Source organism: Rosa rugosa, chromosome 2 (genome assembly GCF_958449725.1).
Source record: "Rosa rugosa chromosome 2, drRosRugo1.1, whole genome shotgun sequence".
NCBI classification, from domain to species: domain Eukaryota; kingdom Viridiplantae; phylum Streptophyta; class Magnoliopsida; order Rosales; family Rosaceae; genus Rosa; species Rosa rugosa.
The window spans coordinates 6,141,811-6,200,291 of record NC_084821.1 but is presented as its reverse complement, the minus strand read 5'-3'; the positions used below and the strand labels follow the sequence as shown (position 1 = coordinate 6,200,291).

General features: G+C 39.3%; 9 protein-coding genes and 2 long non-coding RNA genes across 17 annotated transcripts; 2 read left to right on the top strand and 9 right to left on the bottom strand.

Moving 5' to 3' along the window:
* Positions 1–4,350: 4,350 nt before the first annotated feature.
* Positions 4,351–6,047, bottom strand: LOC133727812 (uncharacterized). Of its 2 annotated transcripts, none has more exons than XM_062155214.1 (4): positions 5,733–6,041; positions 5,562–5,642; positions 5,415–5,486; positions 4,351–4,696 (listed from the first exon to the last, which is right to left on the bottom strand). In XM_062155214.1, the coding sequence occupies exons 1-4, from the start codon at positions 5,838–5,840 to the stop codon at positions 4,658–4,660; spliced, it is 300 nt and encodes a 99-aa protein (XP_062011198.1). In that variant the 5' UTR covers positions 5,841–6,041; the 3' UTR covers positions 4,351–4,657. The 2 variants fall into 2 exon arrangements, with proteins under 2 accessions (XP_062011198.1, XP_062011197.1); XM_062155213.1 differs by lacking the exon at positions 4,351–4,696 and having other exon boundaries at positions 5,315–5,486; positions 5,733–5,865; positions 5,954–6,047.
* A 5,189-nt stretch (positions 6,048–11,236) lies between these two features.
* Positions 11,237–12,454, bottom strand: LOC133730234 (F-box/kelch-repeat protein At3g06240-like). The gene has a single exon (XM_062157861.1). The coding sequence runs from the start codon at positions 12,452–12,454 to the stop codon at positions 11,237–11,239; it is 1,218 nt and encodes a 405-aa protein (XP_062013845.1).
* A 3,119-nt stretch (positions 12,455–15,573) lies between these two features.
* On the bottom strand, positions 15,574–16,882 carry LOC133730233 (F-box/kelch-repeat protein At3g06240-like). Its single transcript, XM_062157860.1, has 2 exons — positions 15,792–16,882; positions 15,574–15,688 (listed from the first exon to the last, which is right to left on the bottom strand). The coding sequence occupies exons 1-2, from the start codon at positions 16,880–16,882 to the stop codon at positions 15,574–15,576; spliced, it is 1,206 nt and encodes a 401-aa protein (XP_062013844.1).
* Positions 16,883–21,103: 4,221 nt separating this feature from the next.
* LOC133731836 (F-box/kelch-repeat protein At3g06240-like) lies at positions 21,104–23,038 on the bottom strand. Of its 3 annotated transcripts, none has more exons than XM_062159260.1 (2): positions 22,888–23,038; positions 21,104–22,795 (listed from the first exon to the last, which is right to left on the bottom strand). In XM_062159260.1, the coding sequence occupies exon 2, from the start codon at positions 22,696–22,698 to the stop codon at positions 21,466–21,468; it is 1,233 nt and encodes a 410-aa protein (XP_062015244.1). In that variant the 5' UTR covers positions 22,699–22,795; positions 22,888–23,038; the 3' UTR covers positions 21,104–21,465. The 3 variants fall into 3 exon arrangements, with proteins under 3 accessions (XP_062015244.1, XP_062015243.1, XP_062015246.1); XM_062159259.1 differs by having other exon boundaries at positions 21,104–22,733; positions 22,888–22,989; XM_062159262.1 differs by having other exon boundaries at positions 21,104–22,728; positions 22,888–22,988.
* Positions 23,039–28,854: 5,816 nt separating this feature from the next.
* LOC133728019 (uncharacterized) lies at positions 28,855–29,502 on the top strand. The gene is made up of 3 exons (XR_009855510.1): positions 28,855–28,925; positions 29,006–29,068; positions 29,181–29,502. It is a non-coding gene; the product is annotated as an uncharacterized LOC133728019 (long non-coding RNA).
* Positions 29,503–30,197: 695 nt separating this feature from the next.
* Positions 30,198–31,588, top strand: LOC133727760 (uncharacterized). 3 transcript variants are annotated; one of them, XR_009855341.1, is made up of 4 exons: positions 30,198–30,494; positions 30,631–30,753; positions 30,874–30,920; positions 31,316–31,588. It is a non-coding gene; the product is annotated as an uncharacterized LOC133727760 (long non-coding RNA). The 3 variants fall into 3 exon arrangements; XR_009855339.1 differs by having other exon boundaries at positions 30,198–30,753; XR_009855340.1 differs by having other exon boundaries at positions 30,198–30,753; positions 30,851–30,920.
* A 553-nt stretch (positions 31,589–32,141) lies between these two features.
* Positions 32,142–34,697, bottom strand: LOC133732774 (F-box/kelch-repeat protein At3g06240-like). 2 transcript variants are annotated; one of them, XM_062160355.1, is made up of 2 exons: positions 34,337–34,697; positions 32,142–33,972 (listed from the first exon to the last, which is right to left on the bottom strand). In XM_062160355.1, the coding sequence occupies exon 2, from the start codon at positions 33,933–33,935 to the stop codon at positions 32,667–32,669; it is 1,269 nt and encodes a 422-aa protein (XP_062016339.1). In that variant the 5' UTR covers positions 33,936–33,972; positions 34,337–34,697; the 3' UTR covers positions 32,142–32,666. The 2 variants fall into 2 exon arrangements, with proteins under 2 accessions (XP_062016339.1, XP_062016340.1); XM_062160356.1 differs by having other exon boundaries at positions 32,142–33,969.
* An 11,927-nt stretch (positions 34,698–46,624) lies between these two features.
* LOC133730232 (uncharacterized) lies at positions 46,625–47,098 on the bottom strand. Its single transcript, XM_062157859.1, has one exon. The coding sequence runs from the start codon at positions 47,096–47,098 to the stop codon at positions 46,625–46,627; it is 474 nt and encodes a 157-aa protein (XP_062013843.1).
* A 1,694-nt stretch (positions 47,099–48,792) lies between these two features.
* LOC133734582 (uncharacterized) lies at positions 48,793–50,173 on the bottom strand. The gene is made up of 2 exons (XM_062162203.1): positions 49,655–50,173; positions 48,793–49,229 (listed from the first exon to the last, which is right to left on the bottom strand). Exons 1-2 carry the CDS (start codon positions 49,984–49,986, stop codon positions 49,100–49,102), a joined length of 462 nt encoding a protein of 153 aa, XP_062018187.1. The 5' UTR covers positions 49,987–50,173; the 3' UTR covers positions 48,793–49,099.
* A 1,931-nt stretch (positions 50,174–52,104) lies between these two features.
* Positions 52,105–53,214, bottom strand: LOC133730231 (F-box/kelch-repeat protein At3g06240-like). Its single transcript, XM_062157858.1, has one exon. The coding sequence runs from the start codon at positions 53,212–53,214 to the stop codon at positions 52,105–52,107; it is 1,110 nt and encodes a 369-aa protein (XP_062013842.1).
* A 731-nt stretch (positions 53,215–53,945) lies between these two features.
* Positions 53,946–56,284, bottom strand: LOC133734039 (F-box/kelch-repeat protein At3g06240-like). The gene is made up of 2 exons (XM_062161699.1): positions 54,475–56,284; positions 53,946–54,229 (listed from the first exon to the last, which is right to left on the bottom strand). Exon 1 carries the CDS (start codon positions 55,642–55,644, stop codon positions 54,775–54,777), a length of 870 nt encoding a protein of 289 aa, XP_062017683.1. The 5' UTR covers positions 55,645–56,284; the 3' UTR covers positions 53,946–54,229; positions 54,475–54,774.
* Between the last annotated feature and the right edge of the window lie 2,197 nt (positions 56,285–58,481).

Sequence of the window (58,481 nt, the reverse complement as noted above, 5' to 3'; positions counted from 1 at the left end):
AAATAAGGATTTACTTGAACACTCCCCCTTGTGTCGCCCAAACGTGGTGCTTCTCTCGTTGCCTCGCTAAAAACCTTGCCGAGTAACAAAAACCCAATGGGACAAAAATAACCTTTGTCGAAGGGGAAAAAGAGCACAACACACCCTTCACGTTTCGAGACCATACATGTAGACACCTCCCCCTGATGACTACGGTCATTGGAGTTCGGATAACTTCCGCAAACGATGCTACCAACATGTTTCTCGAAAGTGGAATTTAGGCAATGACTTAGTGAGCAAGTCTGCCATACTATCCTCAGATCGAATCTAGTTCACTTTGATCTTGAGGAGAGTTTGTTGTTGCTGATTATACTTGGTGTTGTCGCTTTTGGTGTAGCCTTGCTTCCTTCATTCAAAACAAGTAGCATTATCCTAAATGCTTGTAGGCTCATCTGTGGTAGACTTCAAACCATAATTGTTCGAACATGCGCAACTATGGATCCAATCCATAAACATTCACAAACCATTTCGTGAAGAGCAATAATCTCTGCATGGTTCGAAGATATAGCGACTAAGGTCTGTTCTGTAGACCTCCAAGATATCACGGTCTTTTCCCATAGTGAACACTTAACCAGTTTGGGAATGACCTTTGTATGGGTCAAAGAGATACCCAACATCAGCAAAACCTTCTAAAACACTTATGTCATTTTTGGGGTGGGGATAGAGAACGCAGGCCAGTGTTGGCGGCGTTTCTGGTGTGTGATGGGTCCGAATCCATCATCTTCCTGTAGGGATAGAACAAGCCCATATCAATTGTACATCTCAAGTGCTGAAAGATGTCTTTTACACCAATCAAATGGTGTCGCGTTGGCGCATAGCTATACCTTAGCTAACAAGTTCACTGCAAATGAGATGTCCGGGCTTGTGCATTGAGCTAAGTACAATAATGCGCCTATTGTACTTAACTAGGACATTTCTACCCCTGGCACATCTTCGTCATCATCCTTTGAACGAAGAGAATCCTTTTCAGGATCAAGACTACGGACGATCATGGGGGTGCTTGAAGGCTTGACCTTGTCAAAATGCCTAAGCATCTATCAACACGATGCTCAAGTTCCAAACCGAGACATATTCGTGTTCTCCCAAAATCCTTCATCTCAAACTTGGATTTCAAGTGTTCAGCGGTTTCCCTTAACTCCTCAAGGGCTTCCAATGAAGATCATGTCCAACATGAACCGCGATAGAATCCGAAACTTGTTATGGAAACGCGTGGGCATATCCCTTCCCAATCATGTAGTCATCTTAGTGAGCGTTTCAACCTTATTGCAAACGCGCTCCATGGTCTGGAGCCACTTGACTTGGGTAAATGAAGTTCACCATGAACCTTCATGTACATTCCGTATCTAGATCCCCATAGAGATACGTAGTGACCACATTTATAAGCTGCATAATCAGTTATTCGGAAACTACCAAACTGACAGGGTAGTGGAGTGCAATGACATCCATTACGAGAGAATATGTCTCATCGTAGTCGATTCCAGGGTGTTTTGTGAGAAGCCTTGCGCCATAAGGCGAGATTGCCATCTCTTTTTCTCATCACGCTTTCTAACGAAGACCCATTAGTCAACAGGTTTTATGTTAGGGGGTGTTGGCATCACTGGCTCAAAAACCTTCCTCTTCGTTAGAGAATCCAGCTTAACCTGGATCGCATCTTTCCATTTAGGCCAAATCTCTCTACGTTGGCATTCATTCATCAACGGAGCGTGGTTCGATATCGTCAGACTTAACAAACTCATGCGTAACGAAATGCGCAACTACATCATCAATTATGATGGAGTTTCTATCCCACGTCTCATGTACACTAGTGCAATTTTCATAGAGCTCTATATTCTCAAGAATAAGTTCTAACGTTGAGGCGTCCCCCAACGATAACCCTAACCCGGAAGATTCTCATGAGACGGATTTTGAGTCTTGATGATCAAAGGATTGGAATGTGCCAAAGTATCCTTCGAACTCACGGGCCTCCCACACATCCTAGCTGGGGCCATGGCCTGTAACGCCAGAGTGCCACTCTCTTTGGCGTTGGCGCCATGCCTACCTCCGTGTAGGGTGCAGCTACGTCCTCTCGTAGGGACGCACTTCCTTGCAGGCATATTTGCAGCAGATGTGTGATCTCGCCACTTTAGTAGCGATCGAGATGAGACATAGTGGGGACAGGCCACGACAATTCCTATCGTTCCTGCTGAACATCCGTGTTCTTATCTCCCCCTAACGACGGGAAGACTGTCTCATCAAAGTGACAATTCGCAATTCTAGCGGTAAGGAGATTGCCTAGCAAGGGCATTAAGTGGCGGACGATTGTTGGAGTCTCAAATCCAACTGAGTTGCCCATTCGTCTGTAAGGACCCATTATAGAGCGCTGTGGCGGCGCAATTGGCACATAAATGGCTCACTCAAATGTGCGTAAGTACGATACGTGTACGGTTGTACCCAGTCACTAGCTGTAACGCAGAGGTACATTGAGTGGTGGTGGGTCGTAGACGAATTAGCATAGCTGCATGCGATATTGCATCATCCCAAGTGGATATAAGGAGATTAGTGCGCATTACCAATGTCTTGAATACCATCGTAGTCGTTTCCGAGAGACCATTTGGGTGTGTACATGAGGATATGATGTCCAACATCATTCCCTAATGCAATAATCATCAAAAGGCTTCGATGTAAACTCTCTAGCATAGTCAAATCCAATTGACTGAATAGGATGATTCGGGAAGTGAGCCCGTTGTTGTATGATATGTGCTAGGAGTGTAGCATAAACAACATTACAAGTGGACAATGGCACAACACGTGACCAGCGTGTTTGCGTGTCAACCAACATCATAAGATATTTAAACGTCCGCAAGTTGGTTGAACTAGTCCACAGAATCCCTATGGATTCTATGTAAGAACAGAATGAGTATTTTTATATCATTTGCATAGGACGGTCTCAGTCCTAATTTCCCTAAGGAACGGGCTTTGTAAACCGAGCGAGAGGCTTTAAAAGCAACCAATGAGGATTTTGGTTGGGCCTGAGTGTCTGAAACGCTATTTGAAGTAAGTTAGTGATTGCAGCATCACCTGGGGCACCATCACCATGATGGACGCCATCCATGACTTCATGGATAGGGACTGTGCCAGCCCTAGGCTGGTGGTGGACGGAGGCGGTGCCCTAGGCAGCAGCGTCGGTCACACTTAGTCCAGGAATCAACTTTTGATTCATGCTTCATTTCGCTCGAGAGAAAAGATGTCCATGTGAAGTCTTTAGTAGACGGATCATCATATCATGACCAGGATGACCTATCCTGTCGTGACAAAGCCAATATGTGTCTAAATCCAAGAGATCTTCTCTCATAACTTCGTTGGATTTAATAGCTCGAATAGTGACATAGAGTCCACTAGAGAGACACATAAACTTCTCTAAGATTGTGTGGTGACCCGAGAGACGGGTCCCACAGAGCCGCGACCCCGAACCAATGAGAAACCGACATGTCACGTATGACATCCCGATAACTCATCAACCCGAAATCGCAAGGCCTTTTGGGTTTAGACTGTTGGTTCACAAAACACTTTCTTGGACAAATCACTCTAGCAACCGAACAACATATTTTTAGAGGCGGAATTTAAAGTGGGCTAAAGGATTTGGGCCTACAATAGGAGCCCAATTTGGGAAATAACAAATCACTAAGTAAATACAAGTATGGGAGACGCGCCCCAGGGTTACGGGTCTCCCGGAATTTTTGTAAATAAGCGAATAGGAAACAAATCAATAAATAAAAAGTAAATAAATAAGTTACTTTAAAATCCGATAAAGGACCAAAACCTTCTTTTGATAAAATTAAAGAAGGATGCGCCAAGCCGGGCCATGTGCCTCCCCTGTACGCTTCCCGACCACATACTCGAAACCTGCACACTATAGTAGGGGTGAGCTTTCGTCCTCGCATGCCCAATAGGGGCCGACCCAACCATGCTAGGTTTGAAAAATAATATACTTGAAAATATTTACTACATAATATTGTGCACGTTTATCGAAAACACTTTTAAAATAGGCAACCACAAACATTTATCTCTTTTGATAAGCATATGCAGTATGCTTCACACAATTTGGAGCTCCGAGATACTTACCTGCCGGCTAAAATAAAACAAATCGGTGACCGACCTGGTTCGTCCTGAATTCGAGAACCGGCCAACTACTCTGTAGTACTTCTGACTACAAGTAGCGAAAGTGTCCATTTCCTGGCCCTGAGTCTCCTATGACTGGTTCACTGTCTATACTCACTTTTTTTTTTTGACAAACATAGGAGCACGGCCCCTTCCGGAAGTTCACGGTTATCGACACCGTGGGATCCCTAGGAATCTATGCGTCTAGGTCCCATTCACTTTCAGGTCACAAGTACAAACATACAATGGGTACAGTATCTCAACATGCAAGTCTAGCCTCGGTTTTCACAATAAGCAATTATCAGTTATGGAAACACGGATATCACGAGGCATCGACTAATGAACAACCGAAAACGTACTTGCAGGCAACATATTATGATACTAGAGCATTCCACATATAGAAAAGCCTCTAACAAGGAAGGGACAGCTCACCCTACCTGGAAGTGGAGTGCCCATCCACAATTAGATTCGTTCTCGACTTTCAACACTTTGTCCACTTCCAAATGCACACGCACGAGTCCTTTATAATAAAATCGAATCAATGAGTAAGTTGACAACATTACAACTCAACTAACCGAGCAACCCAAATCTTTTACTCAAAATCCCTTTAAGTTCGTTGAATCATCTTTTGATCAAAACAACGATCTAGAACTTATGCTTGAAAGAGTTTCTTTTAGTAGATAAAATCTATTATCCATTCCTAAATAATCCAAATGATGCAGCATTTGAATCATTTAGGATATGGTCATTATACTTGGCACTTTGACCTTTATTTGGTTAGCATTTCTACTTTAAGAAAACAACTTACAATTACCATTCCCGAATGACCACAATTCTTAGAGTCATTCCGGGATATGATAGCTTTAAAGTACTTCGCTAGTGACCTAATTCCTTAACCATACAAGTTTGGCTTAATCACACCATCAATTTCCACGTGACGTGGTTATTCATCAAATTCCTTACTACCAATTCCTTTAAAGAGTTTACCTTGCAATCCAACATTCCAATATAGATAACAGATTCACCATTTTACTAACAAAACCTATTATGTCCATACAAATTGCCAGTTCACTCTTATACACAATATAGCCAAGTTCTCATCAAGCTTGACGACTAAATCAAGCATTAATCAATCAAGTGACCTTCCAAAATGTATTTCATTCAGTAACCATCCACTAGAGTTTTAAAATACAATCACCACACCAAAACCGGTGGTTTGGCAGAGACCAACATCTTACCATTTCTTCATTCCCAACTTGGAAACCAATTTCGTCGTGACTGTACTCCACAACCATCAACCAATTGAATCCCTAGCAAACAGAACAGTATCAATACTCAATTCCCACAACCAATTCCAAATCCAAAACATAGTTCAAGGTTCTTACCCTTTTCTCGATATCAACCGGACTGACCCAACTATTTCTCTTTTCTCCAAAACTTCCCAGAATGCAGAAATCCACCAAATCCTCACATAATCCAAATAAATGACAGAATTATGATCTTTAATCGAATTCTTAACCAAATTCATATCCAACACTGAATTCTTGAATTCTTACCTTCCCAGTTTCAACTGAAATTAACCCAGCAGCTCCTTCTCCTCCAACACTCCAAAAACGCAGAAATCCACAACCCCTCCAGAATCCGTATTGAGCTCCTGTCTCCATTCACCTCCGAGCTTGGGGTTCCAAACTCCAATCCAGAAAATCTAAGTTAGAAACCCATTACTTCGAGAGTGAAACTCAACCGGACAAGGAAAGGGGCCTCGGGGTTGGCTTACCAGAATCATTGCTTACGCCGGCGGAGCTATGGCGGTCCACGCGCCAGCGGCGGTGCGTGTAGCGCGTGCGACGGCTCTAGTCGAAATCGGAGGTTAGAACTAGGGGCTTTGGAGGATTGTGAAGTGCTGATTCCATTCTTGGAGGTGACTTCGTTCGTTTTGAACTGGAGGATAGAAATCGAAGACATGCAGTGCTATGGTTTCCGGTGAGCTCGTATAGCGCTTTCCGGCGTCGGAGTTTGAGGCTATGGTTGGGGTTTTGCTCTCTAGGGTTTGGTGCTTCAATTTCTGGTAGTGGTGGTGTGAATCGGCGACTGGAAATAGGAGGATTATGGAAGGCAGTGGTGTCGCGGGTTTGGTGGTCGCGTGTGGAGGCTGGAGACGATGCATGGTGGTGCTGGGCTCGGGTTTTGGTCGGATATAGGAGCTGGTTCGAAGGGTGGTGGCGGTTTTGCAAGACAGTGGCCGGAGATGGGGTTTTCCGGTGATGGCAAAGAGAGGACGAGAGGGAGAGAGAGATCGGGGAGAGAGAGTGATGCGGCTGCAAGGGAGAAATGAGAGTTTTGGTTTTTAGGGTTTCCAAGTTTTCTATTTATACTAGTGTCTGTGAAACGACGATTTTACCCCTGCGACGAATTACGAGATTCTCTTAGCTGATTGCTTTCGGTTTCGGGCTCGTAAATTTTCTTTTACTCGTTTTTCGTCGGAAACTTCCTAAGTTAGTTCTCGACCTCGTCCTAAACCTAAAACTCGATTTCGTTAGAACTAAAAATTAAAATCGTCACTACAAGTCTACAACTCAATTCGCCTTCTTTTCAAATTTGCTTCGACGATCTTTGCTTCAATGAACTTTAGTAACCTTCTAGGCCCAAATGAAAGAAATCTCGGCCCAAACCTAAATCATAAGGCCCAATAGGTGGTCTCGACACCAAAAACTATTTCCAAAGTCAATTCATTCACTTGTATCACCTTGCGAAAATCTTATTGGCGAAAAATTAGCTTTTAAATTAAACAAAATTTTCGGGGGCTCACAGATTGCGCCTTTGTTTGCAATCATTAGAGGTATTGCAAAGGAACTCATTTCCGTTCTCTACATGCGTTTTCGCATGGAATCCGTTGGCTATAGGGTACGATTTGCCCTAAGAGCGTAGAGAGTTTCTGTGACAGTAATCAAGATGCCATTTGGCAAGTGGAACTTGGGCTATTCCATGTCCTTGAATTAATACCGATGGCCCAGCCATCGTAGTCACAAAGTAATATGCTCAGAATCAAAATTGAGTCATAATGAAAAGAACTTGAAATTTTATTCATAAGCCAACGGAAGACATCATTGTCTCTTAACCATTAGCAGAATCTAATCCAAATGCTAGCTAATGCAAAACAAAGGTAGTCGTTTGACTTCTTTCGGTAACTCCAAAATAAATATGACCAGGTGAGTAGAGATTGAGATGTCGGTAGAGCAAAGCTTGCTTAAGTACCACTTATCTCAAAACCTTCCTAGACATCATAATCATTTTGAATGAGCCTATGTGAAGAAAAACTAAACCAATGGCATTTACTACAAAGTATATGACAATTGCCTCTTACATCTCTTGGAAAAATAAAGACTTAAACAAAATTGGCGATCTGTTGATCCCAGCCAGATTTGTAGTCTTCAACCCTTCACTCTAGATCATATTCTTGATCTTCTTGTTCCATATAGTGAGCTTCTCTTGCTTCACAATATGTTTTGTAGGCGGTGACAATTTCTTCACGAGCTCTACAAATGTGTGCCCAATGACCAGATACTCCACATCGAGAACATACATCTCTTTGCTTAGACTCCATTGATTGAGGTGCTTTGAAAGCGTCATTTAGATAGCTCTTAGTGTTGGTGGCACCACCAACAAGGCCAGAGGCGTTGCCTCCCTCTCTCTTTCCACGTTGACCTATTCGATTCCGTGTTCGCCTATTTTGGCTGTTATCTTCCCAAGTAGAGCGATTATATGGACCAGAACGTCCAGAAGTATCCCTAAGGTTAGGGTTTCGCTCTTGGCGCCTTCTCTTAGGGGCGCAACTATAATTGGATTCCGGAATATGCTCTATTTCTACGGATCTCGAATTATAGTTCTTTACAAGGATGTTGTCATGCTTTTCAGCGACATTCATAGCTCCAATAAGCTCATGAAACCTTGTGATTCGTCCTGCGGTAACATCGATTCGATAGTTCTTAACAACCATCAATGCAGAGACGGGGAAGGTAGAGAGAGTATTCTCAATCAACATCGCATCTGTGATATCTTTTCCACAGAATTCCATTAAGGATTTAAGGCGAAGTGCTTCCGAGTTGTAGTCAAGAACTGACTTGAAATCACAGAAGCGGAGGCTATGCCATCTCACTTCTAGGTCAGGAAGCAGGGAGTCACGGACGTTGCCAAATCTTTCTTCGAGTGAGACCCACAACCTTCTGGGGTCTTCTTCATTCATACACTCGTACTCGAGCGAATCATCCATATGACGAGTCATTAGGATGATGGCTTTCGCCTTATTTGCCTCTAAGGCTGCTCTATTTGCTTCCAAAGCTTGAGTTTGCTCAACAGTTAGCACGTCCTGGCTAGGCTCGAGAATCGTATCCAGGATTCCTTCGGCCTTGAGATGCTGGCGGACTTCACGAACCCACCTGTGATATCCAAAGCCAGTTGTTCCCAATGGAGCAAAGTCCAATTTGTTCAGGTTACTCATCTTGAAAGAGAACAAGAAATTAAGGTTAGTTTCGGAGCGTAAAAGGCTACCACGAAAACATATAAAATTTCTGAGCGTAGTCGCTTCCAAGAAATTAGGAATTTCCGAGTGTAGTCGCTTCTAAGAAATTCGATTCCAAGAGGGGTTGGATTAGATCGAAACAATGATGTTTATGGTCAATCGTTTTATCTCAACAAACTCTAAGTTTGGAGGACTCTACAAGCTCCAAGCTTGGAGTGAGCACGAACCCCCACAGTTCGGCTTAATTTGGTCTCCCCTATGATGAAGAAAGGGGGGTAGAAGAAGGGAGGTTGCAAGTCCCCGAAAAAGAAGAGAAATTGAATTAAAAAACTTTTAAAAAACGGGAACGTTTAGCAAAAAATACCTCGAAATAGGTCACGGGAAAAATTGGCTGGAAAAGTCGCCGGAAATTGGCCGAAAAAGTTGCCGGCAGTCGTTGACCGGCGTTGACAGTTGGCCGAGCTGACAGCTGACCGGCGTTGACTGCTGACGTGGCGGTGGGGTCCAGTGATGACGTGGCTGCTAACGTAGCTGCTGACGTGGCTTGTCTGTGGGCTCGGCTTGGGCCTCTGGGCTGCAGCTTCTCCTTCTTCCTTTTTTTTTCTTTTCTTCTTTTCCTTTTGCCGGACTTTCAGTCGACTGGTTCAGCAAGTTTTTGTCCGATTTTTGTGATATTTCTTCCAGTTCCTAAATCTTTAGGTGGGGGATCTTCTTGTGACAAAATTTGGTGGAAATTGGAGGTTCGGAAGATGGTGAACCGGTGGAATATTTGATGCGGGTTGTATGGAGCTTCCGGTGGCCGATTCGATAGGTTTCCGGCCGGTTCTTGACTCCTGGGATCGAGTGCTTCAAGGTGTGATGTGGAGGCAGGGAAGGCTTCAAGGTTTTGTATTCGGATTCAAGGTTTTTAGCTTCTTGAATCAGGGTTTGACTATTTGTTTCAGGGTTAGGGCTTCGTGCTGATAACGTGTTTTAGGGAAACGATATTTGAGAGAGAATTGCTGTATCCTTTCATTGATAATATGTGTATCTTTATATAGAGGATTACAATGCATAGAATCCGAATCATACAAGGAAAGGTAATCATACATTGAATATGAATATCTAGATCATTCTAATTAAACCCTATTACCACTAGGTTAAGTATCCTAGAGTTTGGGCCAAACACACAAATAAGGATTTACTTGAACACAAATAACTTCCGGCATATGAGAGCAATTGCAGCCAGCAGATGCATCTCGTCAAGAACTTATCAAGTCCATCAGAACATGATGATTATCGAATGATGCTAGATAAGGTTAATTATTCGTTGTTTTGATTGGCATTAGCCATTATAGATAGAAACATATACTTTAACATTTGCATACTTTTTTGTTTTTGGAGTTTGAATTGGATTAAGTTGATGAGGTCTGGGAATGCTTTTCGCATAGACATCATGGGGTCCATAAGGATTTAGGTCGTCTACATGGTATGAAATGTGCCTACTCTGGACTTACGATTGCAACTTTTGAATTTTTTACTGGGTGAAAACCCTTGTGCTAAAAAGTATCCATCTTTTTGCTCTATCCGTTTTAACGATTTTTTTACTAGGTACAATTCCTAATGCTTTATTGGCCTCGAAGCGAGTTGAGGATGTGATGAAACTTGACGATCAAGAAAATGCTGAAAACACTCTGCATTTGATGAAACTTTCTGAGGAGGTATTTGTATCTCCGAACATGACTGAAGGTTGGACAACATGGATTTGAACTTGTGAAGTTGCTGTCTTCGAAATACATCTTGTGAATGATGTACAATAATAATCAAATCTCATCATCTTTGGACTCAGCAATCAGGGGAATGAAGAATCCAGTTTTTCATATGAACATCACGAGAATGACTGGTCTCTGGAGATGGATGCTCAAGCTTCAATTTACACAAAGCAGAATTTTACGGAGGAATAGAGACAATCATGCCAATGGAGATACCATTATTGCTGTCACTGCTGCATCCCTGGTCTTCCTGATAAACAGAACGAACTTGCATATATATCCTCAGCTTCTTATATACAAGTAGCAGTAAAGTAGACCCTTGATAATATATTCAGTTAAGCTCATAGTTTGTTACTCAGCTAGACATGATACAGAAATCTTAACTACTTCAATAGCCTCGAATTCTTATTAGTACACAGCTAACAAAGCAGCAATGAGATTTTTGATAGGGCCAGTCATAGCTAGTAAAATTACAATATGCTCATCATAGCTAATATTCTTATTTACAACGAAGAAACAAGGGAATTGTTGAGGCTGCATGTTCTTACTACCACTTCTAATATTGTGGTTACTAAGCATCAGAGAAGTAGAGCAAACAAAGAAAGTACTCCAACCATGAAAGATCATACTCATATAGTTTCCGCTCAATTACAAATAAACACACAAGGATTAAGTTATTACAATAGTTATAACATAAACCAAGCAGCACCTGAATGCAGATAGCAATTCCCTCTTCACTTCTGCTTCTTAGGTTTTCAGGCTAGAGTCTTCACGCCACAATTATTCACTATCAGCATTCAGCTACAGAAACTAGAGTTTCATCGTATACGGTCGCGCGAAAATAAAACGCCAGGTTTGACACCTTAGGTTGTACCTTCTCAAGCCTATACCTTCCACTGCAGACTGGCTTCTCTTCATTACGGCATTCAATCCATAACAACTCCTTATTCAGTCTTAACACCATCGTATCGCCTTCTGTAATTAAACACAGATCCCATGGACTCTGTTCTACATCAAAGACATTGCAGAAATCATGTATATTAAATTGAAAGAGCTTAACCCAAGATTCAGGCACCCCATACTCTGTCATCGCCCAAACTTCACCTCCCTGAGTATCAAAACACTTCCGAGACCATATGCAAAGGTATCCTCCTAAATGAACCAGAGTTGTTATCTTTGTCGGATTTCTGTCTTCTTCATTTTGCCACAAAACAGGTGGCAATGGCACTCGCCGGAACTCCTCCTCGGCCAAAATAAAAGCATATATAACTGGGTCCAAAGTCTTATTTCCGCAGGGAGTGACCCAGTGAATTGCTCCATTTGAAAAAGTCCCGTGTCTATTGACCCAGCATGGAAATGAGGAGTAAGGAGCTGTAATAACTTTCCAAATGTTGGCACTCAGAGAGAAGATATGGACTTCCAGCATATCACTGGGGTCAGGTACTACGGAGACAAGTTTGTAGTCGTCGCTGGCGGACACATGACCAAAACCATAATTCAAAAAGTATCTACCTGACTTCATCCTGAAACTTGGATGAGGTATCTTGCGGAAGAATCCAGTAGATGGGTTCCAGATAAACAAGCTCTTGTAATGATCGCGACAGGGTCGGCCTACAAGTACCAAACCATTACAGGAGCCCATTTCTTCCAAATCCTCAATCTCCTCAGATGGGAATGTGAAATTCTTAACTGAAAACTTATCATCTAAAGACTGAAATAGAGTGATGAACTTATCCTCAGCCCATTTCTTCCAACTGCCATCGTAACAAGCATTAGGCGTCGAACCTGGCTCTATGACTGCAGGGTAGGAGGTGAGGAGGACTTTTCTACGGAGGGTTCTCTGCTGAGAAGCAAATTGGAAGTGAGATTTTCCAAATTTAGGATCAGAAATGATCAGAGAACGCCACCGTTTCGAGACACAAGTGAACCGGATCAAAGACTTGACCGGCAAACGGCACAGAATCTTGACTATAATATCTTCAGGGAGATCCACGACGCAGCTCGACATTGATTGACTTGTAGAGATTCCAATCAACTGGGTTTTCCGACTTCTTGACTTGGACCCAGAAACACTACCCTCCCTAGTTTGGTTTCTCTATAATGGAGATTGGATTGTTTTGCTTCGTGTTGATTTATCTATGAGACCAAAAGTAACAAAATTTGTACAGAATCTGAAACAAATGAGTAGAGAGAAACTTACCCAGAGAGAGCTCAGATGTGTGCCAAGGGATGAATCTGAGATTCGAAAAGCTCTGTAATGGAGATGATGAGAAATAGAGGAAAGTGGGTTTGGATTCCAGAGGTGTTTCGGTTGGGAGTTGGGACCTCTTCTTGCACCTGAGACTTCTACACGAACCCGACCCAAACCCGATGCAATGTTTTTTACTTTTTCTACAACGTTACTATTTTTTATGTTTCGTACATTGAATCATTCAATGGTGTTCGGTCATACGACATTTTCCTTCCCAACTATGGGCACTTCGTGAGGTCTGAGAAAATAAGGATTTACGTCGTCTACTTGGTAACAAATGTGCCTACCCTGGACTTACGAATTACAATTGCAACTTTTGGATTTTTTACCGGGTGAAAAACCTTGTGCTAAAAAGTATTCCATCTTTTTGCCCCATCCGTTTCGACAATTTTTTTACTAGGGACAATTCCTAATGCTTTATTGGTCTCGAAGCTAGTTGAGAATTTGATGAACTTGACGGTCAAGAAATTGCTGACAACACTCTACATTGGATTGGTGAATTGGCATTGACAGTGGACATCTTGTGCAGGGGCGGATCCAGGATTCGAAAATGGGGTGGGCTAACTTGAATATGGTCTTTTTTGGGCGAAGCCCAAAATTGTTATGGAGAACTATTTGAAGGGAGTGAAAGGAGGAAAGATTAGATGGAATTGGAAGCTCAAGAGGAATGGACTGGATAGTGATGAAACCGACGACATTTGCCTCAATTATCATCTATCAATATTCAATAGCCCATCACATAATAAAGTCTTTATCATTATTATAAAGATAGACGAACTGACGATAATATTCCAACCTTTCAATTGAAGCGGACCTCCACCCAACAACAGAGACAGACATGAATTCAGCACCTCATCTTCTTCTTCTTCAGCAATCTCTCCCGCCAATATCTTCCCTACAAAACCCAAAACCCACACTGAGATCAGAAACCCACTCCCGGCGCACGGAAATCCACACTAACTTACGCAACAGCTTGTGCCAAAACAACACGAAAAACAGGTGGAAGAAGCAAAAACCCAGATGACTACCACGACACTCACAGTCAATTGCAAGCAAAACCCATCAAATTCAAAGCTCACAGTCAATTAATTGCAAGCAAAACCCATCAATGGGGCTTGGGAGAGATGAAATTAGAAGTACCTTTATGTGGGTAATCTAGAGCTAATCGGGTTGGAGGAACTGATGAACTCGGTTGGAGGAGCTGATATATTAGCAATACCTATACTGGGGGGTTTTTACTCTTCATTTTCGGTTGGCCAACGCTAGGACTGGATACGCCCCTGCCTGGAACTCTGGAAGGCTGAAGCAAAATAGGGACAGCGCCACAAGGGTAGAAGGGGAGAGTCTGAGAGTCGACCTACAGCCCGCAAAGCATAGTATATTTTTTTTATTTTTTTTATTGGGTTATACCCATACTTGGTCGATTTTGGCCCAAATTTTCCCTTGGGCTGTAGCCCAAGTAGCCCTTGTCTTGGCTACGCCCCTGATCTTGTGTATTCTCACTTTCTGAGGAGGTACTTGTATCTCCGAACATGACTGAAGGTTATGGAATTGAACTTGTGAAGTTACCGCCTTCGAAATACATCATGTGAATGATGTACAATAATAATCAAATCTCATCATCTTTGGACTCTGCAATCAGGGGAATGAAGAATCCAGTTTTTCATATGAACATCACGAGAATGACTGGTTTCCGCAAATGGATGCTCATGCTTCAATTTACACAAAGCAAAATTTAACAGAGGAATAAAGACAATCATGCCAATGGAGATACCATTATTGCAGTTAGGGCTGTCACTCGGTCGGTTCGAATCGGTTATAGGTATTACCAACTTCAAAACCAAAGCTTTCGGTTTCAAAACTGAGCTACCAATTACCAACTAAAATTTTCGGTTTTTAATTATATATACCAAATTCGGTATTTCGGTTTTCGGTATTACCAACTTTAGAACAACTAATTCTTTATAATATAAATTAGAATGAACAAAACTAGGTTTTTGAATTTTATAATCATAAACTTTGTATTCATCTACTAATTATAGCTTTCTTTTGTATATATGACATCAAGTTTTAGCAATTTTCAATAAAACTAGGTTATTTAACTATCTTTAACTAAGTTACTTAAAATACATGTACTATTAATGTAGTATATGTAGTAATGTTCATATTATTATAAATTTTTTTATGTTTATTGCTTAATATACATGTATGTGTATTGAAAACTGTAGTATATAAATCTAATATTTAGATATTTGGTAGATTCGGTATTTACCAAAACCAAACCAACTTTTTCTGTAATTTTCGATTTCGGTTTTATCGGTCTCGGTTACCAAAAAGTCAGTTTACCGAACCTAAAACATCGGTTGGTATTCGGTCGGTTTGGTAATTACCAAACCAAGTGGCAACCCTAATTGCAGTCACTGCTGCATCCCTGGTGTTCCTGATAAACAGAACGAGCTTGCATATATATCCTCAGCTTCTTATATACAAGTAGCAGTAAAGTAGACCCTTGAAAATATATTCAGTTAAGCTCGTAGTTTTGTTACTGTTTTGTTACTCAGCTAGACATGATACAGAAAGCTTAACTACTTCAATAGCCTCGAATTCTTATTAGTACACAGCTAACAAAGCAGCAGTGAGATTTTTGACAGTACATAGGGCCACTGATAGTACAAATACAATATGTTGATCAGATCGTACCTAACGTTCTTATTTACAGGGAAGAAACAATGGAATTGTTGAGGCTCCATGTTCTTATTACCACTTCTAATATTGTGCTTACGAAGCATCAGAAAGGTAGAGCAACACACAAAGTTAGACTCGACCATAAAATCATACTTAATTACAAATACACACACAAGGATTAAGTCATTAAGTTAACTAACAACAGTTATAACATAAACCAAGCAGGATTTGAATGCAGATAGCAATTCCCTCTTCACTATGCTTCTTAGTTTTTCAGGCCTAGTGTCTTCATGCCCCAATGATTCACTATAATCATTCAGCTACAGAAACTAGAGTTTCATCATATACGGTCGCGCGAAAATAAAACACCAGGTTCGGCACCCTAGGTTGTACATTCTCAAGCCTATACCTTCCACTGCAGACCGGCTTCTCTTCATTACGGCATTCAATCCATAACAACTCCTTAGTCAGTCTTAACACCATTGTATCGCTTTCTGTAATGAAACACAGATCCCACGGACTGCGTTCTATATCAAAGACATCGCGGAAATTGTGTGCATTAAATTGAAAGAGTTTAACCCAAGATTCAGGCACCCCATACTCTCTCATCGCCCAAACTTCACCTCCCTGAGTATCATAACGCTTCCGAGACCATATGCAAAGGTATCCTCCTAAATGAACCAGAGTTGTTATCTTTGTTGGATTCCAGTCTTCTTCATCTTGCCACAAAACAGGTGGCAATGGCACTCGCCGCAACTCCTCCTCTCCCAAGTCAAACGCATAGATAACTGGATCCGGATTCTCATTTCTGCGGGGAATGACCCAGTGAATTGCTCCATTTGAAAAAGTCCCCTGTCTACTAACCCAGCATGGCCTGGACGAGTGGAAAGGAGCTGTAATAACTTTCCAAATGTTGGCACTCAGAGAGAAGATATGGACTTCCAGCATATTACTGGGAACAGGTACTACAGAGACAAATTGGTAGTCGTCGCTGGCGGACACATGACCAAAACCATAATTCAGAAAGAAACTACCTGACTTCAACCCAAAATTTGGATAAGGTATCTTGCGGAAGAATCCAGTAGATGGGTTCCAGATAGACAAGCTCTTGAAATAATCGGCACAGGGTCGGCCTACAAGTACCAAACCATTACAGGAGCCCATTTCTTCCAAATGCTCAATCTCCTCAGATGGGAATCTGAAATTCTTGACTGAAAACTTATCCTCTAAGGATTGAAACAGAGGGGCTAACTTAACTTCAGCCCATTTCTTCCAACCTGGCTCTCTGAGTCTAGGGTAGGAGGTGAGGAGGACTTTTCTACGGATCGTTCTCAGCTGTGAAGCTAGTTGGAAGTGAGATTTTCCAAATTTAGGATCAGAAATGATAACAGAACGCCACCGTTTCGAGACACAAGTGAACCGGATCAAAGATTTGACCGGCAAACGGCACAGAATCTTGACTATAATATCTTCAGGGAGATCCACGACGCAGCTAGACATTGATTGACTTGTAGAGATTACAATCAACTGGATTTTCCGACTTCTTGACTTAGACCCAGAAACACAAATAACTGAACTAAGAAAACCCTCTAAGAAACACCACCCACAGTTTTGGCTAGTTTGGTTTGTAGCTGCAACGGAGATATAAACCGATTGGAGTGTGTGGATTTACGTATCAGACCAAAAGCAATAACATTTGTACAGACTCTGAAACAAATGAGTAAAGAAAAACTAACCCACAGACCAAGGGATTGGAGTATTTGATCACAAGCCAAAATCTGAATCTGAAATTCTAAAAGCTCTGCAATGGAGGTAAACACCGAAGAGAAACAGAGGGAAGTGAAGCCAATGTTTCGGAACGCTGACACCCAAGGATTATAAAAGGATTTTGAACTTGGGCTTAGGCTTCCACCCCATTGGGTTTTTCGGTTGGGTTTGGGCTAGCCAGCTACACAAGTCATTGGTGCATTGACTCATATGAGAATTGAGACCGATTGATGAGAGAATTGTGTGTTCCATTATTGATAATAGGAGCCATATATATAGAGATTACAAAGTACATAGAGAAAATTTCACAAATGATCACTGAACTTTAACACATTCGACACTTTAGTCACTGAAGTTTCAAATATATCACATTAGTCACTGAACTATTACCACGTCTTACACTTTTCTACTTCAGTCTATTTCTAGAATAAAAAACTGACAGCACACCCAAAAGCAGGGGTATTCTAGTCCATTCAAGTCTATAATATCAAATCTTTCTGAAAACTCAAAAACACAATTGTTTTATGAGAGAATAGAAAGCAAAAAGGGGGAAATCTTTTCAGAGCAGAGACAAAAGTTCCAGTTCGAATCTGAGAAAGTTAAAGTTTGAGATTGTAATCTTGAACATGGATGACTCAATGATGCTGGATAGATGGAGATATTTTCGTACTGGTGGAGAGCCCCCCATCTACAAAGGTTACTAAATCTTACTATTACAGTATTTATGGTCCTTGTATGAGTTTTGTCTTGTTCTGTTTGCTATGCATTGAAGTGATATAGAAATTTAGGGTTTAAGAGTTTGTTTAATGAAATTGGGATTAGGGTTGGCTAGTGGTTTCGGGTCTGATAAAGAATGGGTTTGTTTATTAAATTATGGGTTAGGGCTTATAAGTGATGTTTAGTTTAAGGGTTTGTTTATTGAATTTTTGGGTTTTGTCTTGTTAGAGTTAGAAGAAAAATTGGGATTTGGTGCAAATTATTGAACTGGTATAGCATGTAAATTTCATATTATAAGAACTGATAAAGAATGTCCAGCACTTTGGGCACTTGAGTGCAATGACCTGCACTTGCAGGAGATGGAATCTAAATGGATTGCCTTGTCCACATGCAATTGCTTGCATATACTCCAAAGGTTACTCACCAGAAGACTATGTACATGAGGCATACTCTCAAAAGAAGTACATGCTTGCCTATGAGCCTGCTATAAATCCTATTCCAGGTGTTCACGAGTGGGATGTAGTGGAGAAGCCAATTATACCTCCAAAATACACAAGGGGACCTGGCAGACCCAAATTGTCAAGAAATAAGGAACCAGGTTAGACTTTAGTTTTATAAGCTTTCCTTCTAACTTATGTCGTTCATAGATATTAGTTTACTATATTATCTTGTTTCTATATTTGAAGGTGAATTACCACTACCTGCTGGAGCTACAAAGTTACCTAAAAGCTATTATTCTAAAGTCACCTATTCTAAGTGTAAAAAGAAGGGCCATAATACGAGAACATGTGGCAAGAGAAATGGTCAAGCCAACAATACTCAATTTGGGGTAATTGCCCATCATTTTCAAACTGTTTTGAATACTCTTAAAGTGTGAATCAATTAATATAAAACTTTCATGATTAAATGGTTGAATTCAAATGCAGGTTGAACCTCAAAATGTTAACCAAGTTGATAATTCTGATAATGTTCTAAATTCTGCAAATCATGTGGCAAACGAGAATGGCATGCCAAATGAAAATGTTGATGTTGATACTATGATGCAGGAGGTATTGATTTCCGTGGCAAATTTTGCAGATTTGATTGTTATAATTTTCTAATTTGTTGTCTATTACATCATCAATTTAATTTGTTTTGCAGGTAAACCATCAAACACCCACACAACAATCTGAACCAGTTTATGTCCAAAGTGTGGCTTCATCTCAACCAGTGCATTTATCAGAACCAAGTTGGCAATCTTTCCTTGCTCCAACCAGTTCTTCACAACCTATTGTATCATCAATGCCATCATTCTCAAACATGTTCAATGATTCACTAACAGTGAGGTCCAAGTCATATGCAAGGAAGCCACCTATGAGGTCTGACTCTATTAAAGGACCAAAAGATGCCAACAAGAAGGTTTGGAGGCCTTGAACCTACCATGGAGCTTTGCTACCCATCTTTTGTTAATTGACTGCATTTGGGCAGTTTTGTCAGTTAGCCGTGTAGCAACACCCCCTTAATTAAGGGTGTATTTTGTAACTTGACTTCATTGACGTTTGCTCAAGACTCTGAACAAAATTATGATGCTTGATATATATATTGTGAGGCTCCAGTTTGTGTTTTCATAATCAGCTGATGTATTGAAATTGAAGTGTAATTTTTCAGCTTTTAGTTATCTTGTATTCAATAGAATGGAGAGAAGCTGAACTTAGGTTTCAAACGTGCAGATTGCCAAGAGAGATGCATAATGATGGTGGAAAGACGAATGCAAAAAAAAATGGTGAGAAAACTAGAATAATTTGGAGGGAAAATTTATTGTTTTGGAGGGAATTCTGGGTTTTGTCAAATGAATGAGAAAATGGCGGGTGATCAACAGTGAATGGACTAGAATACCCTTGCTTTTGGGTGTGCTGTCAGTTTTTTATTCTAGAAATAGACTGAAGTAGAAAAGTGGAAGACGTGGTAATAATTCAGTGACTAATGTGATATATTTGAAACTTCAGTGACTAAAGTGTCGAATGTGTTAAAGTTCAGTGATCATTTGTGAAATTTTCCCAAGTACATATTCTAATGATATAAGGAAAACTATTCTAAATAGGACTAAGAATTCTAGAATCTTCTCTCATGTTACAATCATAGAACTAATACTAGTTTGATAAGGCACACAAAATGTCGACATCCTTCAACAATTTTTTTTATTATTATTATTTTTTTTTTATGACAGCCATTGGTGCATTTGATGGTGGTGTTTTAGCCAGTCTTCATGGCCACTGTGGAGGATGATGTGATCAACCATTCAACTTCAACCTCGAGCCTGTGGCATGAGTGATTACATAGGAATGAATAACAGACTTGCTTGTCATGAAAATAATTTCATTGAATAAGGGACGTTCATGAAGCATTCTGAATAATCATTATACGCTTCATAGTTCTACTGTACTACAAAAACAACATACAGAACGAGAAGCCGGTGGTACTTGATTAAACATCACACATGGAGAATCCAAATTAGAATAGTAAAAGCAAAACAATCAACATAGAAATGCCCATACAAGTACACTTCCTTTCCGCTTGTTGATGTTTAGGTCTCTGAGTCCCCATCATTCACCAGTCATTCAGGCACCGAAAGCAAAGTTTCATCACATATAGTGGTGTCAATCAAAGACATACACCCGAGAAAGATCATACTTCATACTTTCCGCTCTCAATTACAAATAAACACACATGGATCAAGTTTTTATTTATTTTTATTCAGGAAGGACAATACAAGCCACAGTACTGTGTTCATAACCAAGAACCATAATCTTTGTTCTGATAATTCAATCGGGACTATACAGCAGAGAGTATGAAGTAACAAGATTGCACCAAAAAGCGTGGCTGTAATCATATCTAGCTTACACAATTTTACAATCGATTCCTAAAGATAAGCTGGTGCACCAAGACTTGTTCTAGGCTCAGAAAATAAAACTTTTTTTGTGTGATTGCGATGATGATCAGAAAGGTGCCTCTGCTTTGTTTTAATCTGAAAATTATGCATTGCTATGAATAAAGAAAAATCAAAGCACAACCCATTTCATATTGCCATCACAAACCACCACAATAGCTAGCTAGTTGCAATTGTAATCACATATCTCAAAAATCAATAAGAAGATATGTTCATTAATATAGTACAGTTCTTTTTATCTTTTTCATAGGTTCATGCTTTAGTTATTTTCTGCAATTCATGTGCCAGAGGGTTCATACTTTATACAATAGTAGTGAAAAAGACTACAATTTGATTCAACAGACCTAAATGTAAGTCAACAAGAGCAATTTGAATCCAATTCTAATCCAAAGAAAAATAGTAACTTACGGATGAGTGCTTGATTTCCTTATTAGCTGATTCAGTGCATAAACCAAATCGCTGATTACAGAGAGAGAGAGAGGAGCTCAGAGGGCACCTATTTGAAGTAGTGAAGAAAAATATGGACTGATTAAGTTAACTCGATTAAGATCAAAGGTGGAGAATTCAAATTACATAGTTATAATATATAAACCAACAAGCATTTGAATGCAAATAGCCCCTCTTCACTTCTGCTTCTTGGTTTTTCAGGCCTTGAGTCTTCATACTATAATCATTAAGCTACAGAAAGTAAAGTTTCATCATAAGCGGTCGCATGAAAACGAAAAAAACACCCCGGCACCTCAGGATGAACCTCCTCAAGCCTATACCGTCCGCTGCAGATTGGTTTTTCTTCATTATGGCATTCAATCCAAAACAAGTCCTTACGCAGGCTTATCACCATTGTACCGCTTTCTGTAATGAAACACAGATCCCATGTACTGTATAATGAAGCAAAGACATCTGGTAAATCTCGTACTTTAAAATTAAAGAGTTTAACCCAAGATTCAGGCACCCCATACTCTGTCATCGCCCAAACTTCACCTTTGTCGGGATTATAACGCTTCCGAGACCATATGCAGAGGTATCCTCCTAAATGAACCAGAGTTGTTATCTCGGTCGGATTCCTGTCTTCTTCATTTTGCCACAAAACAGGTGGCAATGGCACTCGCCGAAACTCCTCCTCTGCCAAGTCAAAAGCATAGATAACTGGGTCAGTACTCTGACCTCTGCAGTGAATGACCCTGTGAATTGCTCCATTTGAAAAAGTGCCCTGTCCACTGTCCCAGCCCGCCCTTGACAAGTGAGGAGCTGTAATAGCTTTCCAAATGTTAGCTCTCAGAGAGAAGATATGGACTTCCACCAGATGACCGAGGGCGCATAATATGAAAACAAGTTTGTAGTCGTCACTGGCCAACTCATGACCAAAACCACAATTTATGAAGTACATGTACCCTTGATCTGCTGATTTTATTGGCTTCACCCGGACACTTGGACTAGGTATCTTGCGGAAGAATCCAGTGGATAGGTTCCAGATAGACAAGTTTTCGTAGCCACCGAAACAACGATTGCCTACAAGTACCAAACCATTGCAGGAGCCCATTTCTTCTGTATAAGCATTCTTCTTGGATGGGAATGTGAAATTCTTGACTAAATACTTATCCTCTAAAGATTGAAATCGAGGGGGTAACTTCGAATTGGGATCGTAACAAGCACTGGGCCTCGGACCTGGCTCTCTTACCGTAGGGTAGGAGGTGAGGAGGACTTTCCTACGGAGAGTTCCCTGCTGAGAAGCAAGTTGGAAGTGAGATATTCCAAATTTAGGATCAGAAATGATCATAGAACGCCACCGCTTCGAGACACAAGTGAACCGGATCAAAGATTTGACCGGCAACCGGCACAGAATCTTGACTACAATATCTTCAGGGAGATCGAAGCAGCTCGACATTGACTTATAGAGATTTACCATCTTCAGTGCTCCAACTAGGTTTTCCGACTTCTTGACTTGCACAAAAAAAAGACAAATAACTGAACTAAGAAACACTACCCTCCCTAGTTTGGTTTTACTGCAATGGAGGTATAAAAGTTTTAAGGGCAAGAATTATGTGAACCGAAAGTAAGTACAGAATCCGAAAGAAATGAGTAAAGAAAAACTAACCCACAGAGCTCAGATGCGTGCCAAGGGATGAAGAGCCCAAAATCTGAATCTGAGATTCTCAAAGCTCTGCAATAGGGAATGGAGGTGAAGACCAAGTAGAGGGAAGTGCAGATAGATATAATATAAAAACGGATCTTTTGTTTGGGCTTGGGCTTCGACCCCAGAGAGTGTTTCGGCTGGGTTTGGGTTAGCCAGTTACCTTTATTTGCACCGGATTACGTGAACCCGAACTCAATGCACTGTCCGATATACTATTTCTTTTTCGGTGATTGGGTTTTTACTGCGGGATTGGGAGCTATACAGCATCTCAGAACATAAAAGAAGAAACAGTAAAATGGTAAAGCGGTATGATAATGAATGATCATAGTTAAGAAAGAAAAACTAACATTTTGTTTTAACAAAATCAGAAATTAGGGGAGAATTGAGTCGTGCTTTCATTGATAATAGAAGCATCTTTATACAGAGGATTAGAAGCATAGAGATAGAGTTGTACATGGAAACATAATCGTACAATAATTTGATATCTACGAATATCTCCGACAATATCTCTAACATAAACCATATTACAACTAAAGCAAGTAACTTAGAGTTTGGGCTAGACACATATTCTTGATTTACTTGAACAAAAGATATCCCTCTTGTGTCGCCCAAACGTGGTGCTCCTCTCGTTACCTCGTAAAACGGTAAAGCGGTATGATAATGAATTATCATAGTTAAGAAAGAAAAACTAACACTCTTGTTATGAAAATAATGGAAAATACTTCAGTACATTAATGTACCGATACATCAAGTAGACTAGGTTTACCCTTGTACCCATGGGTAAACTAACTCCATGCATGTCTACCCATGTACTGAGATAGTATACCTTTGTATTGAACTAGTCTACTTGATGTATCAGTACATTAATGTACTGTAGACGATCCCGAAAATAAATTCACTGAATAAGAAATACAGATATATCTAATAGGGAAAATATCAAAAAAAAAGTTGAACAACCTATTTTTAGACAATATTAGTTCCTCGGAGACAAACATTATAGGGCACAAAGTTCACCCTCATCCCTCATTCGGAGTCTGCCACTCTCTGAGAACCTACCGCCGGCATTTCCCTTATTTGTTAATTATTAAAGGTTTTTGTCCATTTACCCCATTTTTAGAGATTTTTTTCCCACTTACCCCATTAAGTTTTTTTAATTATCTCTTACCCAAAACACTCTAAAGAGGTCTTCCCTAATATCCCATTAAGATTTTTTTAAAATTTTTTTTAATACCATTTTACCCTCACCCCTTTGAAACTTAGAGAAAGAAAAAGAAACCATAGGAGACTTCGCCGGAGCCCGGTCACCGGCCGCCGCCCACCGGAATATGCTGAAAATCTCACCGGAAATGTTTTTTTGCCCCCAATAGACATCTATTGCCCCCTAATAAAGGGGCAATAAACCTCTATTGCCCCAATAGTCTATTGCTCCCTAATAGACGTCTATTGTCTCCCAATAGATGACTATCAGTCATGTATTGCCCCCCAATAGACGACTATCAGCCATATATTGCCCCCCAATAGAACTTTCGGTTGCCGGAATGGGAACTAATCTTTCTAAAATTAGACAAATAAAACTTTGATTAAAGAAAAAAATTAAGAGATTAAATCAATTTAAAAACGTCTATTGCCATTCAATAAACGTCTATTGCCCTCCAATAGACCTCTTGGGGGGGCAATAAACAACTTTTAATTTATAATTCAGTAATTTTAGCAGCACATCTGCATTATCTATTCACTATATATTGATTAACTCAGTACAAAGCTCAATTAAAATTTTTTAGGAAAAAAAAAGTGCAAAAAGAAAGTGCAAAAATAGTATCACAAAATAAGAAAAAGAAAAAAAGTAGAAAGTAACACAAACAAACGCCAGTATGACTACTCGGGCATGGGTTTACAATGATATATAAACAATAAGTTCACATTGGCATTGTATGCTGCCAAGTAACTTCCTTGTAACAGGAATAGAGAGTAAGAAATTTCCAGTACATCAAAAGTTCAAAACCACCATGAACATCACTGTGTTTAAGTTTCTCAATAGGATGCGTATATCTGATTTTTGTTTTTTTCAACCCCCAGTATAGAGAGTAATAATAATGAAAAAAAAAAATATCAATGTCTCACAGGCATTTCGTCAAACATCTGGTGAGCATCAATTTCAGTTTGTGATATGTATCCATATATAGTGAAGCACCGAGTCACTGATGCTTGGAAGTCACAAAAAGCAAATAGAATGGAAGAAAAACGAAAACCCACAACGCGAAGGTGAACTTATGAAGACGTAAAAACTATGAGTAGAAAGTAGAGGATCTTTATGCATATATATCCAGTGAGGGATGGGCCTGTTATGCTTCATCTTCTTCCCTAGCTTCTTCTTGATGATGATGGTCTTGTGTGACGACTGCAAAAATCAAACGATCCAATTTCCGGCAACGATGCACGCGGCGACTTGGAGCAGCGGCTTGCCGTATTTGACGCAGATCTGGGCATTGATGCAGGCGCCAATTTCAGGTGGAAATCATCGGAGCCTCCGGCAAGTACCCCTGCTCCGACGGCCTTGACCGGGACGGCGGGGAGAGAGAGAGAGCAATATGAAATCGGAGATGGATGAGAGAGAGATCTGAAAGAGGAGAGAGATCGAGGGAATAAACAATTTGGTTAAGGGTAAAATAATAAACATGGTAAGTGGGAATACAAATTTGTTGTTGGGGTAAGTGAGACAATTTTGGCTGATTTTGGTGCTTTGGGTCAAGAACCCATTTATTAAAAGCTTCATGCAAGTACGTAAGAAAAAGAATAAGCTAAGAAAAAGGGAGGACGTAAGAAAAGGAAACAGAGCTTCATGCAAGCCTAACAACAGCTCAAAACTACAACTATGGCCACCCCACAACAACCAACCATAACACCATCGTCCATGACACGCAATAACCTATGAAGCATAATTAATTACCTTTGCTGTATAAGAAAACTTATTAATCACAAGTGATAACTCCTTTGAAACAGCAATACCAATAGCAGCAAATATAATCCAATGCCACAGCAACACAAAGCCACTGCAATTATAGAGAATATACCACACCAACCCAAACTTGCAACAATCAGCCATACTGAAAATTTGGCAACCCCTGCAGGTTGTGAACGAAAGGCCACAGAAGCACACGAAGGGCATGGATCCCAACAATGCAATCCCCCATGGTCTAGTCCATAATTTGTTAAGCAATTAGCTAACAACCTAAGTTAAAAGCGGACATAACAATATCATGTCGATCAGACCAATAGTTTGAGATGCAACGCGGCCATAATACACACAACATTTTTACTCGTGGTCATTTGACAGGAAAATGTGCATGCATCTTGCATCAGCTGGAATATGATTAAACTGGATTCTTTGGGCCGGGCTCTTCAGTTCTGTAGCTTCTGCTTGTGCAAACCGGATTCTATTCTTTATGGCGATCAATCCAGACCAACTCCTTATTGTCAAGCAGTTTGATAACAACTGTACCGCCTTCTGTAACAAAAGTTGGATCTCAAAAACTGCATGAAGCGAACACATCTGGTATGACCATTCTTAGCTTATTGGTCATATATACATACAGGGCCAATAAGAAAGTATACTTTTACTATTTTGAGGCCATCACTAGTATGATCTTCTCTAATGGTAAGGTGAGATTTTTTGACTGAAAATCCATCTTCTAAGAAAAATCAAGAGGGCGCAACCTAGTAAGGGTTGTTTGAAATGTGGATATGTGGAGTGTTTATAAATAATGCAAGTTGGGACATAGCATATATTTTCCAAAATAATGCGGAAGAAATAACTAGACCATATATGCATGGAAAGTATTAGATCAATGAGTGCACCGTTCTAAACTCTAAATTAAGCACTTTTTTTGTTGATATACTGTACTTCTGTTTTATGTCCATACTAAATCACCGATCTCATGTTTTGTAAGTCTCTGCTAGTTTATTTTAAGGAAGTGACATTCATACTCCTTATTTCTTTTTTTAGTAACTTAGATTTTGTAGTTCATGAATCAACCGGCAACTCGGCAAGAATATATGAATGATTATTGTTGTTAAGAAGTTTAGACTGTTTAATTAGTTCCAAAAGGTACAAAGAGGTTTAGGGTAGGGAGACCTGGAATCACATATATCATAAGTAATCGGAGTATCATATGGTTACTAGAGCAGCCATAAACAACCAATAACAAGTAATAATAGTGCTTCATGCTTCACAATTTCAGCTACTCAATTTCAAATAAACACACAAAATACACAGAAACAATTAAACACCAAAGATGCACTATGCCAAAAAATGCTTCATACCATACCCCTCAGACGACAGAAGAGGTTTTTTCTGTTGTCTGATTTTTTTCAACGTCTTCAGACGACAGTTTTAACTATTTCTGTTGTCTGAATGGTATGAAAATCAATACTAGATCAATTTTTTCAAGTTTGTTGTAATTTAGAAAATTCAGACAACAGAATTCTGTTGTCTGAGTAAATGGAGAAATTATTTCTCTTTGTTTGGACAAAAATATGTTTTTGGCTGAACTAAAACTGAAGTGAGCTAGACCCCGAGTTTTCTAAACACTCGGTTAAAAAAACAGAAGCCTTCTTAATTTCCTTCTCCGCGAGCTAGACCCCAATTAAGCAATTGCAGCTCCCATTCTGGTTCTTCTCCCCCCGATCAGCAACATCCTTTCCCTTTCCCAATTATGGTTCTTCTCTCCCCGATCTAGGTTTTTTACACAAAAGAGTCTCATCGATCAACCTCTCCCCGATCTAGGTCAAGAAGACACTGTTGGTGGAGTTCTTCGATCCGATTTTACAAAGTATACTGTTGTTGCACGGTTAGTCTCAATCTCGTGTTAGGATTTCGACCTTGATTTGTGTTGGGTTTTAGGGTTTCGTTGAGATATCGATTTGGGGTTTCCTTTGAAATTAGATTTGTGATATCAATTTAGAGATGTGGTGGTTGAAATAGACTTGGGTGTTATTCTGGTTTTATGGATTTGGGGATGGTTTAGGGTTCATTTCGATTTGGGTGTTTGAAATTTGTTGAAAATTTATTGTTGTTCTTGAAATCGGGTTGGGTGTTTATCTTTTGGTTCTGGGTTTATAGCTTTTGACCGAATTAAATGTTTGTTCATTATATATATGATTGTTAATTGGGTTATGTAGGATTTCTGGTCAAGGAGAGGAGTCGTTACAGATAAAAAAAAAACCAACCAAAAAGCTTCAAACTTTACCTCATTTCATCTTCTTTTTCGGATTCTGTTGAATACCCAGTTCTTTTGTTAACTTTTCTTCTATTTTCTTTTGTGAGGATTGGTTCTTGAGGTGTCTGAGAAATTGGTTCTTGTTTTGGTCAGACTATGTAGCAACCTATGTAGCAAGGTTTCTTTGGTCAGACTAAGCCATGGCGTTCCCATTCTTAGAAGCAGTTATTGGTACTTCTCGATTTCTATCTCTCCACACTTCATCTTCTCTATTCTTGATCCGTTCCATAGCTTGTACCTACCTTTAATTTATCATCATTGTTTTACAGGTTTTATGATATTGATGTACAACTTTGAAACTTACTTGGATTTCCGCCAACATGCTGCTCTCAAACTTCCAACGTACACTTCCTAAAACTTTGGAAGGAGTAATCAGCCCAGAAAAGTTTGAGAAGTCGAGAGCCTACTGTCTTGAATGAAGGTATATGTGATTCTTATTGACCAACAATTCTCCCTATTCTAATAGCCCTACTCTTTAAAAGCTCACCCCTGTAAGTGTTCCAAATATATATTGATCACTAACTGAAATCGATTCATTCACCATTAATTCATTAATTAAGTTTGGTTTTGTTGTCTTATTTTCGTACTTAATTATTTGAGACTATAGCTTCCGGAGGGTCCGCTTAGGGAGAAAAGTGAGAATCTCGCTTCTTCCCTCATGTTTCCATTAAATTAAAGAAGTTGTTTGTCGTTGATGGATCTATAAGGTCAAGTCACAGCAATGTGAGGACTTTCACAATGTTTACGTTGTTCTGAATTTTTGTGGACTTTCTCGATCATCTTACCTATATATCATGGTACAGGCCTATATGTATGGATTTTTTAAGAACAAGAGGATTGTCCTTTATGATACACTGATCCAGCATGTATTAATTTCATACCAAAAAATTATCAAAACTTGTATTGTCTCGGTTAGTTTGTTGTTGTATATATCATTGTGGAAAAAAGGTATTTATGTGTGTAAATGAGTGCTTGCAGTGCAAAAATGATGAGGAAATTGTAGCTGTTCTAGCTCATGAGCTAGGCCATTGGAAGCTTAATCACAGTGTATACTTATTCATTTCTATGCAGGTATGTATGCTATAATTTTTCTTGCAAATGCATGTCATTTTAGAAACTAGTGACATTTATGGCCGGTTGACACTGAGTAAGCTCTTCAGTATTGCTGTGTGATTTTTCTACATTGGTGCAGATCTGTACGCTGTTACACTTTGGGGGATATGCTCTCCTGAGAAAGTCCAGCAGTCTGTCTCAAAGTTTTGGGTTTGATACCCAACCAGTAATCATTGGTCTCATCATATTTCAGGTATCAATATATAGCCCTTTTGCTAATTGCATAACTGTTCTATTTTGCTTTCACAGTAATCTGTTGGTTCTGAATATGTATAATATTAATTTGATCACATATATTAATATGACTACACTTTCTGTTTGCAGCATACCATAACACCTATCCAGCACCTAGTACACTTTGCTCGTAACCTTGTGAGCCGAGCTTTTGAATTTCAGGTGAACCATACTTCACAGTTGGCTTTTGATTTCTTTCCCTTCACAGTTGGCTTTTCTTCACAGGTGCTGACATCCCAGTTTTAACTCTGACAAATTGGTTCTTGAGGTGTCTGAGAAATTGGTTCTTGTTTTGTATCGTGCTTTGCTCTCAAAATTACTGGAAACCATGGTAGAGATTTCTGCCTGTTTGTATACTAGAAATGTTGTATAAACCAATTTATGAGTGTTCTTATGTCATGAGTGCAGAGTGCTTACAGTTTCCTTTTACCACTCTTCGTTTCTTTTTGTTTTTGTAGTTTACAAGGATTAGTAAATATGTTTCTTTTGGAAAACTAGATCTTGTATGTTTGTAATTAGAAACGTACTTGAACTTTGCATGATTTTCTTTTGATTGACAAGGAAACACATAGCTAAACTTTGCTTAAGAGAGACTTGCTGCATATCCTGAAATCTCTTCCCCTTTAGTTCTCGGACAAAAGTTACAGCAGCACCACACTTTTAGTTGCATATGGGATTTATGTGTTTTGATTAGTTCTCATCAAAACTGTTGCAGGTACCATATCTTTTGAAGAAAGTTTTTCAATCATTTTTAGCATAGGAAGAAGAAGTTCTGGAAAAGCTTTAAAAATAAGTTGTAATTCTTTCTGGCTTGTACAGTGTTTAATGCAGCAGGAAAAAGCTGAAAACTTGATCCTTTGTAACTATGTAAAAGACATTTACTTGGTTGGTTGAAGTTGTGGGGCTTGGTAAATGTCTGATTCAGAAATCCTTTCTGCTAGTTCTGTAAGCCCATATGCATCTGTCACTTCTCATTACATATAATATAATCCTTATAAGTCTTTTTTTTGCTTTTCTGTGACTTTTTCTTTCTTTTGGCTTGATCAATATTTATTGCCCTCTGGCCTTGTTTGGCTTTAAGCTTTAGTATTCATAGGATGATGGGATCAATTCACCTCAGAAGAGAATGAGAATGCTCAGTAAATGAGATAATATGAAAGACTTGAAGTGCAGGTATTATGTGATGTTCCGGCTTGAAGTGCAGGTATTATGTGATGTTCCTTTCTTGGTTAGCTTTTTGATATATGAAAGACTGTTGTCACCCCCAAACCTAATGGCTTGATGTGTTATTCTTGAACTAGTTTCTCAATGAATTTTGTTCCAGGGGTTGGCTGTTGTTGCAATATTGAGGCACTTTAGATACCCTTGCAGGTAAATCATGTTCTGAACTAATGTTAGTTTCTGTCCAACTAATATTACTTATTGCTTGCTTTAATTTTCTTCCGAGTGTTGAAGTTATTTTAGCATTTCTTTTGTTTCATTTCTATACATAGTGTTCCATATTGTTAATGATGGTAGTGAGTAATTATATAGCCTTGCAGGTAATGTGGTATTTTTATCAAGCTGATTGTCTGGTCTGTTATTATAGGTTCATTTAGCACCTGGAAGCAAATTTAATTTTCAAAAATATATCAAAAGATCATTAGAAGATGACTTTAAAGTCTGCGCAGACTTAGAAGTTCCTTCAGATGATGGCAAAAAGAAGAAAGCCATAACATCAATCGGAATATTAACAGCAGCACTTCTGCTTCTGCTTTTGGTTGCAGGTATTATGTAGAGTAAGGGCTACATAGGAGGAAAGATCGCTGCAGATAAAGGTTTGAAGCATGTTAAAGTCTAGTGTGGTCAAAGTCGTAACTAGTATCTTTTATCTCCTAAGATTCAAGTTTTGCCTTGTCCACAATGTCTAAATAGTTCAACTGTTGTCTTTATGAACAAGAGATAAGCTTAATACTTTATCTTAATTGACATGGAAGCAGAGCTCAGAGAAATGGATTTGCAGACATGATTTTTTACTTTAAAACAGATATTGAAATGGTTGTAACTATGAAATATTGTATTTTGGATGATGTTGATGCAATGAAACGTAGGCATCATTTTGAATGCTGATTTTAGTCCAATTTTATGGTTTTGATGATTGTAAATGAATGATGTTGAAATGGTTGAAAGGCAACATATGTATATATATGCAGGTTTCACAATTTATGTTGTATCAAGAAAATAGAAACAACATAAACAAATGATCATCTGTTGTTTCTACCACGTTCAAACAATAGAAAAGTAGAGTGCAACGAGCTCTCAGACAACAGAACTAGATGGTTGATATGTTGTTTTTACCTACTTCAAACAACAGAAAAGTGGAGTTCAAAGAGCTCTCAGACAACAGAAGTAGGTGGTTCATATGTTGTTTCTACCTACTTCAAACAACATAAAAGTATATTTCTAATCATTCTCAATCAAACAACAGAACATAACTAAAACAATGGTTTAAAGTCCAAACAAACAACAGAAAAATGAGATTGAATACTAATTCAAACAACAGAAATTTGGGTAAGACTATACTCCAAGTGACATTCAAACAACATAAAAAAACTAAAACTGTAGTTAGAAATCAAATCTAACCACAAGAATCACAATTATCTGTAGTCCAAAGAAATCTCAAACAACATAACTCACGATATAAATGTTGTTACATACGAAATCAGTCGACATATAACTGTCATTGTTCTTCAAATCAGACGACAGAAACAACATAAATATGTAGTGGTATGGTGTTTCAGACGACAGAAAGACCCCGATTCTTCAATATTAGGTACTTCAGACGACAGTACCTTAAACTAAATCTGTCGTCTGAGTGCATTATCAACGACGGAGAATATCTGTCGTCTGAGTGGCTAAGAGACGGCAGCCACCTAGACGACAGATTTTTACTTCATCAGACGACAGATATGGTCTGTCGTCTGAAGACTTTTTTGGCATAGTGATGGAGAATCCAAATTATATGGTTCAAGCGAAAAACTAGCCATCATTTAAATGCAGAAAATGGCAATCCCTCTCCAGTTTTGTTCTGCTTCTTAGTTTTTAAGGCCTTGAGTCCTCAGGCCACATGCTTCATCATCATTCAGGTACTGAAACTAAAGTTTCATCATATACAGTTATGTCAAATATCGTACACTCAGGCACCTCCTCAAGTCTATAATGGGCGCTGCACACTGTATTCTCTTCTTGATGGCAATCAATCCAGACCAACTCATTCTTGCCAGGCAGTTTGATCATATATACTGTACCGTCTTCTGTAATAAATCTACGTTCTTTGCCAAGCAGTTTGATCATAACTGTACCGCCTTCTGTAACGAAACTAGGTTCCCAGCTAGTGCATGAAGTGAACTCATCTGGTAAATCATCTCGACCCAATTGAATGAGTTTAACCCAAGATTCAGGCACACCATACTCTCTCATCACCCAAAATGTCATATACCCATAAGGATCCGCAGACCATACACCAAGGCACCCTCCTAAAAGAACCTGAGTTCTTACACAAGTCACATGCGTGCCATCTTCATTTTGGTTGAAAACAGGTAATGGCACTTGCCGGAACTCCTCCTCTGCTAAATCAAAAGCAACCATAGTTGGTTCTATTTTCCCACCTGTTGGATAGTTGACCCAATGAATCGCTCCATTTGAAAGAGCCCCCTGTCCGTCAATCCAGCCGGTCAATGAAGAGGGAGATTTAATAACTTTCCAAACGTTGGCTCTGAGTGAGAACACATGAACTTCAACAAAATCACCGAGAGCAGGTTTTATGAAAACAAGCTTGTAGTCGTCAGTGGCTGACACTTGACCAAAACCATGATATAAAAAGCTACAGTTCTTTTTCTCCTCTGTTGATTTTGTCATCTCAACCCCAAAACTTGGAGCAGGTATTTTGCGGAAAAATCCAGTTGATGGATTCCAGATAGACAAGTTCTTAAAATAACTTTTATAGGATTCACCTAGAAGTACCAAACCATTGCACAAGGCCATTACTCGTTGGCTCTTCTCCTCCGACGGGAAGGTGAGATTATTGACTGAAGAATAACCTTCCAAGGATTGAAATCGAGAGGGCAACCAAGGCATGTTATCTTCAAAACGATTGGGAATTCGACCTTCTACGGTTTTATCTGTAGGGTAGATGCAGATGAGGACTTTTTGACAGAGGCTGCCCTGCTGTGATGCTAGTTGAAGGTGAGACTTGCCAAATTGAGGATCAGAAATGATAATAGAACGCCACCGTTTCGACACACAAGTGAACCGGATCAAGGACTTGACCGGCAACCGACAAAGAATCTTCACTATAACATCTTCATGTAGATCAAAGCTCTCATTTTTCATCTTCGACATTGACATGATTTCTGGAAGGAATTAAACAAAACAGAAAAAACTGCTGCAACACCAATGCAACCAAGAAAGTATTAAGACTTCTGAAAAGCTATAAGCTGACGGAGATCACAACAATAATCCAATCAGATGTTTTGAGATTATGAGCTAAATTTTCACTAGAATTTTGAATGTTTTGACTCCCATGCATGACTTAGACCCAACACGAAAATTAATTGAACTAATGAACTTCACTCTCCGTAATCTGGTTACAGTGAAATAGATATATATTTTTATGAGTATTTTCCTTTGTGTGGATTTCTCTAATAGACCAAAAGCTTTAAAGTTGTAAAGATATAAATAACAATACGATCAGATCCCAGATTAGAATCAGAGTTCTCTAATTATTGAATTGAATCAAGAAAACTTACCGGCAAAGAGCTGGATGTGGTGGCCGGCTGCAAGCCTGCATACAGCTCCTATGTGATCACAACCCAAAATCAAATCAAGGAACGTAGCGATTGATTTTAGGTTTATGAAGACGGCTTTAGGGCTTGGGCTTGGAACTTATCATAAAAAGTTTCGGCTTTCTATTTGGACGGTTCTTACGAAGTGAGTATAGTTCGTCAACAACAATAGGGAGCAGCTAGTAGAGAATGAACGGAGAAGTAAATAATAGGTTTGAAAGTCATACTCGTTGTCAACACCAGTCAGATCATCCAATCCATCACCATCATCTTCCTCAGAGAGATCGATGAAGACAGGGTACATCTTCTTCGTCGACGACATTGGCAAGACCTATGAACCTAATCAAAAAAGAAGATTTAGACTAGAATATTTGAACTCAGGTAACAACGTACAAGACAAGACTCATAAAGATATGAAGCCAAAAGTATTTTTGGCAATATTCTTAAGGGTGAGTCTAGTTAGACCTCCCAATTTGCTATTTGGACCTCCTTTAATTTTTGTAAAAATTTAATGGTTAATTACATATAAATGCATATTTGAATATTTTTTTTAGCCATAAGGCCACCAAATATTTTTTTCCCTCATAAGGCCACTAGATTAAAAAAAGTGTTAAATTTTAGATATAAAAATCAACATATTTACATAAATGCTACTATAGTAAAAAGTCAACAATCATCCTCTCTCTCTTCTCCGGCGAGTTCTCCGGCGGGTCTCCGGTCGACCTCTGGTCAACTCCGACCAGTCTCCGACCAACTTCCGGCAGGTCTTCGGCCGACCTCCGGCGACCACAAAAGCTACTGTCACTAACATCAAAAGCTACTGTAGCTAGCAACAAAAGCTACTCTAGTTAGATTTCCGACAACCTCCGGTGAGGTCACAAAAGCTACTGTCACGTGACCAGCAACAAAAGCTGCTATTACTAACAAAAGCTACTATCACTAGCAACAAAAGCTACTCTGGTGAGATTTTCAGCAACCTCCGGCGAGGTGATAAAAGCTACTATCACTAGCAACAAAAGCTACTCCTCAACAAAAAAACCCTATGCTCCCAAAAACCAAAAAATACTATCCCCATCAACAAAAGCTACTGTCACCAACACCAAAAATTACTCTTACCATCAGCAAAAGTTACTATCATCAATCTCAAAAGCAATAACCAAGCAAAACAAAAACTACTACCAAACAGAATAAAAGCTACACCAAGAGATTGAGAAAGCTATTATTAGAGACTAGTAAAGCTATGGAAATGTAAAATGATACAACCAAAATAAAAATGCTACAGCAATCGAGAGAAGAAAACATATTCAATGATACAAAAAGTATGCAATGTTCAACAATGATATAACTATGTAAAAAGCTACTTCCATAGTTGTAAAAAGCCAATGCCACAGTTGTGAAAGTCTATTACAATAGTTGTATAAAGCTACTGTCAATATTATAATGCTACTGTAATTTTTCAATGGTGACGCTCTAAACCCATAGGCATAATTTTGCCCCTTCATCACGAAACTTCATTTCAAACATTTCTTGATTAGTTGAACGATCTCTTGGTCAATGGAGGCTTCAATATTCAAATTCACATGATTTTTGAAATCTACTACTACAAATGCAAAGGGAAGAATTCTGCAAGAATAAAGATACAACAAAATATTAGTATTTGAAATGAAATTAAAAACGACAATATATCGGCAATGTATCGCTGCGTCGCAAACATGACACGCTTTATCAACTAGATAATAAAAAATAAGTAATCTAAAAAGCAACGGCCATAGGTACAGAAAGTTACTATAACACACATACAAATCTACTGGACCAGTTCTAAAAAGCTATAGGTACGGAAAGCTATTATAAAATATGTACAAAGCTACTGCACGAGTAAGAAAAGGCTACTGACATATGTACAGAAAACTACTATAGTACATGTACAAAGCTACTGGATTAGAAATGAAAAGCTACTGCCAGGGATATTAATTGCAACAAAAACCAGTTGATTATCCATGTTAATAGTGTAACACAAATCTCAAACAAGAAATGCTAGTGATACGAAATCACAACAGGAAAAAAAAAACTAAATTTCATACAAAATCTTAATTTTCCAATTTGATAAGGTATTGACATAAAACAACTTAAAATCAATCAAAATGAAAATATAAAAGCTACTGACATCAACTTAAAAATATACTAACATAGGTATAGAAAGCTACAATCACTGTAATGGAAAACCACTACAATAGTTACAGAGAGCTGCTAATTTGAAAATAGAAGCTACTGACATCAACTTGAAAAAATAATAACATAGACACAAAAAGCTACTATCACTATATTGAAAAACCACTAAACAATTATAAGGAGCTACTAACTTGAAATAATGAAAATGAAAATAGAAGCTACTGACATCAGGCTGATACTAACATAGACATAAAAAGATACTATCATGATGTTAAAAAGCCGCTATAACAGTTATAGAGGATTACTGTATGCTATCACTATATTTAAACCAAGACATTCTCTTCAGGCATCTAGAGATATCCATAGGATTTCCCATGTACAAAGTCAGCCATAAATTCCCCTCATTACAACAAACTAATGGTTCATAAAATTAGACCCAAAACAGGACCAACAAGAATACAAAAAACTACGAACAGTAACAAACTAGAAAAACTCAAATCAATATTCCAATCCTACTTTTCGTGAGGTTACGAAGCACAAAAAGTTTGATAATACACACTAACCATCCATACATAAAAACGGGGTAAACAAACAGATTAATTAGGTTTTTAACTAAGCAAACAGAGCAATCTATCAACCAGAACCTTACAACAATATAAATCTTGAGCTAACTTTAACTGATTGGTAAATTAGCTAAGCGTAAAATGAAAATATACCTTGAATCTCGGCTAGGGCTCATAAGGCCGAGCTCAACTACCACCTCGAGGCTATGGAACGTTTTGTTTCGGTCATAGAGATCCTCGAAACCCATCTCCGGTGAAGGATCCGAGTGCAGCAAGAACTACATGTCTCACCTCTTCTCTGTTCATAAATTTCACCAAGATGCAATTGCAGTCACCTCCAATTTGTAATTGCAGCGATCACCGAGGAACATGGAGACGACAGAGCCGAGGAGCACAAGGCAGTAAGGCAAGTCGGCGTAGGGAAGCTCGTCATCGCCATTAGAAGATAAGAGGAGAGGTTGGGATAAGACTCTGGCTCCGGCGAGAAAGAGAGACAGAGAGAGAAGAAGAAAACAGATAGATCTGTAAAAGAGATAGGTCTGTAATGTAAAGCCGGATGGAATTGGGTTTGTTAGGTGAGAGGGTAAAATTGTCAGAAAATAAATAATTTGGATATGCAAATGGCCTTATATGTACAAAAAACATTAGGTGGCTTTATAGCTAATTAAAGTTTTAAAATGACACTTGTGAGTAATTTTCTAAAAATTTAATCACTATTTTACCCCTCTTATAGAAAATACAAGATTTTGGCCCTCATATATCCAAAAAAATAAAAAATTACAAGTGAATATTGCATCCATGTCCAATCCCAACAGAGAAGTTCCAATGAGATATGTTTACACTATTTATTTGCAGATCCAATACGTTTTTTCCGTCATCTCTCTCTATCAAACTGATGGAATTATGAATTAATTTATATTTAATCTTTCATTCAGCAACTATAACAAAGGCAATCCAATGGGTTTATAAATCTGATGAGCAACAAAGCCAGCGAAAATCAGTATTCTACAATCCTTTATTAAAGAAATATAATTTCTATTCTCATTATCAACATGCAAGCTTTGTTCTGCAACTAAAAAAATTAACTCAAACCAATTCCTGCTCATATTTGTTTCTGGGCTTGCGCCGCCGACCAAATCGCAGAAGCTTTACAATGAACCTTGGTACCCGACAACCAACTCGAGCTGAAGATATAAATGGGGAATAGGAGGTTGATAAAATGGAATTCAAATATATAAAATACAAATAAGGATAAATTAGGAAATTTGATGGACAAAAATAAAGGAGGTACAAAAAGCAAATTGGGAGGTCTGAATAGAACCACCCTATCCTTAAAGGGATTGAGCATAGCGGGCCGATACCTGTGGCCTAAAAATGAGTCTATTTGGGTTTGGGTCATAGCTTCGCCCATTCCGGAGTCCATAAAGAAAACGAGTCCTTATAGGATTCGAGTAGCGGAGACCGATTAGGAATCTTCAATCAATAATCCTTATATGGCAAGGAACCGTCGAAACCCTAATTATAAATACTAGGTTTCAAGGGACAACAAGACACAACTCTTCAATCAACTAATCTCTCAGATTATCAAAGTCTCTCCGGAGCAAACCTACCTTCAACCTAGTTGAAACCAGCGAAACAAGGGTAACTCCCTCGCCACCCAGCGAAGCTAAAGTCACGCTTTAGCAAACCCATGTTTTCTCCTACTTTCCGGTGATTGCTCTGCTTAGTCTACAACACTAAGTATCGACTCGGTGATGCAAGAGATCACACCACAAGTTCTTATCCGTAAGGCAAGAAGTCTTGTTCCGAAAGGCATAGAAAAGAACCTGGTGACGAGGTTGGTGCTCTCCTCATCCACAGCGTTTGAGAAGAAGACAGGCCAAGGACGCCCCGATGACTACACCGCAAGGTGTTGGCACGCTCGCGCATTCAAAAGAGACAGTTTGCTACCCAAACTAGTTTTGGAGCCAAACAATCAGTATATATTTTCATGGCAAAAGAACACAACATAAAATTATTTTAGGGTTGTTCAGTCAAGATGTGTGTAGTAAATATGCACCTTTTACCCAGAACCTTGTTTCTCTTTATAGACTTATGACTGCAAAACAGTTGTTTGGACCCAAAATGAGCATTTTGGCCTGACAAGGCGTGTCTTGGAGAAATTGAGCCAAAGTCAGTGGCTCAAGCTATATATTGTCGACAAGTTCGAAATATATTATTTAGAGGCTAAATAAAGCCTACTATGGAAGATTATGCGAGCTGCAAGAAAAGGAAATGATGGAAGCATGGAAATGAAAAGTCAACTTTAGCACATTTTCCTACTTCTGCTAGGAAAAACCGAGCTAAACAAGGAAGGAGGGGTGGCAGACTGACCAAATGAACTCTAAATGAGCTGAAACTCTGCAGATCCATTCTAGACAGCCCAAGGATCATTTCTTATGAAGAGTTCCAAAGCTCGTTCGGAGTGGAAAACCTTCAAACAAACAGTCCAATTTTCTGCAGAAGCAAAACTTGGAAACTGGACCTGTAAGAGGTCCAGCAGCATTTCCGGCCCAACCACATGAAAATAAATTCTGAAATTTTACCACAATAATCTACATTCATGGTGGATCATTTCATATGAAGAAATCGAAGGTTGAATCTGAGTTCTTAGTGGAGATAAAAATTGAGGGATAAGGGAGCAGAAAATGACTTAAACCTAACAAATTCCATTAAGTGTTTAAGTATTCAAACCTAACATTCCATTAATGTTTAAGTGCTAAAACCTAACCCATTATGAGTTGTTTAAGGCCAAATAGTGTTGCTTGGTAGCCTATAAATAGAGGCTACAACATAGAACAATTCACTCATTCACAACATCAAAACATCTCTAAGATGATCTAAGTTCTCTCTAGAGCAACCTCTCTAAGAGCAACTCATCTCCTTCTCTTTCTCTTATCGGTGATCACACTCCTAGTCCTAGTCTTCTCGGAAGCCGACTTTCAGTGCCACCAAACCCTCTGTCAAAGTGCTTCGGTCCTAGTCTCCTCGGGAGCCGACTGTAGTACCGCGACCACAACGGTTACGGAACCAGCCAAGCAAGGGTAACGCCCTAGCAACCCAGCCAAGCTAAAGTCACGCTTTAGCAAGATCTCAACACTTCTAGGTGATGTCGCTCTGCTCAATCTACAATATTGAGTATCGATTGTGTGAACAAGAAGAAACTACAACAAAGTCCTTACCACAAGGCACAAAGAATCCCGCGACGAGGTTGGTGCTCTCCTCGTCTACAATCGCTTGAAAGAAGTCAGGTCAAGGGACACCCCCGACGACCGCACCCGAACGGTACTGGCACGCCCGCGCAGAAAAGAGACTGTTGACCAGCTCAAGAAAAACTGGAGCCAAACAACAGTAATAGGATGATGATGCAAAATATCACAGCAAGACAAACCACAGCACACCAACACAGAATTTTATAGAGGTTCGACAAAACTTTGCCTACGTCCTCTGTGTGATCTCTCTTGAGAATCACTAGCACTATGGAGAATAACAACTTAATTAGAAGTACTTATTGAAATCCTTATGCTAATCCCCAACCCCTTTGCTAGATCTCTCTATCACCCTTGGCTCTCCCTGCCCCTGTGTTTGTATGTTAACTGAGAACTCTCTGAGACCTCTCTTTGATCTCTTCTCTGATCTAAGGACACATTATGTGACCTCCCTGCAGCCCTATTTATAGATTATAGGTGCTGGTTACAAACATGTCACATTAGGATTCCTAAAACTATTAGAACAAGGAAAGAGAGCTAAGCTTTCCTATTCCTAACTAGAATAGAACTTACTTTCCATGTCTAAATCAATAGGAATAACTCTTCCTATTCCAAAACCCATTAGGATACTAGAAGAATTCCTGTGCGCACTAATCTTCATTTACCCATCTGGTTTTGCCTTGAATCCTAATCAATTTAGGCATATCAACGAGCCAAATTCACAACAATCTCCACCTTGGTGAGTTGATACCAAACTGATTGCTGCAACCTCCAGGATATCTTGTACTTCTCGAAGTAATCCTGAAACCTTCACCTTGGCAAAAGTCTATTTGCCTCAATGCACCTCAAGTGAGGAGGTGCTCCACCTCAATCTCAACATGCTGTAAGATTGAGCAGGTTCAAGTAACACTTGAACTCCTCCATGGCAATGGTCCTGGTCAAACAATCTGAGACATTCTCCCTTGAATGAACTTTCTCAGTTGTTATCTTCCTTGAGTTGACCTAACCTTCGCTGCGATGACCACGAACATCAATATGTTTCGTCTCTGCTTGAAACGCTTGATTCCTTGTCAAATTGATGACCCCATTCGATCATCACCACAAATTCTTGTTGAATTCCAAACTCACTCATCAATCCATTAAGCCATAATGCCTCTGCGGAAGCTTCTGTTAGTGCCATGCAATCTACTTCAGTGGTAGACAACGTCGTAGCTGATTCTTTAGTTACTCTACAACTCACTAAACCTTCACCACAAGTAAAGACATTACTTGTTGCAGGTCTTCTCTTGTCTAAGTCTCCTGCCAAATCTGAACGCTCATGACCAGCAATGCATGCTTGTTCTTGTTGTCTTTCAAACACAGATTCATGCTCCTTGGTGTCTCCCAAGTAATACAAAATCCACTTCACTGCTTGCCAGTGTCGTCTACCCAGATTCGCCATATACTTGGACATAATGCTCAATGCTTGAGCTAAACCTGGTCTTGTGCAGATTCTAGCGTACATAAGACATCCCACTACTCTTGCATAAGACACATTCATCATCTCATCTAACTCCTTCGTAGATGATCTCTGCACACTCAACTGGAAGTGTGCTACTAGTGGAGTAGACATGGGTTCATATAATAGCCATATTTTTCCCGCTTCTCTGTCCCTCCTTATCTTCACTCCTAGGATCTGTTGTGCAGCTTCTAGATCCTTTATGTCGAATTCCTTCCCTAGATGTGTCTTAAACTTTGAAATTCTAGACATATCCTAACATGTAGTTAACATGTCACCTAAATAAAATAGCAATAGTAAAACCATAGGCTAAAGTCTGTTTAGTCCCTGTACTATGCCTCTCTCATCGTTTCAGTCCCTGACATTCCAATTTAATCTGAAAAGTCATTGAGGTCTCAATTTCCGTCTAATAGGTCCTTTTCGGGGGAAATTATGAATTGGCATTGGGTGAAATGTCCAATACACCCCTTAGTTATTTATTTTTTCTTTTTTTTCCTTTTTAATACCCTTATTTTTTTTCCTTTTTTTCTTTTTCCTTTTTAATTTCTTTTTTTTTCTTTTTTCTTTTTCCTTTTTAATTTCATTTTTCCTTTTTTATTTTTATTTTTTTTCCTTTTTTTCTTTTTTCTTTTTCCTTTTTAATTTATTTTTTTCATTTTTTTCTTTTTCCTTTTTAATTTCTTTTTTCCTTTTTTTTTCATTTTTCCTTTTTAATTTCTTTTTTTTTCATTTTTTTTCCTTTTTAATTTCTTTTTTTTTTCATTTTTTTTCCTTTTTAATTTCTTTTTTTCCTTTTTTCTTTTTTCTTTTTCATTTCTTTTTTGCTTTTTAATTTCTTTTTTTCCTTTTTAATTTCATTTTTGCTATTTCTTTTTTTTTTCTTGTTCCTTTTTAATTTTTTTTCCTTTTTAAGTTCTTTTTTCTTTTTCGTTTTGCCTACTTTCTACTTCCTCAACCCACAAATTCCATTCCGATCAAACTCCACAACCCATCTGTTTCCCAATCAGCTCGGAAATTCGCCGCTAAACCACTCCCCTCTTGTTTTCACAACCTACTTCTCTCTCTCCCACTCAAATCCCACTTTCTCTCTCCACATCAAGCCTCAATTTGGAAACTTTTCACTGAAAATTACCATTTTTTAACTTTTCACTGAAAACTACCATTTTTTCGAACTCTGAGGTTTTTGGGTCTTGCTCAAAATGGTAATTTGGATTTTGGGTTTGGTTGAAATGGTGGTTTTTGATGGCCAAGTTGACAAAAACCAAAAGTGAAGAAGAAGAATAGTGATGGAAAAGAAAAATGGCCGCTGGCGTGGAGAACAAGAATTGGGGATTCGGGTCGATCTGGATTGGTTCGCCGACGTGGCGCTACTAATGCAACAGAATACGATGGTCATTAAAAAGGAAAAAGAAAAAAGAAAAAAAAAAAGAAAAAAGAAATTAAAAAGGAAAAAAGAAAAATAAAAAAAGGAAAAAAGAAATTAAAAAGAAATTAAAATGGAAAAAGGAAAAAAAGAAAAATAAAAGGAAAAAGAAAAAAAAGAAATAAAAAAGGAAAAAGAAAAAAGAAACAAGAAAAAAAATTAAAATGGAAAAAGGAAAAAAAGAAAAAAAAAGGAAAAAGAAATTAAAAAGGGAAAAGAAAAAAATGAAAAAGGAAAAAGAAAAAAGAAACAAGAAAAAAAAAGAAATTAAAATGGAAAAAGGAAAAAAATAAAAATAAAAAAAGGAAAAATGAATTAAAAAGGAAAAAGAAAAAAGAAAAAAAATTTTAAAAAGGAAAAAGAAAAAAAGGAAAAAAATAAATTAAAAAGGAAAAAAAAAAGAAAAAAAATAACTGAGGGGTATATTGGACATTTCACCCAATGCCAATTCCTAATTTCCCGCGGAAAGGATCTATTAGACGGAAATTGAGACCTCAGGGACTTTTCAGATTAAATTGGAATGTCAGGGACTGAAACGATGAGAGAGACATAGTACAGGGACTAAACAGACTTTTGCCCTAACCATACTATCCTTGAACACATGATGATAAACGCAGCTATCCGCTGGTGAGATTTGGTCATAATCGACCTTTACTTTCTGAGAATACTCCTTGACCAATACCCGAGCTTTGAATCTCATGGCTTCCTTAATTATCATGCATTCCTTCCTTTTTCCTATAAACCCACTTACAGCCAACCTGATTTCTTTCTTTGGGCTTAGGAACCGACTCCTGAACTAAGTCCTTCTGTATGGACTTCTTCATCTGTTCTAACATAGCTCCCATCCAACTTTCATGTACATCATTTGCTATAGCTTCCTGATACATGGTTGGATCTCCTGGACTCAAACTTAGAGCATACTTGTCCAATGCTATGCTTCTTTGGAACTCCTGCCCAAGTGACTGATGAACTGAGTCGTAGGTTCGCAGTGCTAATTGATCCACCTGCTTGTATTAATGACTATTGTTGTTGCTCTAAGACTTCATCCTCGATAACCCCTTTATCATGCTCCACTTGCTCAATTTGCTCCACCTGAGTTGGAGTTTCTTCCATGATCCCTTTGGTTAGAGGAACTTTGGTTGCTTTCTCTACAACATCAGTCTTCTTCACCTCACTTGTCTTGAGTTCATTGAACGGCATTGTCTCCTCATCAAAAATGACATGTCTACTTAGAACCCTTTTCTTGCTGACAATATCCCATAACTTGTAGCCCTTTACTCCTTTCTCAACACCGAGAAATATGCACTTGCGTGACTTTGGCTTGAGTTTGGTTTGCTCATTGTCGGAAATATGAGCATATGCACTACTACCAAACACCCTTAAGTTAGAGTAGTCAACTGGTTCTCCAGACCATACCTCCTCTGCACACTTGAAGTCCATGACTTTTGATGGTGACCGATTAACCAAGTAACACACATGGTTAACTGCATCTACCCAAAACGTGTCCGTAATCCTGCATGCAGCCGCATGCTTCTTTCTCTCTCCAAGATGTAATCCCAAGCCACTTCCACTAACATAATCTTGCATCCACACAGGTTGCCTTCTGTCTCTCTCTTCTTGTAACACTTGAGGACTTTCTTGCAACGAGTTGCTTGATGAGCTAGAGGATGAACCAGATAGCCCTAGAGTTTGAGAAGCAGGTTCAACGACATCTTCACCATCTTCAATTTCTCCTTCTGCCTCTCCTTGCTCATTTTGATGTTCTTCTTCTTCTTCCCATGTCAACACATCCGACTTTACTTTCTCAGCACTCCTCCCCCAATCCCAACATGCATCTTTTTCAAACACTACATCTTTACTGACAATAATTTTCTTAGTGATGGGATTGTACAGACGATAGGCTTTAGACTCCTCGCTAACCCCTAAGAGCACACATTTGCAGCTCTTATCATCGAGCTTGGTTCTCTTAGCATTAGGGATGTGTACATGGCCTATACATCCAAACACTCTGAAATGATCAACTCTCGGCTTCACTCCACTCCACATTTCTTCAGGTGTAGAATCTTCCACAGCCACAGTAGGACTTCGATTCAACACATAGGCTGTCCAGTTGACTGCCTCAGGCAAAAAACTTTTTGGAACTCCCTTCTCTGAAAGCATGCTTCTCACAAGATTCAGTATAGTTCTATTCCTCCGTTCTGCAACCCCATTTTGTTGGGGAGTATATGCAGCAGTGAGTTGCCTCTTGATGCCACTGGATTTGCAAAAGGCATTAAACTCTTGTGATGTGAACTCCCCTCCTCGATCGGTTCTCAAACAACACACAAAAGAGCCGGTTTCTTTTTCTACAAGCTTCTTGAAGCATTTGAACATGGCAAAGGTCTCTGACTTCTCAGTTAAGAAATAAATCCACACTTTTCGACTAAAATCATCAATGAAACTGAGGAGGTACCTTTTGTTACTACTTGATGTGGGTGATATAGGTCCACACAAGTCAGCATGCACCAGCTCTACGGGTTGTGACGCTCTCCACATACTCCTTTTCGACATAGACTCTCTGCTTTGCTTTCCAACCATACAATCAACACACATTCTTGCAGAAGCTTGAAATTGGGGTAACCCTTTCACCATTTTCCCATACTGTAAAGTCCTCAGCCCTTTGTAACTTAAGTGTCCATATCTTCGATGCCATAAATGTGCAAGATCCTGTGAGGTTGCTTGTAGACAGTTTAGGGAGTTTGGTAACATAACTGCAGCAAGAATGATGAACATTCTATTTGCAGTCATTGGAGTTTGCATTATTAACCCCTTCACTGGATGATAAACCCTACATTCCCCATTTTGAATCAAAATAGACACAGCCCTTTCTTGCAATTGGCCAATACTTAACAAGTTATTCTGTAATTCAGGAACGTAGAACACATCACTTATTATCTGTGTTCTTCCTTGAACCTCAAGCTTGATACTTCCCTTTCCTTGCACAGCCATCCTTATATCATTGCCAAGCTTTACTGAGTGCTGAAATCCCTTATCAAGTTTGAAGAACCATTTCTTGTTGCCTGTCATGTGATTGCTGCATCCACTGTCTAGGAACCACACATCCTCACGCTTTGAGTTATTCTCTTCCACATAAGCCATCAACAATAGCTCTTCTTCCTCGTCAAGTTCTGCATAGTTCACGCCCTTCTCCCAACTAGGGCACTCATATTGAAAATGCCCTAGTTTATGGCACTTATAGCACTCAATTAAAGCCTTGTTGAACCCTAGCCTTCCTCTGCCTCTACCACGTCCACAGATACCTCCACGACCTCTACCTCTGACAACAAAACTGTTGTTGTTTCTCTCTGCAACTTAATCTTCAAGAGCCACCTTCAACACCTGTTCTTCTCCACTGCCACTGCTATGTCCAATCATGCGTTGTTCATGCACCAAGAGACTTCTTTGCAGCTCGTCTATTGTCATGGTTGTGAGGTTGTTAGATTCCTCAATAGAGCACACGACATAATCATACTTGGAAGTCATCGACCTCAATATCTTCTCAATGATGACCAATTGCTCCATTCTCTCACCATGTGCCTTCATTTTGTTGGCAATGGTGAGTGTACGAGAAAAGTACTCATTCACCTTTTCACCCTCCTTCATTCCCAGAATCTCAAACTCTCTTCTGAGTGCTTGCAATTGCGCCCTTTTGACCTTCGTTGATCCCTGGTATTTCTGCTTCATGGAGTCCCAGATCCCTTTTGCAGTCTCCTTATCCAAGATGGTCTCCATAATAGTGCGGTCAATAGCCTGAAATAGGTAATTTTTGACCTTCAAATCCTTCATCTTTGCATCTTCTCTACTCTTTCGTTGAGCCTCAGTCTCAATGACTCCAGTCGCTGCCTCTGCAGGGATTCCATCTTCCACCAGAGAGACCAGTAATTCTTTGAACGAAGAAGATTCTCCATTAACATAGCCCAATGATCATAAAAACCATCGAACTTAGGTATGGTTGGTTGAACAAATACACTGTTCTCTGTCGCCATGCCCTAATCTCTCTTCTCTCTGTACTTTCCTTCACTCAATCTGTATCTCTTTCTCACTCTATCTTTCTCCTTTCAACTGTATCTCTCTCACACACACAATCAGGCCCCGATAGGAGCTCTGATACCAGTTTTGTTGGATACCAAGACTCTCAAGAGAACACAGTCTGGGAGAATACCTCACTTCATATTCCTTATTGATAAACATAGGCATATATAGCCTTTACAACGAGACTGAAACCAAAGTAATGGAACCATGTTTGCACAAACCTAAAACGTGGAGGACTAAGTAGGAATGTTTCATACCCTAACTAATCAACCCTAATAACTAGGGCCTTATTAACAGCATTTAATACAACTAACTTAAATGACAAGCAAACAAACCCTAACAAGGGAATGAAGAATCCAGTTTTTCATATGAACATCACGAGAATAACCGGTTTCCGGAAATGGATGCTCGTGCTTCGATTTACACAAAGCAGAATTTAACAGAGGAATAGAGACAATCATGCCAATGGAGGTACCAATCACTACACCAATTTTTCAATCAGACGACAGTTTTTCACTGTCGTCTGATTATATACTTTGCTGTTGTCTATCTCAATGCCGTCTGATACATGGATCAGACAATACCAAAAAACTGTCGTCTGATAAAGTTTACTACAACAGCGACTACTATGCTGTTTGTTGTCTGAACACCAAGAAAAACAACAGCGGCTTATATACTTACTGTTGTCTGAATGTTGTGCCAGACAACAGGGGCTTATATGCTTGCTGTTGTCTGAAGGGTGTGCCAGACAACAGAGGCTTATATGCTTGCTGTTGTCTGAAGGCTTTGTCAGACAATATGTACTTGCAAATCTCATTGTCCATCCATTACTGATACTATAGATTTCTCCAAAAAACTGTTGTTTGTTGTTTTGCTGGACAATGACTTTCTCATTCTTTTAGTCCTTATAGTATTATAGTTAGATGGCTCATACAACAGTTTTTGTTAGGCATTTTGTGATGATCAATTATTTGAAGAAAGAACTCGTTCAAGAACATCAATTTCCTTTTGAAGCCATTTGTCACGAGCAGCTTTGCTTGGAAACTGGGTCGCACGACCTTGTTTTTGATAAAGTATGCTAAGCTGCTTCTCGTGCTCCATTATTCTATATTCCAGAGAGAACCAATTGTGAGAAAAAATACCAGCACCTAGCACCACTTTTGCAAATCTCAGAATAAATTACATTATTATTATTATTTTTTTAAATAACATCAATAGTAGTACAACTTTGTAATGATGATAGTTCTGTAATGATGCTGTGATTTGTTGGCTAAAACTAAACCCAAATCATCCAAGGGACCATGTGTGTTATAAAATCATTAAAATGAGGCCTTATTTTGAACAAACTAAAACCACAAGCATCATTTGTTCACAAAAAAAAAAAAAACCACAAGCATCAACGAAATCTAACTGCTAGTATTCAGTTCCAGATATGTGCTGAAAGTATATCAACTACAAACATTAATTTTCCAACGTACATTACAAGCATGTGTATATTTCCAAAAATCTCTTCCGAGAAGTTCAACCAGTGCAATTAGTGGTGATATCCCCATTGGGTATGATAGTTGAGAATCCTCCCATGCCACAGCCCTGATTATCGCACATTCAGTAGAATGATAAATAAGAATCTGCAAAGGAACATTACCTCACTGAGAATTCCACAAGAACTGGGAAACTGGGGATGCACGGTTTGGTTGGCTGGCTATCAACCAAAGAGTCTGACGAGACCAAAAAGAACCAACGAGTCTCATTGCCTCACTCACTCACCCCTCTACTTACTATCCACTGCGATTCATTCAAGCCTGCCTTCTCTTTTGTAATTGTATTGCACCAAATAGAGTGACGTTGGAATGGACTTGATAGAGCATGTGTAGATAACACATAACTGTTACAAAGCCATAGTTCAATCATATAAAACAGGTGCACAGAGTACTAAAAACTGATTAAATAAAGTGTTCGAGTAAAACAGAAATGAGGAGAGGCAGCCATGTAAGATTTAAGTTTCCCATGTAATGAACACTAATTCATTACAAGGGCAACTTAATTATTTTCCTATAATTGCACCAAATTTAGCAACTATAGGGATAGCGCAGAAGGTAGACAACTGGATTAGTGTGCAAATTAACATGGTATTTGTCTAATACAGGGAGACTAGATGAACAAATTAATTTTGTAGCCTGCACATGAATGGTATGGAGATGACATGACATATTATAAACAAAATATATAAGATTATATATTTTCAAAGGGATGAAGCAAAAGAATAACAAGCTGATATAACTTTCTGATAATAAATATCTATAGACATACCCCTTTGTCATCTCCTTTTCCCTCATGACTTGATTCTCATACAGAGGTCTCATCTCCTCAAGCTCATTCATTGAATCCTGAATTTCTTTCTGCAGACTTTGTAGTTGTTTCACAGCATCCTCCTGGAAACATGAAAAGAACAACATCAGTTGGGACCAAAATAGGTGCTGCTTCAATTTCTGGTGCCCGCCTGACAAACTGATCAATTCATCATCCTTTGGTTGGTGGATTGTAACAAGATCAGGTAGAGGAGTCATGGGTCCTTGCTTGCCATTGGGATCCCAGTCAAGCATGATCTTGACCTTAATGAACACCCTGCCTAAGGAGAACATGTCTCACAGCTGCGTCAATGTACTCATTGACTGGCTGACCAGAAGAAATCATGTAATTATATAAACAAAAACAGTATTCAACATTCAACAACCATTCACAGAGGCCAAAACAGATGCAAATGCAATTCAATTAATCAATCGATTCAATTCCCATTAACAGAGGCCAAAACATATGCAAATATGCAATTCAATCAATCAATCGATTTAATTCTCATTCACAGAGGCCAAAACAAATGCAATTCAATTATTAATTAATCAATTGATTCAATTCCCATCCAAAATAGATACAGAGGCCAAATATTGATATTTCAAAACAGATACAGTAAGCAAAGTCGTCCAAAACAGCTCAAACCCAGCAACTTAATCGAACCCAGAAACACCACAGCCCAAAATCAAAAACTTAAGAATGAGAAACTTAATCGAACCTAGCAACTTAACAAGAGATTCAAGAAATTCGAACCCAAAAATTGAGCTTGAAGAATCACCGAACTTGAACCCAGAAATCGAACACAAATTTCTCCAAGCTTGAGTCACCGAGCTTCACAGAATCACAACTTGAGGAAGAGTCGAAGAGAGCAAACCAAGAGTGAAGAGTTCGAGCCTTCGACTGAAAAGTGTAAAACCCAGAAATTGTGAGATTGTGAGAATCATGATTCATGAGAGAGGCATCAAATCAACTAAAAGTCTAAAACCCAGAAATTCGACTTACCAGCGAGGTAGCAAATCAACAATGTCACCGGCGACTGAGAATAGAGGGCCCGTGCAGCCGTGCCGAAGAGAGAGAAAGAGAGAGAACCTTTATCGTGAAGGGGGTCGGAGGCGTCTAGGGACAGAAGCTAGGTTGGGGGTTGGGGGTTTGGGGAGAGACGACGGCGACGACGTTGCTGAGAGGATGAGAGGGTCTCGGTGGGAAGAGATGCACAGCGAGAGAGAGAGAGAGAGGTCAACTGAAAAATAGAGGCGGGCCGAGCAAAATTGCAGTGCGAATATGTGTGGAAAGAAAAAGTGGGAAGTTTAACTTTCGACCACAAAATTAGGCGGGCTGAGCAAACTATTGAACCCTAAAACTCAGACAACATCAATTTCAGTACATTGTCTGAAACAAAGTCACACAATAGACAACTAAAAAACTGTTGTGTGAATCAAAACAATCAGACGACATATTTTTCAACCATTGTATTAAGAGTAATTGCACAACAGAGAAGTAATAACTGTTGTGTGATTAAAAACAATCAGACAACATCTTTTATCCACCATTGTGTTAATCAACCTTGGACAACATCACATAATAACTGTTGTCTGAATTAATTCATTCAGACAACATCAAAAAAATCAACCATTGTCTGAAATGCTATTGCACAAGAGCAAAAAAAAAACTATTGTTGGATTCGAAAACTTAGACGACAGAATATTTCTTGCTGTCGTCTGATTAATTCAAACGACAGTTAAAATGTTTGATGTCGTCTGATATGTGTTGTCTGATTCCGAAATTGGTGTAGTGATTATTGCAGTCACTGCTGCATCCCTGGTTTTCCTGATAAACAGAACGAGCTTGCATATATATCCTCAGCTTCCTATATACAAGTAGCAGTAAGTAGACCCTTGATAATATATTCACATGAGCTCATAGTTTTGTTATTGTTTTCTTACTCAGCTAGACATGATCCAGAAACCTTAACTACTTCAATAGCCTCAAATTCTTATTAATACACAGCTAACAAAGCAGCAGTGAGACTTTTGACCGTAACATAGGGCCACTCATAGTCGGTAAAATTACAATATGCTGATCAGATCGTAGGCTCGTAGCTGATGTTCTTATTTGAAAGGAAGAAACAAAGGAATTGTTGAGGCTCCATGTTCTTATTACCGCTTCTAATATTGTGCTTACTAAGCATCAGAAAAGTAGAGCAACACACAAAGTTACTCTAACCATAAAATCATACTCATAGTTTCCGCATAATTACAAATAAACACACAAGGATTAAGTTAACTAACATCAAAGGTGGAAAATTCAAATTACAATAGTTATAACATAAACCAAGCAGCATTTGAATGCAGATAGCAATTCCCTCTCCACTTCTGCTTCTTAGTTTTTCAGGCCCCAATGATTCACTATAATCATTCAGTTACAGAAACTAGAGTTTCATCATATACGGCCGCGACAACATAAAACGAACACTCGGGCACCTCAGGTTGCACCTCCTCCACCCTATACCGTCCGCTGCAGATCGGCTTCTCTTCATTACGGCATTCAATCCAAAACAACTCCTTATTCAGTATTAACACCATTGTATCGCTTTCTGTAATGAAACACATATCCCATCTACTGTATGATCTAGAAAAGACATCTGGGAGATCGTGAACATTAAATTGAAAGAGTTTCACCCAAGATTCAGGCACCCCATACCGTGTCATAGCCCAAACCTCACCGTTCCTGCGATGAAAAAGCTCCCGAGACAAGATGCAAAGGGATCCTCCTAAATGAACGAGAGTTTTTATCTCAGTCGGATTCCTGTCATCTTCATTTTCCCACAAAACAGGCGGCAATGGCACTTGCCGAAACCGCTCCTCTGCCAAATCAAACGCATATATAACTTGGTCCCAATTCTCATTTCTACGGCGAATGACCCAGTGAATTGCTCCATTCAAAAGCGTCCCCTGTCCACAACCCCAGTTCGGCCATGACGAGTAGGGAGTTGTAATAACTTTCCAAATGTTGGCTCTCAGAGAGAAGACATGGACTTCCGGTAGAACATCAAGGGCAGGTTTTATGAAAACAAGTTTGTAGTCGTCACTGGCGGACACATGACCAAAACCATAATATACAAAGAACAGGTACTCATCATTGGATGATTGTCTTGACGTCGCCAGGAAACTTGGACCAGGTAGGTTGCGGAAGAATCCAGTCGACAGGTTCCAGATAGACAAGTTTTTGTAATCAATACAATTATCGCTTTCGCCTAGAAGTACCAAACCGTTGCAGGAGGCCATTACTCTTATATCCTTACTCTTCTCACATGGGATGGTGAAATTTTTAACTGAAAAGTCATCCTCTAACGATTGAAAACGAGGGGGTAGCTTCGAAAAGCTACCGAAACGAGAATAGGAAATTGGACCTGGATCTCTGAGTTTAGGGTAGGAGGTGACGAGGACTTTTCTACGGAGGGTTCTCAGCTGTGAAGCTAGTTGGAGGTGAGATTTTCCAAATTTAGGATCAGAAATGATCATAGAACGCCAATGTTTCGAGACACAAGTGAACCGGATCAAGGACTGACCGGCAAACGGCACAGAATCTTGACTACAATATCTTCAGGGAGATCCACGACGCAGCTCGACATTGACTTGTAGAGATTACTATCTTCAGTGCTCCAACTAGACCCACAAAGACAAATAACTGGACTAACAAACGCTACCCACAGAGAGCTCAGATGTGTGCCAAGGGATCAAGTGCCCAAAATCTGAATCTGAGGTTCTAAAAGCTCTGCAATGGAAATGGAGGTCAAGAGAAGTAGAGGAAAGTGGAGACAGATGTAATATATAAATGGATCTTGGGTTTGGGCTTGGGCCTCGACCCCAGAGGCTGTTTCGGTTGGGTTTGGGTTAGCCAGCCACCTCTATTTGCACCGGAGACTACTACAGTACTACATGAACCCGAACTCAAAGAACTGTCGTGTTCGATCATACACTGCATTTCCTTTTTTTTTTTTTTTTTTTGGTGATTGGATTTTTATTGTTCAGGTTTTTACTATACAGCATCTGAGAACATAATGAAGAAACAGTAAAATGGTAAAGCGGTAAGATAATGAATGATCATAGTTAAGAAAGAAAAAATAACATTCTTCTTATGAAAATAATTTCACTGAATAAAAAAACAAAAAAAAGGATATATCTTGTTATGAAAAGAATAAAAAATAACGTTCTTCATATTGCATTTATACACAGCAAAGTTTGTATCCCCCATTCCTTCTCAAAGTTTCTTTGTATACTTTCTATTTTCAAAGTCCACATTCTAGAGCTGTGGGAGACACTCTGTCCACCATTACTCAGGTCTAGCTAGCGATTGTTTTATCACCTGTTTCAGTGATAGTAGTCGTATATGCCGTGATTGCTGCCTCCATACACAAGCCAGCGGTGGTGGTGTTTCAAGTTTCCATTTGAACTAGTGATGCTGGCAGTGGCAGGGCCAGTCTTCATGGCCATTGTGGAGGATCATGTGATCAACCAATCAACTTCAATCTCAAGCCTGGGGCATGAGTGATTACATAAGAATGAATAACTGACTTGCTTGTCATGAAAATAATTTCATTGAATGATTGAATCAGGGAAGTGGGTTCATGAAGCATTCCGAATAATCTTCATATGCTTCATAGTTCATACTACATGGTTCTACCATATTACAAAAACAGCACAAAGAACTAGAAGCCTTTGGTACTTGACTAAACATCGAAACACACATGGAGAATCCAAATTAGAATAGTTATAACTTACGAATGAACATAGAAGTCCACTTCATTTCTGCCTGTTGATTTTTAGGTCCCTGAGTCCCCATGATTCACCATAATCATTCAGGCACCGCCTCACCAAAAGCAAAGTTTCATCATTTAGTAGTGTCGATCAAAGACATACACCCGGGATACATATACTTCATAGTTTCTGCTCCTCATTTACAAATAAACACACCGGAATAAAATGAAGTCAATAAACATCAAAGGCGGAGAATCCAAATTACAGTAGTTACAACATATAAACCAACATGCGTTAAATGCGAATAGCCCCTCTTCACTATAATCATTCAGCTACAGAAAGTAACGTTTCATCATATGCGGTTGCATGAAAATGAAATGAACACCCGGGCACCTCAGGGTGTACCTCCTCAAGCCTATACCGTCGGCTGCAGATCGGATTCTCTTCATTATGGCATTCAAACCATAACAACTCCTTACGCCGTCTAATCACCACTGTACCGCTTTCTGTAATGAAACACAGATCCCATGTACTGTATAATGAAGCAAAGATATCTGGTAAATCTCGTAGTCTAAAATTAAAGAGTTTAACCCAAGATTCAGGCACCCCATACTCTGTCATCGCCCAAACTTCACCTTTCCCGGAATGAAAGAGCTTCCGAGACCATATGCAAAGGTATCCTCCTAAATGAACCAAAGTAGTTATCTGGGTCGGATTCCTGTCTTCGTCATTTTGCCACAAAACAGGCGGCAATGGCACTTGCCGAAACTCCTCCTCTGCCAAGTCAAACGCATAGATAACTGGGTCAGAACTCTCAATTCTGCAGTGAATGACCCTGTGAATTGCTCCATTTGAAAAAGTCCCCCGTCCACTGTCCCAGCCCGCCCTTGACAAGTGAGGATCTGTAATAGCTTTCCAAATGTTGGCTCTCAGAGAGAAGGTATGGACTTCCACCAGATGACCGAGGGCACATAATATGAAAACAAGTTTGTAGTCGTCACTGGCTATCTCATGACCAAAACCATAATTTACAAAGTACAGGTACTCTTCATCGGTTGATTGTATTGACTTCACCTGGAAACTTGGACTAGGTATCTTGCGGAAGAATCCAGTCGATGGGTTCCAGATAGACAAGTTTTCGTAGCCACCAACACAACGTTTGCCTACAAGTACCAAACCATTGCAGGAGCCCATTTCTTCTATATCACCATTCTCCTCGGATGGGAATGTGAAATTTTTGACTGAAAACTTATCCTCTAAGGATTGAAATCGAGGGGGTAAATCCGCACTGTAATCATAACCAGCAATCCAGCATTGGGCGTCGGACCTGGCTCTCTGACTGTAGGGTAGGAGGTGAGGAGAACTTTTCTACGGAGGGTTCTCTGCTGAGAAGCAAGTTGGTAGTGGGATTTTCCAAACTGAGGATCAGAAATGACAACAGAACGCCACCTTTTCGACACACAAGTGAACCGGATCAAAGACTTGACTGGCAAACGACACAGAATCTTGACTATAATATCTTCAGGGAGATCGACGCAGCTCGACATTGTCTTGTAGAGACTACTGTCAGTGCTCCAACTAGGTTTTCCAACTTCTTGACTTAGACCCAAAAGCACAAATAACTGAACTAAGAAACACTACCCTCCCTAGTTTGGTTTGACAATGATTTGCAGGGCAAGAATTATTTGAACCGATTGGAGTGTGGATTTATCTATCAGACCAAAAGTAACAAAATTTCTACACAATCTCAAACAAATGAGTAAAGAGAAACTTACCAACAGAGCTCAGACGTGTGAGAGTTGTTATTTGATCAGAGCCCAAAATCTGGATCTGAGATTCTAATAGCTCTGCAATGGAAATGGAGGTGAAGAGAATGGAGATAAATAATATAAAGGGATCTTGGGCTTGGGCTTGGGCTTCGACCCCAGAGGGTGTTACTGTTGCGCTTGGGTTAGCCAGCTGCCTCGATGCACATGAACCCGAACTCGATGCACTTGACGCTCATAAAATTTATAGTATTAAATATAGTTTTTCTTTCATTGCTTCCTTCTCATTTGGAAGATAAGAGAATATATCAAAAGGTTCACATGTATTATAAGCAAGAAGTATCATACGGCTACTAGAGCAGCCATAAACAACCAATAACAGTAATAATAGTGCTTCATACTTGACAATTTCAGCTACTCAATTTCAAATAAACACACAAAAAACACAGAAACAATTAAACATCAAAGATGTAGAATCCATATTATATAGTTGAAGTAAAAAACTAGCCATCATTTAAATGCAGACAATGGCAATCCCTCTCCAGTTTCGTTCTGCTTCTTAGATTTTAAGGCCTTCAGTCCTCAGGCCATAATCATTCAGGTACTGAAACTAAAGTTTCATCATATACAGTTGCGTCAAATATCGTACACTCAGGCACCTCCTCAAGTCTATGGTGGGCTCTGCAGAATGGATTCTCTTCTTGATGGCATTCAATCCAGACCAAATCCTTCTTGCCAGGCAGTTTGATCATATATGTACCGTCTTCTGTAATAAAACTACGTTTATGGCCAAGCAGTTTGATCAAAACTGTACCGCCTTCTGTAACGAAACTAGGTTCCCACCAAGTGCCTGATTTGAACTCATCTGGTAAATCATTGACTGAAGAATAACCTTCTAAGGATTGAAATCGAGAGGGCAACCAAGGCATGTTATCTTCCAAACGATCGGGAATTCGACCTTCTACGGTTTTATCTGTAGGGTAGGTGGAGATGCATGAGGACTTTTTGACAGAGGGTGCCCTGCTGTGATGCTAGTTGAAGGTGAGACTTGCCAATTTGAGGATTAGAAATGATAATAGAACGCCACCGTTTCGACACACAAATGAACCGGATCAAGGACTTGACCGGCAACCGACAAAGAATCTTCACTATAACATCTTCATGTAGATCAAAGCTCTCATTTTCCATCTTCGACATTGACATGATTTCTGGAAGGAATTAAACAAAACAGAAAAAACTGCTGCAACCAATGCAGCCAAGAAAGTATTAAGACTTCTGCAAAAGCTATAAACAGACGGAGATCACAACAATAATCCAATCAGATGTTTTTGTTTAAGGAAAAACGTAAATTAACAGAGAGATAGAGAGAGTAATGTTTCTGAGTGAATGAGGATTCATGTGTATTATTCATCTCCCAAAGGAGTGTATTTATAGGAGTACATTTGTAGTGTGAAAGCTCAAAGATAAACTCAAGCTTGATATCAACTTGATTTACAGCTGCAGCTCCACATGGTGGCTGTGATGATGATAATTGCCATGCTTGTTGCCCTTTGGCATAAAGCTTGACACACAAGTCTCTATACCTACATTATACACTCAAGTACCTATTGTATACATGATATAGACATTTATACTATGACTCATATATACAACATGATGAGTCATATATACTACAACACTCCCCCTTGGATATTTCATGTCAATAGTATTGTCTAGGCTGTGCGCTTCGAAGTTGCCTCGTTAAAAACCTTGCCAAGTAATAAAACCCTGTGGGAAAAAACAACATTGGTCGAAGGAGAAAAAGAGCACAACGCGCATGAGTGTGGAGTAGTAATATCACAGTTTCGGAGATAAGTGGAGTCTTCTTATCAGCATCATAAGTAGGTAATATGTCTACGAGAGGGATGCAATAGAGTTGCTGCAACAAAACCTTGCCCGGTAAACCCAGTGGGAAAAACCCGTGGTCGAAGGAAAAAGATGAGCAAAAGCATATATGTTGAATCAAAACATCTTCAGGATGTAGTTTAAGTGAGGTGACCATGTTAAAGATGTGCCTCGTAAAAACCTTGCCAGGTAACAAAACCCTGTGGGACAAAATAACCCTGGACGAAGGACAAAAAGAGTACACGATGGTCAAGTGGGTATGCTTCTGGATACTCCCCCTGATTTCAACATCTCCTTTGTGTCTCCCAAACGTGGTGCTTATCTCGTTGCCTCATTAAAAACCTTGCCGAGTAATAAAAACCCTGTGGGACAAAAATAACC

Coding starts and splice junctions, on each gene's coding strand:
- LOC133730233 (XM_062157860.1), bottom strand. CDS start 16,882: ATGTCTAGCTGCGTCGTGGATCTCCCTGAAGATATTATAGTCAAGATT. Junction 15,689..15,791: donor AAGCCGGTCTGCAGTGGAAG/GTATAGGCTTGA, acceptor GAATGATTATAG/TGAATCATTGGGGCATGAAG.
- LOC133731836 (XM_062159260.1), bottom strand. CDS start 22,698: ATGGTAAATCTCTATAAGTCAATGTCGAGCTGCTTCGATCTCCCTGAA.
- LOC133734039 (XM_062161699.1), bottom strand. CDS start 55,644: ATGGGCTCCTGCAATGGTTTGGTACTTGTAGGCAAACGTTGTGTTGGT.
- LOC133730232 (XM_062157859.1), bottom strand. CDS start 47,098: ATGAAGGATTTGAAGGTCAAAAATTACCTATTTCAGGCTATTGACCGC.
- LOC133734582 (XM_062162203.1), bottom strand. CDS start 49,986: ATGTTCTCCTTAGGCAGGGTGTTCATTAAGGTCAAGATCATGCTTGAC. Junction 49,230..49,654: donor GAAAAGGAGATGACAAAGGG/GTATGTCTATAG, acceptor GCTTTGTAACAG/TTATGTGTTATCTACACATG.
- LOC133730234 (XM_062157861.1), bottom strand. CDS start 12,454: ATGTCGAGCTGCGTCGTGGATCTCCCTGAAGATATTATAGTCAAGATT.
- LOC133730231 (XM_062157858.1), bottom strand. CDS start 53,214: ATGATCATTTCTGATCCTAAATTTGGAAAATCTCACCTCCAACTAGCT.
- LOC133727812 (XM_062155213.1), bottom strand. CDS start 5,840: ATGGAGACAGGAGCTCAATACGGATTCTGGAGGGGTTGTGGATTTCTG. Junction 5,643..5,732: donor TTTCAGTTGAAACTGGGAAG/GTAAGAATTCAA, acceptor GGATTATGTGAG/GATTTGGTGGATTTCTGCAT. Junction 5,487..5,561: donor CGGTTGATATCGAGAAAAGG/GTAAGAACCTTG, acceptor TCTGTTTGCTAG/GGATTCAATTGGTTGATGGT.
- LOC133732774 (XM_062160355.1), bottom strand. CDS start 33,935: ATGTCAATGTCGAAGATGAAAAATGAGAGCTTTGATCTACATGAAGAT.